General features: G+C 32.0%; 1 protein-coding gene across 2 annotated transcripts; it reads left to right on the top strand.

Annotated features, from left to right (window-relative positions):
• Positions 1–32,053: 32,053 nt before the first annotated feature.
• On the top strand, positions 32,054–56,089 carry LOC113849506 (vacuolar sorting protein 3). Of its 2 annotated transcripts, XM_027479457.1 has the most exons (14): positions 32,054–33,350; positions 34,875–35,150; positions 36,188–36,384; positions 36,677–36,818; positions 37,962–38,234; positions 38,317–38,389; positions 38,653–38,701; positions 44,355–44,640; positions 44,839–44,894; positions 50,557–50,625; positions 50,727–50,838; positions 52,618–52,707; positions 53,668–53,838; positions 54,350–56,089. In XM_027479457.1, the coding sequence occupies exons 1-14, from the start codon at positions 32,235–32,237 to the stop codon at positions 54,440–54,442; spliced, it is 3,003 nt and encodes a 1,000-aa protein (XP_027335258.1). In that variant the 5' UTR covers positions 32,054–32,234; the 3' UTR covers positions 54,443–56,089. The 2 variants fall into 2 exon arrangements, 1 of the variants encoding a protein (XP_027335258.1); XR_003502099.1 differs by lacking the exons at positions 53,668–53,838; positions 54,350–56,089 and having other exon boundaries at positions 32,091–33,350; positions 50,557–50,629; positions 52,618–52,639.
• Positions 56,090–56,729: the final 640 nt, after the last annotated feature.

Raw genomic sequence — 56,729 nt, forward strand, 5'->3', positions numbered from 1 at the left:
TAACTTTATTCGCTTAACATCTCTTAAAATTATATAATCCATTTCATTGATATGATTCTTATTTTTTATACCAAGTTGATCTTTATTTTTATTCTTCTTTCAAATTTTCTTATAAAATTTTATCTTTATTGCTATTAAATTTTCTATTCTGTTCTAAAATGTCAATGAAAGAGGACGTGAGCAGATAATATACTTACTCGTATTCATATTAATTAATTAATTAATTAATTAAAATTAGCAGATATTGTTGAATATTCATACATATTTAAGAATTAAAAAACCTATCATACGGTATCATATTATATTAATGTTATGTTATATAAATTATTAAATATTTTATCTCAAGTTAATATATTAAATATCATTATAGAATAATATAAAATAAAATTTATCTCACTATAAAAAGAAAAAGTTATAAAATTTATCTCATTTTTAGATTAAGGATGATAATTTCTCTAATATTTTAGAAGATATGTGTTTATTGACATGACGATTGGTTTACTTACAAAAAAAATATTAAACTCTCTATTGTATTTTACCGTTATATATTATACACGTGATTGATTTCTAGTACATTAATTTTTATACATTTGAAGTAGCATACATGATATCTAATATCAAGACGACAAAGTCAGAAGAAAATCTAAAATAAATGCGACATAAAATATAAGAAATTACGATCCTTGAATGAAGCAAGTAAGATTAACGATATAGACAAGGCACCTTTCTCACTAGCCAAGACCAAATACCTTTGTCTTTAACGAGGGCAAGAAACAATATCAACAAAAATAAAGGATTTTGCATAATCAATTTATGCTTACATAGAATTTTAATGGACCAGATTAACATTAGAGACTATGTGAAAATACTAATATAACTTGAATTATTTTATTAAAATTTATAAAACGATAAACTTATATCCTATATTATTTACTTATATGAGATTAGAGATAAAACAAATGATGTTTATCATATAAATTGGTAAAATATAATTATTTTACACTTAAATTAAATTAAACAAGAAATATGACCTGAAATTGGAGTTGTTTAAAAAAAAATTAATTTTTTATCTGGTTTAATTTGGATTTGACCCACGTCGCGCACCTGGATACAGTGAGTGAGTTTGCTGCTGAAAAATTGTTAAAATTTTAATATGTAAAAACTAAAATTAAAATTAGGAAAAGATCATGACTAATCTAAATTAGTAATAAAAGATTGTGTTTCATTTTAAATATTTGTTATAAAATTTATTAAAAATTGTAAAAATATGTGTGCCACAATTAATTTATTAAAATATATTGATATATTTAATTAAAATTCAAAAAAATAATAAACTTATATCCTATGTTATTTGCTTATATGAGATAAGAGATAAAACAAATAACGTTTATCAAATTAATTGGTACAAAATTATTATTTTATTCTTAAATTAAATTTAAAAAGCAACATGACCTGCAATCGGAGTTGTTAAAATTTTAATATAAAAAATTAAAATTAGTAATAAAAGATTGTGTCTCATTTTAATTATTAGTTATAAAATTTATTAAAAATTATAAAAATATGTGTCACACTCTTAATTAATATTTTTATTTTTATATTTTTAAAAAAATTAATTCATAATTAATCATGTATGAAAATTATATTAAATAATGTGTTATTAACTCACCTTTTATTTTAAAATGATTTTAAAAACTACACATGTACGACAAATGATAAGTGACACGAAATCAACAAAAACATGTAATGCGTTATATAATTTACATAGTAATATATATATAGGAGTATATGATTCTGTCAAAAATAAATAAATAAACCAACAAATCCTACCAACTTCGATTATCTTGGTTTCCTTATTTTTATTGGACAAGTGGAATATCAGTTGAATTATTTATTTAATTATAATATCCAAAGAAAATAGTTGAAGTCAAATCGATTAACAAAAGTAAGAAAAATATTAAGAAAATAAAAGTTTATATATTTTTAAATTAATTTTTAGTAAAATTAGTATTTTTTTTCTTTAATTTTATTTTGATCTTCTAATTTTTCAAAATATTTTAAATAAGTCTTTTTTTATTAATGACATTAACTCTATTAATATTTTTTTTGTCTTATTTTGTTATATATATTGTTTTATATTGTACTTCATCTTCTTTAGTTTCATGCACTGTTTGTCATTTTTCTTTCTTTTTACTTTAATCCTTTGCTTAGTACAACAAGCTAATGATTCTTGCTTGATATTGCATTTTATAATTAAAAAAAAATTAAACAATATTTTCGGTGAAATGCATGCAAAATTTCTCACGTCTACCTCTCGTTTAACAATTACCAAAATCTAAACTTTGAACAACAAAATCTTATCTGCTTTTCACATAAAACAAAATCTAAAACATCTCTTTCCCCCTCACAAGTAAATAACTCTAAAAGTACAAATTTTCTTTAATTTTAGTTCTCACATTTTTAATTTCAATGACAATCAGTTAGAAGGATATTTTGTCTTAATCTTTCCTCATTTTATACAAACTTAAGGAAGAAAGCAAAATTAAATATTTAAAGAAAACAAAATAGATGAACAGTGTAAAAAAGACAAAAATTATATCAAAATTAATGTTGTTAATAGAAAATAATTTATTTTAAATATTTTTAAAAATTAAAGAATCAAAATAAAGTTAGATGAAGAAATTAAAATTGACCTTTAAGTTAAAGGATAAAAACACTAATTTTGGCTAGTTTAATAAGAAATTAATTAAACTATGATAGTTTAATTGATAAATATATTATTTAAGTATTTATTTTTGCACTATTACATATTAAATATTTCCAAATATAATGTTTAAATCTGTTATAACAAAAAATAATATTTTTTAATGATATAACAATTCTTAATTATGCAATAGTTATATTGTTAATGTATTTTAAATACATTTATGATAATATTTTATAAATTATATATAAAATAATTTTAAATTAATTGATGATATATTTTTATGTTGACATTATATTTAAACTAAATTTATTATTTTTATAATTATTAGACGGATTTAGATTTATTATTCTAAATTGGCCATATGAGGTGATTATTATTTTTTGGCGACGTAGCATCATATATTCCCAAATTTGTTTAGGCATCTCGTAGAGGGTAAGACATTGTGAAATGAATAGTGCAGTACGAAAAATCATAAAGGATTATAATATTCTTACAATATTTTCTTATCTTTTTTCATCACATTGTTCATTTTGCTTTTTTTTTAATTAATTTTTTATATTATAAAAACATTGTATAAATAGCATTTCTCAATCACAAATTTGGGAGTGGTTACCACGACAAAATCATAGTAAGCTCAAATTATTAAGATGTTGACTTGCTGAAAATGTGATGAAAAAAAAAAATACTTATGTCTAGATAAGATTTATGGACTTCAAAATATTTTTACAAGCTTCTAGATCTCCAAATTGTTAAGGGTATGGTAGGCTTGTTTGTTTTATAGTTGAAGAATTGTTTTTTACACTTTTTTTTGCTATTATTTTTTACACTTTTTAAATTAAAATACTTATTTCAATAAAATTATGGGGTAATTTATGCACATATTTTAAAATTAATTTTACTAAACTTTAGATCAAATAAATATAATGTCTTGGATGGTCCTTTTCATCTTAGGTATTTCGCTTACATTAGTTTGTTGTCAATTTGCATGAATCAAGTGGTGGCGAGACTTAGTGATTAAGATTTGAATAGCTGATATATAATCCAAATCGATGCTATTTTTGTTTTTTTTTATATTTGCTATCATGGAATTTATGCAATTCACGTTACTTAATGGGATCATATTTAAATATTGTTAATGGGGTGACAGTGAGTAAGAAAAAATTTAAAATTTAATAATCTCTTATTGGACTTTATTTTTAAAAAAAAATTAAATGGACACTAATCTTAAAAAATTCATATACTTAAACATTTTATTAAAATAATATTCACCAATAAGTAATTAATAAATAATAAATTTTATTAAAAATAAATATTTATTATATATTTTTATAAATTTAATTTAATAAGTATATATATTTTATAAAGATTTTGTTTTAAAAGTTGAAGTTAACAAAATACTGGTAAAAGCATAACCGTTTTGCGAATAGCCCAATATTAGAATTGGACCAATACTTGCTTTGAGGCCATTAAAATTAGTGTTTGCTACGTTAATACTCCATACATGCTTTTCACATGAGACCTTAACTTAGGTCATACATACACTCTACATAGCTACTTTTTACTGAACAAATAATGGCAATAAAAACAACACTTAATGTGTTTACTGAACATTTGACAGCATCATTGGATAAATTAGGATAAAAAAAATGTGACTTTTTTAATTAAGTACCAAGCTTAGCAAATGTAAGCCATGTTTCTTTTCTTTAAAATACAATACTATCTCCTTTTTCTAAAATTTGTAACCGAAGAAAATAAAATAAAATACCAAGCTTAATGACCTGCATGTTTTACAGTCAGAACTGGGTCAGCTCATGACAAGCAAGTGTCACCATGAATGGCTGATTCAAGTTTTGAAAGTTTGTTTCTTGCATAATTCAACATCTAAAATCATGAAATGATTTCATTTAAACAAGATCCATTTATTTTCATTTGATTATATGTGATTTTAACAGAGAATAGAGGTACCCACAAAATTTATGCACATAATTTTAAAATATTTAATAATGTAAATATAATGTCTTGGATTTGGATCGGAAGCATTGACATCCCTCATCTCTCCAGGTGGCTAGTCCTTTTCATCTTAGGTATTTCATTTACATTAGATTGTTGCCAATTTGCATGAATCAAGTGGTGGCAAGACCTAGTGATTAAGATTTGAATAGCTGATGCATAATCCAAATCATTTGTGTTTTTTTTTCTATTGTGAGATTCATGTAATCAAACTCACCTGGTGAATAAAATCATGTTAATGTTGGTGGTAATGGTTATGACCAATTGCACAATTTAATAATCTTTTATTGGAGTTTGAATTTTATTTTATTTTAAATGAACAGAGCAGTAATCTTGGAAAACTCATTAAGATCTAAAATAATATTAGAATTGGACCAAATAGTTGTTAAGACTTGTGTATGCAGACTCAACACTCCTCCATGCATGCTCTCCACATGAAATCATAACTTAGGTCATACATATTATCAAAAGGACCTAAAACCTTCAACATTTATATCTTGCTAAGTACTAGTAAAACATTACTATGTGAAGCTTGCATTTATTTTCTAATACTGTGCTGTTGATACAAACATTAGCTTAATTGTTGTCGTAGTAGGTACACAATCGCCACCACTTCAATCACTTGCTTACTAGTGTAATAAGAGCTTCCCTTCTAACTTTATTGGACCCATCTTTAATATGCTCACCAAAAAGATACCAAATAATATTCATTTTTAAAAGATTTTAATATTATGCCATAATTTTGATATAATTCTCCAAGCTTGTGAACTTCAGGCCAAAATAGAAGAACAAATAGAAAAATTGTGCACAGTTTATTAAATGAAATTGCTAGAAAACTTATTTTATTTTATCTGCGAAATCGATTGCAAGCAATGAGAGAATAAAAGCATATCAATGACGATAAAAATAACACTTAGTGTGTGTTTTTTGAAAAGTAAACATTTATTTTAGTTCTAGAAATATGTAATGTCATTTAGATCAATTATTTAAATTTAAAATTTAAAATTTAAAATGCTAGTCTTTACAATTAATTGTCAGGGTGCGCTTGATTTAAGCCTCAAATTTATTTATTTCAAAAATAAAATATTACATAATTTATAATTATTCATTTGAATTTTCTGTTTTAAATAATTTTTTTATTTATTTTATCATAAAATTGAAAAATAACTCTTATGTATTTAACTTTTTAACATGTGATGATAAAATAATCTATATATTACTATTATTAATTATTTTATAAAAAAGAAAAAAATAATTTTTGAAATAAAAAATGTAATTTCTTAAAAATAAAATATAAGATAATTTATATGCACAAATTACTAAATAATGTAACTAAACTGATACTTTAATAATTTTATAACATGTGAATAATAAAATAATTCATTCATCGCTATTACAAATTTTATTGTAAAAATATAAGAAAATTTTATGTGTTTAAATTTATGACATGTGAATAATAAAGTAATTTATACATTGTTATTATAAATAAAAATTTAAAAAAATAAAAAATATCTAATTTTTCAAATATAAAAATATACATTCGATAAATTTGAAAAAAAAATGTTTAGGAAAGTATTTAAAAAAAAAACAAGAAAACACACTTAATGTGTACAAATAAATTCTAAATTTATGAGGTAATATTAGAAGATCATTTTCATTTACATGACATACATGAGTCGTATTTTTAAAAGAATTAACTAGTTTCTAACGAATTAAAATCCGTAAATGTGAAAGCTTAAAATAAAAGTTATTAGTGAAATATAAAAATGTCACAATCTTCTTAATACCATTTTAGTCTAATATCTATTTTATTATTGAACTTAATTACGTAGTTCATGTTATTTAGAACTTACGTTCTAAACACATTTGATTTCTACACTTATTAATCATGTTACTAAGGAAAAAGAAAAAAAGAAAAACAGAAAAAAGAAAAAAAAGTAAAATTTTTTTTTTCTCAAAATTAAATTCTAATAGTTATTCTATTTATATATTTTATTCAAATAAAGGGAATGAAGAAGAAAAAAACACAAGAAACAACAATATCGCCTAATTCAAATACAACATAAAATATTGCGTTGATCAGAGTGGTTGATCATTTGTTGAAATTAACAAGAAAATGACAGAAACAAAATGCAGAACACGTCTAATAGACATAAGAGAATAAGATTATCACTTGAGTGCAATAAGATTCACAAAATGCATTCAAAGAAAATTGAGAAACCAATAAAAAAAATTCAAAACAAAGGAATGAAGACTATTAGAAAATAAACTCAACCAAAAAAGTTCAAAACTTTTACTTGGCATTTGCTAAGTTTCAAAATTATTTTTCGTGGCCTGTTTTGTTTCCTGACAACAGAAGAATCGAGAAAATAGCCTCCACTTCTCCCAAAGCTAAAAAATGCTTGAGATTATTTTAAAAGATTCTTCCAAAATTGTCCCCAAGGTGCAGAGCAAATCTGATTTTAAGTGTACCCTAAGATTGTTGTATACACTTTGGGTTCATTGTGTGTGTACTCAGTGATATCGACAAGAGAAAAATGGTGTGTGTGAATTTTGTAACAAAGGTGAGGTGAGTGTTGGTGAGAGAGAGAAGAGAAAGAAAATATGCAGTTAGTTAGTTTCTTTAAAAAAAGTGGTTGCAGAGAAAATAAAATTTTGTTATTATTTATTTAAATAACTAACTTTTATATAATTGTTTGTTTTTAAATTTTTTATTTAGAAGAGAATTTTATTTCTATTTTAAAAAAATTTATTTCTATTATTTTTTAAATGTATTTATTTAGCTTAAAATATTTTTTGAATTTACATTATAATTTTTTACTTTTAAGTTATTTTAAAATATTTGGTATAATTTTGTAGATCTTATTTAAAAAATATTATGTCCCATCTTAGTTTAATTCTTAATATCAATTTTATTGAGGTGATTGAAATGCATTACTATATTTATATTCAATGTTTGCTTGTATTTAAATTGACTAAATTATTTATTTTAAAAAATAATTAATTAGACAAAATTGAGTATTCACAGTTTGTTTCTTTACTTATTTCCTTATAAGATGATATAAGAGATTTCATACTTTATATTATAGAAATAAGAATAAGTACAGAAACAAATTAATTTTGTTGAAGTTGAGAAGAATGTTATGTCATGCTTTTCATAGGTATCATTTCTACAAAGGAAAAATAATAATCTAATTTTTAATATGGCAAATGATAAACAAACGTTATAATAAAATTAGGTATTAGAATTACTTGAAATAGTTGAGATTGATGAATCCATAACTGAATACTTCCTTCATTGATTTGAGAAAACAATACATAGAGAAAATTCCTCCTATCACCCTTTCAGATGTCTTACGTACACTATCTTAATAGGGCAAAAGTTAGTCTGAAGTAGTTAAGAGGAGAACCTTTCTAGTTAATAACAAGATGGGTCAAGCATACTCATTATGACTCAGTCCAATAACAATAACCATAAAACCATATCTAATAGTAACTATAAAGTTATTACAAATAAATTCAATAGAAATAATTATTTATAATATGGGCTAAACAACATGGTTCAATATTTTGGCATCTAATTAATCTAAAGTTAAATTAGAATTATAACAAAATTTAATTTATGTTAGTCCATACATAAAAAAATCCAACAGTCTCTCACTTGGACAACATAAATCAAAACATCATATTATTCCACATTAATCAACAATATGTGGCCACAACAAGATGCCAAAATAAGCTAACACAAACTATAAACATCTTAACAATGTGAAAAATCATACTCGAAGGAGTAGTGATATTGTACATTATAAGATCGATGACTCAACAACAAAGTGGAATAAGGATAAATGAGAAAGCACAACAAAACATCATGTCAAGTTGTAAACAAAGAGCAATTTTCCCAACAAAATAGTCCAAGCATCTGCCCAAGATGCTTTATAAGATTCAATAAATCTTATTACAACAATAAGATTGAGACGGGGTCCAAAATGCCTCAATAATTATATATAATAATAATAATAATTGAACGGGACAAAACAAATATATATGGCAAAACAACAACAATAATTATTGTTCGAATAATGTCTCAAATATTATAAATATGAGGTCATGATAAAATATAAGAATAAACTCCCACTAATATAAAATAACAAAGGGACTTTACTACACCCAAACGAGTTACATGATCAACAAAAACTTTAACAGCTATCTCTTTTGTTAAAGTATCAGCAGCCATAAGCTCAATAAGGATATGCTTGACACGAGTTTTAAACTCTTGTTTTTTCTCTCTCACAAACATAGACTTTGTCTCAAAGTGTTTTGTTCACTTTGAGCTTTTATTGTTGAGAGAGAAACTAACTACTACAAAGTTATCACAATGTATAATTAGAGGTCTAGAGATACACTCTACAAAATCAAATTTAGTAGCAAAGTTTTTCAGCCATATTGTCTAACGTGTAGCCTCATAACAAGCTATATACTATGCTTCCATAATTGATGTAGTTGAAAGAGTTTGTATGACACTCTTTCAAGAGATAGCTCTTCTAGCTAACACAAATACATAATCTGATGTGGACTTATAAACATTTAGACAATCACCATAATCAAAATCACAATAATATGTCACCTTAAGATGACTTGAGGTCCTATATGTAATCATATAATCTCTGGTACCTTTCAGATAACTCAAAACATGTTTTGCAGCCTACCAATGTGCCACACCAAGTTTACTTAAGTATCTTCCAAATACGCTGACAAAAAAAAATATATCAAGATGTGTACAGACTTGAGCATACATAAGGCTGCCAACAACAAAAGAATAAGAAATTTTCTTCATGTCTACTATTTCACTTTTAGTCTTAGGACACTAGGCATAGGAAAATTCTTCACCTTTTTGAATGAGTGCAACAAAGGACATACAAAATTGCACATCGAACCAATTTAGGGCTCTGCAATATATCCTTGTTGAGACAACTCAAAGATATCGTGAGATTTATCACAATGAGTCTCAATATCTAAAACAACATATGCATCGTCAGAAGGATATCATCAGCATAAAGAACACTGACAAATTTCTCTCACTATTCTTCGAATAAATGCATTGATCAATTACATTTTCCTTAGAGACAAGAGAGCTTACAATATGTTCTGAATTATTTAAAAATAGAATTAGACTCAATAACTTTGATGGTACGAGTAAGACAATAAAATCTAGAATCCCTGACGCCTACACAATATCTTATAAAAAAATTGTTAATCGTCTTTGTCAACAATAAAATATAGTAACTTTATTCAGTCTTATCAAATTTCTTAAGTTTCTTACATAGAGGCACTATTAAAATTTTACAATTATGCGAATGGATTTTTGATGTAACATATTTTATGTTTACATTTAATGTTTTATTTTGATTAATAAACATTTTTCATATGTTATATTTTTATAGTTTTTACCATTTTCTACTTATTTGAATAAATTGGGCCTATTACAAATAAATGCTTTTATTTCAAATTTTCAATTATTTTGACCTCTGACTACTCTTTTGACCATAACTTTTTTTACAGATATCATTTTTGGCTGATTTCAGTTGCATTGGATTTTACACATCCAGGAATTCAAAATGCATATATGGATCGTTGGATTTGGATTTTTTTTTCTATTTTTTATGATTTTTTGAAGTTGAGACAGATTTGCTAAATATTGTTGCTGGATTGCATTTGGACCCTTGTTATTTAATAATTGTATTTGGGCTTTTAGATATTATTGAGGCCTGCATTTTGGCCACTTAATTTACCCTAATTAGAACCTATAAATAGACTAATAAGGTTCTGAATTAGAGGGTGATTAGACACTTTGAGCTTTTGAGACTTGACTGAAATAAGAATACTTGTTTTTACTTTTTTTCAAACTCTCTCGTTCTATTCTCATTCTTGCGTGGGTTAAACGTTTCGATGGAAGGCTAAACCTCTTGTTCAATCCGCGGAATCCAAATGCTATAATTCTAACTTGAGTTCTGCGCTAATTGCTCCAAGTTTGTTCTCTTTTTCTCTAATCTCTGAATTGTTTATTGTGATTGTGATTGACTTTTCTGTTGCTAGATTTCAAATTAGGACTTGATTGATGCTCTAATTTGATAATTAATGTGAATTAGGTTAAATGATTATTTGATTTAATTCATAATTTTATTCAATTATGTTATTCGATTGAATTAATAATTGAATTAGGTGATCGTTCAAACGTGGATTTAAATCTTTAAATATTGTGATAGTCGAAGTTACACGCAATTGGTATTCTGTGGATTGATATTTCTTAATTCATTTTTTAATCACTTTAATTGTGTTCGTAATTTAATTTGAATAATTGTAATTTTCAAAATCTCAAAAACCTTATTCGCATTTTTTTCAAAGAAAACCTAAAATTAAATTTGATTGAGAATGTGTCTTCGTGAATCGACTTAGGTTTGACTCTATACTACAAAAATCTTTAAAAAACTTAGTTGTTTTGATAATGACTCAACAATCGTCTATCAAATTGGCGTCGTTGCTAGGGACGCGTTGTTAATTTTGATTCATTTTAGGGTTTAGTATTGCGTTTTCACTTTCTAATTCATAATTTTGTTTTCATCTTTGTTTCGTTTCTCTCTGTTGTCGCGATTCGATATTCTTATTTGTTCGTTTTATAGGGTGTGTTTAATTTCAATTTTCTTCAATTTATTTTTGTTTCGTTAAATTTTGCTGTTTTAGTGCATTTTGAATTTTAAATTATTATTATTATTATTATTATTATTATTATTATTATTATTTTTGAATTTTAATTTTTGAATTTTAGATTCAGATTTTATATTTTTTTTAAATATTGGATTAATAGCATATTGTTGCAGAATTGTGTGATTTGCAGAGATTTTGCATAGATCTTGCAGAGATAAGGAGCAGCGAATAAGGATTCCTCAGATTTAGTTTAGATTCGATTTTTTAAAAAAATTAAATTTAAATTTTAAATTATAGTTAAGATTTGATTAGATTTGATTTAGTTTGTTTTGAGTTTAAAGATAGGATTAGTTTTTTTTTAGATAGATTAGTTTTAAATTTAAATTTTGAAAAAAAAAACTTTATCTAACCAATTTTTAAATTTAAATTTTGAATTTTTTATTTATTTAAAAAATTATTTTGAAAATAAAATTTAATTAATAATTTTCTTAAAGAAATAAAAAAAAAACTAAAATAATTTTAATTTCTATTTTTTATCGCATTTTCTATTGTAATTTATTTGGTTGATTTTTATTTTTATTTTTTTTGCTTGCACATTTTTATTATTATTTGATTTGTATAAGATTTGTTTGTTCCCTCACACACCACTAATGATGCATAAAATGAGCGAGACCCTATACCCAGGTCTGAGTAAACTTTAAGTTTCAAGGAGTTGTGTATTGATAGCAGTTTGGATGAACGTTCTGTTTGTCTATCACGAGAACTTCAGTTAGAGCTTATCTTATCTATATAAGTCCCTTCATCTAGTAGATTACTTACTGATTGATGATGACTTTATAGAATGAATTTTAGCTCTAGTGACCATTTATCTTTAGGCTTACAAACTACCCAAGGTAAGAATGCATGTCGTAAATCATTATGTTAGAATTCTAGAAACCGTGATAGAACACTGTAGGATCATATTTTTTTATTATCTCGCTATATTTTTTATTATTATTTTGTGAGTTGCGAAATTTATTGATATTATATTATTCATTTTACACATAGTTCAAAATCACAAATTCCATTGTTTAGATCACTTTTCTAAATTTATTTTTATTTTTATTTTATTTTTGATATTTTTTTATTTAAATTTTTATTTTATTTTTTGATTTAGGACAAAAAAACCGCAATATTTTATATATATAAATATATATAATTTTAAAAAAAATCTTAAAAATAGAAAATAGCGCAATTAGGTTAACTTTTACTTTTACTTTGTTGATCCTATTGACTTCGACCTATTTGCTTCTTGGTGCATGACAAGAACCAATTTTGGTCAATTACTCGCAGTTGATCCTGATCATTCTGATAGTATATATGTGCATTCTGATATTATGGCTAATAATCAACATGAAAGAACTCTTAAAAAATTGGTTGCACCAGATGTCACATACCAACCATTAGGTATCTAATACCCTGATGTAGATGCTCCATTTGAGTTAAAATCTGGTCTAATTCATTTGTTGCCTAACTTTAATGGTAGTGTAGGTGAGCTTCCTCATAAGCATCTAAAGGAGTTTCACATAGTCTGTGTAACATTCTACTTTATAAACTCTCAATTAGAGAATTAGTGATTTTTTTTATATATATATACTACTAATAATCTTCCCCTCATACGTAATAACAATGTATTAAACCATTAATTGTAAAAATAAACTTTAACAAGCAAATTTAAATAACACATTTCAGAATTTCGTCACTACATATAAAGTACTTAAGGTAAACTTTCATAAATATTTAGATATCCTTTTACAGTAATACAAAGGGAAAAATGGTTAGTAAGTTCCCCGCATTACACAACACTGTTTATTGGAAAACTCAATTACCATTTCACCTATCAACATAATTACATTCATATAAAACATTAGTTACAATTCTTCAAAATAATAAAAGTAACACTGGAGATGACATTCTACAGAGCAGCATAACTAATCAAAAAGAGTGGCTTCTACTCGGTACCATAAAGATGTATGTATAACAAAATAATACCTACGACTAACCTTTGCCACTATACAAAAAAACAAAGTAGTATCAGTCCTACTCTGAATCCATATCTTCAGACTTATCGGTGTTTAAAGGATCATAATCCTCTGCAATATCAATAACCATTTCCTCCTCCTCAGCTAGAGGGGGAATTGGTGGTGGTTTGGGTTGAAAAGAATTATTATTATCTAAGTCAAGGGTTAGTCTATTCCTTATGGTAATAGGGACACCACCTCCGGGTCCTGCCGCTCTCCTAAAAAATATAGTAAGTATACCCGCAAAAGTATGGGTGTGTCCATCCCAATCGTGCTGACATCGATGTGGCTTTAGGCTAATGAGCCTGATCGTCATATTCATTTGGTGTGGAATCCGGGCCATCTCTCTCTGCTACAGGTGGTAACTGATCAAGTCCAATGAATACCGCAAGTATAGAGAAAATAAAGAAAATAGAAACAACGATAGGGTGAGCCATAGTTCATACATTACGTTAAAATCAAACATCATAAAAATTCATAAATCAATCGCATTCCAAATGAATGATGATGATGGTGCATGATCCTAGTTTGTTTTTATAAAATGTCCATGCATGTGGGCCTGAATCGTTTCTTAAATCAGTGCTGCGGTAGCCAGGAGTTGACACTACTAGGTATGGAAATCCACCCACGGAATTGTTGAGATCCATGCTCAAATATGAACCTAGTAGCTCACTGACCATGATATACGTCAAGAGCACAGTCAGGTACAGGAGAGTTTGTACAATGGGATGCTCGACAACAGGTAGCGAGCCTGAGCCTTTTAGGGCTTCCAACCACTACCCTTCCTATCCCCAAGTCCTCCCTCAGGGCCTCCCCATCGTATTCGCAGAGTTCATAGTCTCTGATTCCCCATTTTGCACAAAATACCATTTTTGAATGAGTAATGTATGAGTTCCTAAGTGGTTTTTTCTTAGAAAAGTCCTATATTTCTAAATTCTTAAATTTGTTTGAGAATGATTAAAAACATTTTCTAAGTCTGAATATTTTTCAAAATTCTGACAGAGTTTCCCCTGTGATACGGATTTTCCAAAATTTTCCAAATATCTGTTGTAATCAGAAAACTTCCCAATACAGTTTATAAGAGTCCTCAATCCATCATTCAATCATCTCAATTTGTTTTTATTAAACTTTCCCATGAAAAACCACCATGCATATAAATGCTCACTCAAAGACGACTCATATCATATAACACATTTTATGTCTTAATGAAGTATCAAACATATATTTCCATCACTAAACACATAAGCAAACCATTATCAAAATTAAGCATATAAGGAAATCACAATCATTAATCATAACAAAATTTAGACAATTTCAACAAATAAGGTTAAATAAGTTTATGATGTAATCCTTACTACATAGCCAACCCCTTACCTGTTACGTCCACGTTTGTTCCTCTAACGCTTGAAGTTGATTTTCGACGAAATCTATACACGTAATGAAACGCTAGTTAGAACCTTATAGTTCTCTGATTTTATCTCGTAGGAATTTTGAACTCACTTTGTTTGTTAATCCATTTTTTTGTAATATATTAAGCTCACATTTATCCCACACTTAAAAAAAATCATTGTAGTTGGTACACACTTAGAGTAGGAAGAATCCTAATGGCGAGCATGAACAAGGTTCAGTACTTTGGAATTTTCTAGAGTTATATAGACTTTTTTGGCATGAGGTCAAAGCCCAAATATTTATAACGTAATTATCTACAATATTGATGTAGAGGTCAAAGTACAATTCAAAATAGATTGTGCAATAAAGTTGATCAAAGTCATGATAGGGAAATTTTCGAGCAGATTGCACAAGGTTCAGTGTTTTTGCCATAACTCAAGATATACTTAATATTTTAACATGAGACCAGTTTCTAAATTTCAAGGGTTTATTTATCTACACATTTTATGAAGGAATTAAGTTCAAATACCTTATAGAATAGTGCTAGTTTTCAGGTTACAGTGGCTATTTCTGACAGGGATCAACTACATTAACACTCTGAACATACCTTAGTAATCTGGCCATATCTCACACTACACATAAGATATTGACATGAAAACAATTTATAAATTTCAAACATACAATTTCATACAACTTTTATAAAGGAGTTGAGTCCTAATTTTACACTCATAAGTCTCAGTAAATCAAAATTCGTGGCTGTTAGAATAGGGCAACCTCCTAAGGTGATAGCTAGAACACCTGTTAGTAAAAGGGACATAACTTGAGTTAAAAATATCCGTTTGAGGTGAAACGAGTGGATAAATTTCAAGTATTAAAAGAGTTACAACTTTCATGAAGAAAAAAACTCCTAATTCAGTCCATACAAATCCCAGAATTTAGTGAACAGTGACCTACAAATTTGGGTTCTTAGGTTTTTAGCTCAACCACTTCTAATCCTCCATTTTAAGCATGATTCTAGTATCCTAGATGTAAAACCCCAACAATAAAAGCAAGATAACACCCTTCCCATTCCTATTCAAGCTCATCCAAGTAAGAAGAAAAAATTAAATAACACCATTTTAAAAAAAATAAAACCATACAAGTGTAGAGGAGGATATAGGTAACAAGTTTACCTCTTGAAGCTTCTCAAGAAAATCAAATTTTGGCCCTCAAAATCAAGCTTGAAGGTGAGTGTATTTGAGAGAGAAATGTAGAAAAATCTTACGGAAGCTTGTAGAAGAAGATGCATTCTCTCTCTCAATCACTTTTTAAAAGTAAAAATTTAATTACTTTATCTTCTTTTTTTTTTACTTAAAAAATTTCACTTTTGCAAATGTATATTTCTTTTTCAGTTTAACAGGTAGAGAAAATTTTAAAAAATAGTAGAATATTTAGAATAATACTGGGATAGTCACTAAAATTTTAATTCACTCAAATTGCTCTCGGATCAGTTCGTTTCTTGTCTGCTTATTAGACACTAAAAAATAAAATTTTGAAATTTATCAAATTTCATTGTAAAAATTTACTTTCCAAAATCTTTCTAATATTATTAGGCTCTCGTAAAATTTTCAAAATTTTACGGCTTTGTTTGCTATAGAATTATATTCAGTTTGAAAATTTATTTATTTTTGTTAAGATTCCCGCAAAATAGGCCAATTTTAAGTATTTCCTAAAAATTCCAGAAAAATTCTAGAAAATCACAAATTATCTAATGAATATAAAACTCTAAAGTCACATTAAATAATTCCTAATAATTTAATTTTTTTTAAATTTTGACAAAGGTTCTGTCAAAATTCAGCAGACCATGGGTACTGAGAATTAGGATGTTATAGTCTGCTCAACAATGAAGTCTCAAGGAGTTTCAGAAGACCACATCAAGCTGAAGGCTTTTCCATTCTCCTTAGATGGTGGAGCAAAAGATTGGCTATATTATATGCAGCCAGGGTTTGTCACTTGCTGGATAGACATGAAAAGGATGTTCTTAGAGAAGTTTTTTCCTACTTCCATAACAGCCACAATCAGAAAAGAGATCAGTGGCATTAGATAGTTTTGCCAAGAAAGCCTCTATGAGTACTGGGAGAGATTTAAGAAGCTATACGCAACCTGTCCACATCATCAGATCAGTGACTAGCTGCTTATTCAGTACTTCTATGAAGGCCTTGCTCCAATGGAGAGGAGTATGCTTGATGCAGCAAGCGGTGGAGCTCTCATGGACAAGACACTATCTGCAGCGAGAGCACTAATTGACAACATGGCAGAGAACTCTCAGCAATTTAATACAAGAGCCATGGCACTAATGAGAGAGGTGCATAATGTGCAGCAACCAAATTATATGGTAGCAAATTCTAGCAGACTTGAGAGCAGAATCGAGGAGCTCACTACTTTCGTGAGACAGCTAGCTGTTGCGCAACAAACTGTTCCACAAGGAGGGGTGACCAGAGACTGTCATATTTGTTCCTCCATAAAGCACACCTCAGATTGTTGTCCTTTGCTGCATGAGGGTAGCCAACAAGCCTCTGTCCACAGAGTTTTTAATGAAAGACAAGACCAATACAAAGCTTCAAATTTCCAACAGCCTCAGAGACAACAACATCTGTATAGGTTCCAGTACCAATCTCATAATCCTGCCTTCAATGATTATCCAAATGTGAGATATGGTACCTTTGAGCAGTAGCAGTAACAGACTAGCCAACCAAGTAATGTCTATAGCCCACCCCCTATGAGGCAGCAACAAACACAACAAAGTTCTGAACCTTCTTTAGAGGATTTGGTCAAACAAATGGCCAAGATCAATTTACAATTCCAACAGAATGTCAATGCCTCCATTCAAGACCTGTAGACATAGATTGGCCAATTTGCTACTACTGTAAACCAATTCAAGTCTCAAGGTTCTGAACAACTCCCTTCTCAAATAGAGGTTAAACCCAGAAACATGAGTGCCATAATATTGAGGAGTGGGAAGGAGCTGTCAGGCAACCAGAAAGATGAAGAGGTACAAGATGATGTGGACGCAGAGAAGCAGCAAAACATAGAGCAACAAATTGCCCCTAGCAGTTCAAAAATTGTGCAGAAACCACCCCTTCCCTTTCTAAACAGAGTGGCCAAGCCAAGGCCACCAACAGACTCTGATAAGGCGCTTTTTGAGACATTTAGAAGAGTAGAATGAACATTCCACTGCTGGAACTGATAAAACAAATTCTAAAATATGCAAAGTTCCTTAAAGAGTTGTGCACTAACAAGAGGAGACTGAAAGGGGATGAAAGAGTCAGCATGGGGAGGAATGTGTCAGCCCTCATACAACCCAATATGCCATAGAAGTGCAAGAATCCTGGCATTTTTACTGTCTCTTGTACTATTGAAAATTTCACCTTCAGCAATGCATTACTTGATCTTGGTGCTTTCATAAATGTGATGCCTACATCAATCTACAGGTCTTTGAGCCTCGGCCCTCTAAAGCAAATTGATGTAGTCATTCAATTGGCAAATAGGAGCATTACATTCCCTGCTAGAGTTGTAGAAGACGTACTAGTGAGAGTGGATAAGCTGATATTCCCTGCAGATTTCTATATTCTGGACATGACAGAAGAGTTTAACATGCCTACATTGATCCTTGGTACACCTTTCCTAAAAATAGCAAGGACAAAGATTGATGTGCACTTAGGAATTCTATCCATGGAGTTTGAAGATGATATTGTGCAGTTCAACATCTTTGAGGCTATAAAGCATCCATCAGAGTTGCATAGTGCATTTCATATAGATATTATTGATGTTTTAACTGAGGAGTTTTTTACTAATTTTTCTGATATTTCTAGTTGTACATGCATTGTAGGAGATTTGTGTAAATTTTATGCTGAAATAAATGCATATTTAACAACTGATGATGTTTCATGTGAGGCAACAACAAGTTTGGAAAGCTCTAGCTTGATGCATGCTACAGAATTAGACTTCTCCACCAGGATACTTCTCTCTATTATGCAATCACCTGCACTTGAACTGAAGCCTCTGCCCAAGCACTTGAAGTATGCATTTTTAGAGGGTGATAATAAGTTGCCAGTAATCATTTCAGCAGATTTGGATGCTGCTCAAAAGGAGAAGTTGTTGCAAACGTTAGCAACCCACAAGCAAGCAATTGGGTGGACTGTGAGACAGCCCCAAAGAAGGCTGAATCCCACTTGGAGGTAGTGAAGAAAGAAGTTGGTAAACTGTTAGCTGTTGGAATGATATACCTGATCTCTGATAGTGAGTGGATGAGTCTGATCCATGTTGTACCTAAGAAGACCGGCATAACAGTTACAAAGAACTAATTTGATGAGTTGATTTTGACTAGAATTCAGAATGGGTGGCGAGTCTGTATTGATTATAGGAAGCTGAATCACGCCACTCGCAAGGACCATTTTTCCCTTCCTTTTATTGATCAGGTCTTAGAGCGGAAAGCAAGGAAATCCCATTACTGCTTTCTAGATGGATTTTCTGATTACTTTCAAATACACATAGCCCTAGAGGATCAACATAAGACTACCTTCACTTGTCCTTTTGGTACCTTTGCTTACAAACAGATGTCATTCGAACTGTGTAATGCACCTGACATTTTTCAGAAGTGTATGATAAGCATATTTGCAAACTTCCTAGAGACCTCACTTGAGGTATTCATGGACAACTTTACTATTTATAAGTCTTCGTTTGATGCATGTTTAGATAACTTGTCTAGAGTATTAGATAAGTGCATACAGTTCAATTTGGTTTTAAATTATGAGAAATGTCATTTTATGGTGACCAAAGGGACTGTACTAGGGCATGTAGTGTCAAGTAGAGGTATTAAGACTGATAGAGCTAAAATTGATGTAATTGTTTATTTACCTTACCCTACTTCTATGAAAGAAGTGTGCTCTTTTCTTGGCCATGTAGGTTTTATAGGCCCTTCATCAAGGGTTTCAGTAGAATCGCATCCCCATTATCTACCATTTTGCAGAAAGATGCTGATTTCATCTTTGATCAGACCTGCAAGGACGCTTTTGATGAGCTGAAGAGGCGCCTCACTTTTACTCTAATCATTCAACCTCCGAGTTGGGAGATTCTGTTCGAGCATATGTGTGATGCTTCAAACTTTGTAGTTGGTGCTGTCCTTGGTCAAAAAGTGGAGAAACAACCCCATGTCGTAGCTTATGCTTCTCAGACATTGGATAAACTCTGAGGTACTTGCTTAAAAAGTCATATTCTAAATCAAGACTAATTCGTTGGATGCTTCTTCTGTAAGAGTTTGACATTGAGATCAAAGATAGATATGGTGCAGAAAACCTAGTGGCAAACCATTTGAGCAAAATTCAACAGCCACTAGAGAATCTCCCCATTAGAGACACCTTTCTAGATGAGTAGCATTACCACATTGGAGGGCATGATCCTTGGTATGCAGGCTTGGTGAATTATTTGACTGCCAAGGAGATTCCTACATACTTTTTCAAAGTTCAAACTGCCAAGCTGAAGAGTGATTCCAAATACTACATTTGGAATGATCCATACTCATGGAAGATGTGCAGTGACAAGATTATTAGACGATGTGTGCCTGAACCTGAGTTCCAGTTTGTGCTTAGATTTTGTCATTCCTTGGCTTGTGGTGGACACTTTGGACCTCAACGTACAACTCAGAAGATTTTAGATTCTGGACTATATTGTGATCTTAGCTCATTTCAAGCCAAAGGTATAAAACAATAAAATAATCCAACCTTAGGGGATACAAGAACTTTGGAATTGTTTTGGAAATGGTCATAGAAATAAGTGTGGGGGAGATTACTTTAGAAAATGCAAGAGAAAAGAAAACTCAGCTACTTAAAAAAAAAAAAAGAGAAGAAGAAGAAGAAGAAGATGAAGAGAAAAAAGAAAAGGAAAAGAAACATTGGATGGCTAGCAAAAGTAAAAGAGGATTATTTTTGGATTATATTACATTATATCTTTGTTTAGGGGATTTACTTTCATGCTTACTTTCTTCGGATTCATTTCCCATTGTTCTTATATCCTCTTTGATTTTAGCTTGATTGCCATTGTAATTTTTCCACCTTCACTATGCCCCTTTATAACCTAGAAAAGTCCTCTCGATTTTTGTGTGTATGTGTGAATTCTAGTGGAGAAGTAGGCAATGGGCAAGCTTATGGATGATCATGCTTCATGTTGTGCATTTTGAGTGACACACTTTACCTTATACACTTAAGTGATTAAGAGTATATTGTGTGAGGATTCTATCTCTTATGGTTTATTCACTTGATTTGATAAGTTCATTTGTCAATTTGAAGTATAAGGATTGATTTCCATTCTAGCCATGATATTTGAACTTGATGGCCTTTGTACATAGCCTAATTTGTTTTAGGTCCCCTATGGTTTGATTTTGTGATTTGCCCTGGAGGGCAAAATCTTAAGTGCGGGGCAAATTGATGTAATATATTTTATGTTTACATTTAATGTTTTATTTTGATTAATAAACACTTTTCATATGCTTTATTTTTATAATTTTTACCATTTTCTACTTATTTGAATAAATGCTTTTATTTTAAATTTTTTGTTATTCTGACCTCTGACTACTCTTTTGGCCGTAATTTTTCTATAGATATCATTTTTGGCTTATTCTAGTTGCATTGGGTTCTACACATTCAGGGCTTTAAAATGCATATATAGATTGCTGAATTTGGAGTTATTTTCTATTCTTTATGAATTTTTGCCAAAGAATCTGTCACTAACCTATTTGTGACGAATTTTGTGACTTAACTTACTCCTTAGCACTATTCATCTTAAGAACAAGCTTCCTTATCAGCTATAATAACAGTAAAAGGTTTAGGTGTGGGAGCATCTGACTGCTTCTCAGTAAGAACAACATTAATACTAGAAAAGGTAAGGAATAATTTATTAGAGATAGCCTAGTACTTATAATTGCTTCCATTCAGCTTTGGTAAATAGTTTATTTGGCAAAGCCAAAATTTATACATTAACGGGAGATTTTTGTTGAGCCAACCCAATAGAGAAGATAGAGTTTATAACAACAACAAGGTTACCTCGTGCAATTACAATCCCGCCGAAGGGTCCCAAATTATAATACAAGAGTTAACTCCCACATTACCAAAAATAATTATATTCTTAAATCTAATATCGAAAGGTGTAACACCCTTATTTTTGTTATTTATTAATCTTGTATTTTGTGATGATTGTTAATGCATGTTGTTTGAAATTAGGAGGGTTTTAGGTATATGAGTTACAGGATCTTTCGTTGATGAGATGTGTCTTGCTGTAGCAAGAAAAGTTGTCCAGGCTCTCTGAAGCCCTTTTGCTATAGCTAAAATGACGAATAGCAAAGGAAAAAATATGTTTGATTTTTTCGCTGCAGCGAGAGAAGAACTCGTTATAGCAAGAATGTCGCAAGTTGAAGAGTATTTAAAGGTTTTTAAGTTGAGAAACTTGTATTATAATCCAAGTCACGACCCCTCTTCATTTCCTCTAACCCCTTTCCTCCTTTTACTCAGAAAATCCTTGAAAAACCCTAATCTTTCTCGAACCCAAGCTTAGGAGTTCACTCTTCTTGCTTTTTGGTAAATTCTTGAAGCTTAGTTCACCATTTCTTTAGTTATTTTCTTGTTTTTCACCTCTAAATAGGATGTTTTGTGATATTTAGGAAGTTCCCAACCTTTTGAGCAAGATTTCTCATAAACCATTTACTAAACTTCCTTTTCAAGTTAAGGAGAGCTCTAACTTGTTATTAAAAACGTGTTATATTTGTACTCATGAAAGGGTTTGTAGTGTGATGCATGATTGTGAATATATGTTGGATTGAAACATGTTTTCATGTGTTTGATAATGTGAATGATGTCTATTTTGGGCATATCTATATGTATGTATGTTGTGGATTGAGTACAGAGGTGACCAACCTCCGGCAATGTTTGATTGGCATGTGATATAGATAATGAACTTGAATAAAAGAGAGAGAGAGGAAATGATGAACAAAATATTAAGGTAGAAATGCGAAGTTGGGTTTTGATGAGAAATATAAAAAGAGAAATGAAATTAGAAGGGAAAAATGGAACGAGAAGGGAAATAATAAGGATAAGTGTAGATAATTCAGAGATACACTAGAGTATGGAAGATGAAGGCAATTTGAGAAATCTGAGGAAAATGAGGGTGGTGGTTGCCCTTCTTGATTTGCGCATAACAACTGAGAGTAAGAGTACCACATGCCTCACACTTATTTTTTGACCTAAACTCCTGACCATGCGTTTACTAAAAAAGGCCGAGTCAGCACATGTTGTATCCGTGTAACTGAGGCTATCCAGCAACTATCTATACTAAGGAAGACCTCAAGGGATCCCAAGAGCAGTGAAAGTGTGAAATGAGAACTCCGAGTATTAATAGAGAGGAAATGTAATAAGATGAATAATTAATGATTACTACATGCATATGAATATGAATTGTGTGGCATAATTGATTCTTGTATTTCCTTTTTTTGTATTGTGTGACTTAATTATGAATGTATGCTTGATAATGAGATTAGAAACTCATCCTTACAAAACCTTTCAGGAAACCATGATGACAATGCCCAGAGAGAGAATTAGACTTATAGATAGTTCTGTACAATGTATGTTAAATTATGTATTTAATGAAAATCAGCAGACTTGTCATTTTAAGTTTGTTGTACACGTGGATGATATACCTAGGAATATTATTATGATAGAAATAGAATTATACTATAGTATGCCTTTAGATTTTTTTGGTAAACAATAGGATCTATCACACCCTATGTATATACCTTTATCAAGGCACGATTAGAACTTCGTCAGTTGTGACCTACTTGTTCACTTATCACGATCATGACCTTCTTGAGAGGCCAACTTGGGTCACCTTTGAGCGAATTTTAGGTGTAGAAGCCGTTGCAAAGATGATGATCTCGATTCTGAAGACCTTACTAAAGTAGAGGGATGACATAGAGACGACTAGTATCGTCTTCAGTCTCATGGTTGATAGACTGCTCATTAGGACTTGTTATATTTTGTATATTATAAATGTTGTACATGGGTCCTAAAGTATTTTTATGTTATATTTTGCAAATGTCAACCCTTTATAAATTTATGAAAATAATGTATATTAATGTTATTTCATGTTTCCTCTTAATTTGTTTAATTCCCGTTGCCTGGTTATCTAAATTTTATAAGTATGAGTAAATTAAATAAAGGTTTTGTATTTCCACACTTTGTATTTTATAAGTAAACAAACTTAATTTAAATTTTTCCTTCTTAACTCTGAAATTATTTTTTATTACTGTGAGATAAAATGAGGATGCTACAATTTGGTATCAGAGTAGTTCTTCAAAATCGAACTGGGGTATAGGACTAGTTTGTCTATGCTATATGTTCTCATATTCTTGTTTAATAAGAATATGAGTTGATTGATTGTTAGAATAACTTGTTTGGTTCTCCAAATAGGAATGTATATGACTTGTTTATCCTAGTTATTTATGCACACTAGCATGAATATTGGCTGTTGATGAGTTTGACTAACTTCTTGCAATATAGAATCATGGTCGACAAAGATAGATCTGTAGAAGTCATGAATAAAATCCTAAATCGCATGACTCAAGTACTAGAAGCTCTACTACAGAATCAGGACGCTCAACCAGCAGAGTACCGTGGACTATCGTCCTTCACAAAATATAACCCTCCAAGGTTTGAGGGAAAGTTTGATCCTGCATGAGCTCAAAGGTGGATCCCTGATATAGAGAAGATTTTCAATGCAATGGGCTACCATGAGGAACACAAGGTGGATTATGTCACTTACATGCTGAATGGAGAAGCGAAAGACTGGTGGAGATTTGCCAGTCAATTCCTGCCTCAAGAAGAGGGGTATATCTCCTAGGAAACATTCAGGACTTGCTTTCTGCGAAACTACTTCCTAAGAGACCTACAAAAGCAAAAAACAAGAGAGTTCCTTGAGTTGAAGCAAGGAGATATGTCAGTAGAAGAGTATGCAATCAAGTTTCATGAGTTAATGAAATATTGGCCCCACTTTTAGCATGAAGGCAGTGAGGAGGATCTATGTGTCCAATTTAAAAATGGGTTGAAAGTTGACATCTGTACCACGGTGAGTGTATTCTAAGTGACGGACCTCCGTACCTTGGTAAGCAAGTGTTAAGTATATGAAGCTAACTCCAAAGAAAAGTCTGTGGCTAGTCAAGTTGGAGGACCAATGAGGTAGGATAGAAGGCCTCCAAGATTCTAGAGGAAACCTTACTCGAGTCCAGCTTAATCTCAGGCGAGCGGGATTGCACCTCACATAGGTGGTAGCTACAACTCCAACATTCCTCGAGAACCATTAAAATGTTTCCGATGTGAGGGACCTCACATGATTCAAAATTACTCACAGCTAACTACCGCATGTAGTCATTTTGGAAAAACGGGGTATCCAACTAATGCTTGTTGGTTCGCATCCCAAAGGAGTGAAAGTGTTAGTGGGAGCAACAAGTCAACGCCTAAGAGCAGTGGTGGATTAAAGTCCAATGTCTCGGGTAAGGTGTTTGCAATAATTGGCTCTAAAGTGACAAAGTCTGATGATCTCATCCGAAGTAAATGAATCCTGAAGGACAGACTCATTGATGTTCTTTTTGATTCTGGTGCTACGTATTCTTTCATTTCCTTAGACTATGTGCATTGCCTTGAATTGCCTGTCTTTGCCCTACCCTATGATGTTGTAGTGTCCACTCCTACAGATAAGTCTATGATAACCTCGCATGTATGTTTAGATTGTTCTGTCCATAGTAGGAGTTTGCAAGGATTGCAAGGGACTAAGTTGAAACTTAATTCAGCATATCATTCTTAGACCAATGGACAAACAGAGCGAACCATCCAAACCCTTAAAGACTTGTTATGAGCCTGCGTGATGGAGTAACAAGGAACTTGGGAGGAGTGTCTACTCGTGGTAGAATTTATATAATAATAGCTATCACCCTAGTCTCCAGATGACATCACCTGAGGCATTGTATGGAAGGAAATACAGAACGCCCTTATGTTGGTACGAGTCTGGAGAAACGATTCTGTATACGCTCGACTTAGTTCAAAGGTAGAATGATCAAATCTAGATGATCAGGGAGAAGATCAAGGTTTCTCAAGATAGACAGAAGAGTTACTATGATGGCTAGAGGAAACTTTTAGTGTTCCAAGTGGGAGATCATGTGTTTTTGAAAGCTTCATAACATATTCTTTTACCAACATCCTTCCTTGCTTTAATATAAGAAATTCCCTTTCCTCTTGTTTCTTCAGATATCCTGGAAAATGATTTCCCAAGAAACTTGCTTTGAATGTTTCCCAAGTGATAAATCCACCTTCTTGTGGCAAAGTACGATTTGTGATCTTCCACCAATCTTCTGCCTTTCCAATTAGCATAAATGTGGCACAATCAACTTTATGTTCTTCTCGACAGTCCATTGTATCGAAGACTCATTCTATGTCTATAATACATTTCGAAGCTCCTTCCAGGTCAAACTCTTCTTTAAATTTTGGGGAATGATGTTCTATGAATGTCGACAATCCATGACCTTTAGCTACTTCTGCATCCTAATCATACACTAAGGGTTCTGAAAGTCGATCCATACTTGTTGGAATCTTAGCAGTTGCTTCAACTGATTTATCTTTACTGGTCATTCTTAATCTAGATAAGCACATCATACGTATGTTAGCAAGCTTATTGTTCACATACGTATACACATACATATTAAATCACACAAATCTCTATTTAGGGTACCAAATAGGTCACACTAATAAACAATCATTTCATGTTCTTATCTTACAAAAATACTAATATACACAACACTTGGTACAACGAACTAGTCCCATACCCCAGACTTGTTAGAATGAACTGCTCTGATACCAAATTGTAATATCCTCAATTTCGTATAGAAGTAAATAAATAAATTTTTATAATAAAGGGGAAAATAAGATAATTTTGTTTTATTTCATGGATTTAAGAATTGAATAAAAACAAAACTTACATTCTTTCTATGAAAATTTTATAAAATTCCACAATATTTAAAACTTTCAAAAGAATAATTTCCAGACTTTAAAGTAATAAATAAAACTTAAATTTACATCCAACAAATTATTTAGTTCACATAGGATACATATAAGTTTAGAATACTACTAAGAACATTTCCAAATTATTCATTACAACAAAATTTATCCAAGTATTATAAATTCTAAAATCTGTCAATTAAAAATATTTACAAAACTTGATCAACATAAAATATACTATAAGTAAAAATACTACAATTTCTCAAGATATTCTAGTTCCTAGATAGCAATCTTTCTTCCAATCTCACTAGACTATGATCCTAAAACAGATCAATCATCTTTATTTCTTCACTTTCATTACTTGAAAATATTAGTAAAGGTAAGTATCTCTCGCCCCACTAAATCTCTTATTGGATAGAAGATAAGTGTATATACATACAAATATAATATTGAAAATATTATCTCATATATATATTGGATTAATAATAAATCATTATCACAGTGGAACACATATATAACAACTACTCAATCATCTTTGTAAATACGTATGACATGTAGTTTCACACTAATATGAATATCATGATACATGTATTATATCACATCAATTAATATGTCACAATATATGTGTCCTAATCACACCTGTTGATGTATTACCCTACATATATCATAATAACATTAACTGATATATTACAATGCATATATTATAATCATACACTTTCTATACTACTTCATATTCATCACACTTTCATATCTAGTGCCCGTGGGATCCCTTGAGGACTTTATAGCTTAGATACTTATTCCATTTCCCCCCAGTGTATCTCTGTGGCTATTTATACTTATTCTATTTCTTTTTCTCTTTCTCTTTCTCAACATTTTTTATTACATTCTCATTCTTCTCTATGTCCTTCTCATAAATCAACATGTCATAATATGTGAGTCTTGATCATATAACTTAATGTATTACAATACATGTATTATGAGTATACCTTTCGATGTACCACAACACCTGTATCCTAATAACATCCATCAATTTATCTGAATCATATATTACGATCACATTTCTCATAATTCCTTCATCATGTCATATCATTTACTTTTATACATAAAAACTCTTTCTTCATTTGAGAATAGTATAACATTTTTCATTAACAATATAATTTCACCTATTCCAACATGCATCAGTCTTCAACAAGCATTCATATTTATAGTATCATATCCATCTAACACAGAAGGTCCTCAAACAATTTCACACCATACAGATCAATACAATGTGCCAAAGATCGGACACCTCTAGACTCAGCTCAATTGTACAATCCAACATACACACTTTCTCAGCATTAATAAGTTCGCCTATCCTAAAGTTCAATATTACTTGTTCATACATAAATAATAGTAAAATCTTAAAAATTTCTCAGAAGCTTAGTTGCTTATCTTTTCACTATAAAATTTTATCTAAATGATCTTTGGATTAAATTACTGGTTCTTCATCCCAAAATTTAATTTTTAGTAATACAATTTAGAGAATCATTGGGGTTCTATTATCCAAAACGAAATACCAAAGTTAGGGTTCAAAAGGGAATTTTCACATAGGAATTTTGTTTTCTACACCATGATTTTATGAAAAAAAAAAACCTTACAGTTTTGCTACTTAGAATCAAGTAGTTGAGTTTTCTATGTTAAACTACATAAATAAGACTTAGGGTTTGGAATTAACTTCCTTTACTTGAAAATGGGTCTCTCAGATCGAGTTTTCCTAGAGATCTAAGGAAGAGGTACGACATTCCGAGAGAGGATATCGCCTTGAAGGTTAAGGTTCCCTTGAGTATTGTAAACATACAACTTTAGATCGAATAAAACTGAGAAATAAGAATGGAGTTGGAGAATCAAGCTCTAAGAAACTTATTTGGATCTGAATGATTGAGCTCCCAAGCCCAGATTTGAAGGAAGATTGAAATTTAGAGGAGGATTTCTAAGAAGAAAGGGTGAGAGATTAGAGAAAACAGAGGGGAAGTTGAGATTTTGGATTGTAATACAAGTTTTCTAGGTTGAAGGCCCTTAAATACCTTTTAATTCACTATATTCTTGCTATAGCGAACTAAATCTCGCTACAACAAGCCTTACTCTCGTTGCGGCAAAAAACCAATCAGAATTTTTCTTTGTTGTCTGTCATTCTAATTACAGCGAAAGCTCTTCGCTGTAGCGAGAGAATCCTCACTACAACAAGAGAGTATCAGAATGTCTGATTTTAGATGCTTTTTCTCGCTCTAGCGAGATACCTTGCACCAAAACTCCTATTTTTTTCATACAAGGGCCACAAATAATTGAAGGTGTTACAATCCTTACTTGATGTTTCCCATAATGTTGCCAAAGGTGATCATGTTAGGGATGTTGGATGTTTGCTTAGAAGTGTATAAATTGTGTTCGTATGTGATGTTTGATGTATCTTCATCTATGTTCTCTTCCTTAATGTATATATTTAATATTTCCTTCAATTTCTCTCTTTTCTCTTTTTGATCTTTCTAAATTATTTTTTTTTCCTCTCTGTTTTGCCTAGTAACTTTCCCTTACTAAAGTAGCATCCCTCAAACAAGAATCTAAAGTTATATTTATAAATTATAAGAATGAAAAAATAACTACAAAATAACTATTGCAATATGTAAAAACATGCTCCTAATGTAGGCTACTCCTATAATCTAGTCCTTACGTTGGGTAACCACAAAAACCTATTAAACCAATATTATGGGTTGTTCACATGGTGATAATTGCTGCCAACTACTTCTTGAAGGGTAGGTTCATTCGACCAATTAGATGTACCTTAGAGTACATGAGTTTACTTGAAGTCATCATCTTCGCATGCTTGTGCTTAATTTTCTTCAGTAGACTAGTCAACGCCCTTAGTTCAAGCTTAGCTAACTTTAACAATGATCATAATTTATGTGTTATGACTATTTCAACTAGTTTTTTTATGTCGTTTTGAGACATTAGTTTGACTATTTGTTGATATTTGTTTTTAAATAAAAGTCCTTAACTATCGTTTATCTTTAGATAAGATGCTAAGTGGTTAACACTTAATAACTTTTATAGTCAAACCATTATTTTAACTAATATTTGATTGAGACACGTATCCTTAAATAAGTTGTCAAATGAACAACATTGAGCTATTTCGATGGTCAAACCACTCCTTTTATTAATATTTTGGTCAAATTTTAATGTGGGTGAACATTTAGTTAATGTTCAATGTTTTAAAATTTGTGACTTAAAGTAAATTAAAAATAACTTAAATTTGCTAAACTATATTTTTTAATGAATAATACTTAAAAAAATATTTTAATAAGTTAATAGGTATTGAGGGATATATTTAAAGTTTAATTAAACATATGTGGGAAATGCATCATTATTTTTATTTGAGTACACAAAATATGGGAATTTCATGTCTGATTCAACACCACGGGAGGCTGAGGAGTGTGGTTATGCTATTGGAAGACACACTATTGCAAGTTTTGAATCATTTGTGTGTTGATTAAAAAAAAAAAGAAGAGTGAGTTTTGACTTCATGAAGATGAGACTTTGGTCAAACATTAGGTTCATGAATGGTGGGTGGGACTTGGGAGAAGCTTAGGTTTGTGAATAGTAGTTGGGAATTGGAATAATATGTACGTTTTCAACCATCCAATAATTATCAAATATCCGGCTAAATGGTTTTGATACAATGTTACGACCATAATCCCAATAACTCAGCAATTAAAAATAATTTTTTTTAATGAAATTGCTATCAGAATTATTTAATAAAAAAAAATTAAAAAATTGACCTAGCAAATTATATTTGGAGGTCTAATTTGCCTTAAAAAATATATTTAATCTGATTTTTTTTTTTAAAACCAATGAATTGAAAGAGTGTTCTTCGGTTTGAAGTTCCATGATATATAATAGGTATTTTTGTCAATATTTTAAGTTATCTTTTCATTTTTTCCATTATATAAGATTACTTTGAATGTTTTTAATAATTTGCAGTGTAAAGGCCATTAGACTTTATTTGAACACTTTCATTTTTATAAGTTGCGGTGGTGTTGTCAGTTATTAGGTTTTTCTTGTCATGACTTTATATATATATATATAAAAGGTAAGATTTTATTAAATTTAAGTCTTTTATTTAACTTAAATCTAATAACTAGTGATTAGATTTAAGTTAAATGAAACGTTAAAATTGAGTGAAAGAGTTTTTAGACTTGCACCGGTGTAAAAAGATTCTTTCTCTTTATATATATATATATTGTTTATATTTTATTTTTTATTATTTTATTAATGATATTATTTCTTATATTTATCATAATTTGTTTATTATTATTTTGTTTCTTTAAAACTTATTAATGATACGGTTAATATCAAGGATGTAATATCAAGTGTATTTATTATAATTATTTTGGTAACATAGATTATTAGGTTTTTTGAACTTTTTTTTAATTGATTAAAATATTATTATGTTTACTAAATTTTTAAAACGTATTCACTCAATTTTATATAATTGTTAATTGTGTTTTAAGATTTATATGTATTTCATTTTTAAATTATAATTTTTTTAATTAGTATTTATATTATAAATGAGAATATACTATTTAAAAATTGACATTATTTTTTTATAATTTTCTATGTGTATATTTTTAAATTAAAATTGACTAAAAATAAGGTGTGAATTGTATTTTTTATTATAATAACTTTTTATCAATATTTTTATTAATTTTATTCTAAATTTTAAAAATTAAAAATATTACTTAATTTTTTTATTACGTTATATAAATTTTTATTTTTTCAAATAACTATTTTATGTTTATAAAAATTATCTTTTTTTTAATTCATAATTTATTTTTAAAAAGCCTCATCTTTGTGTATTGTACCTTCTATGGCTACCAAGAGTTTTAAATACAAATTCAATAGTTACTAATGCTTTGAATTATTTTTTATTATAATTTTATTACATATAAATTTATCCTAATAAAAAATATTATTAAAATTTTCCGTGAATGGTATAAGAAAAATGATTTGTGAATATAAAAATAAGATAATAAAAACTTACTATTACATTTGAGGATTATATTCTGAGATACAGAAAATAAAAATGTGAGAATAAAACAGAAAAAGCATCTTTCTCCATTTAGGTGGTTGCACTCTGTTCTCCTTCTCCCAAAGTCACAGTGGAGCAGAGTGCTAGTGCAGAGAGGCAACAAAGCCTGAATCTAATGGCTTCGTCGTTTTGATCTATAAACTCACACGCTTTTTCAAATTTTAAGTTATCGTCGTACAATGGCCAAAGTTGAAAACGGCATGAACCGGATCGTGCTAGAGCCGCATTCACAATTTGACCTCACCACACACTCACGCGCCAGTTCCATTCGATCCCTTGCAATAGCCACGCTCTCCAATCCAAAACGACACCAACCCGTTATCTACGTCGGCACCCACTCCGGAACCCTCTTTTCCCTCTCCGCCGACGGAAACGACACCACAGTCCAAAACGACGTCGTTTTACGGAAGCTCTCATTCCTGCGCAGCGTTTTGGTGAGCGACACCGGCGTAGAGTCCATTTCGGTTCTCGAAGAGTTCGGGAAAGTGCTTTTGCTCTCCGATGGTGCTTTGTTCTTAGTGGATTCCGAGCTCTCAAATCATGCCACGAAATTGAGTTTCTTGAAGGGCGTTTCATTGGTAACGAGGAGGAGGTTGAGGAACAGCGAGTCTGAGAGTTCAGGTTCGGGTTTAAGTCCGGGTTCGGGACATCGGTTTTTGCAGAAATTGGGTGGGGTTAGGGCGAACGGTTTGAGAATTAAGGAGGGTGAAGCGCAAAGTGAGGGTGGTAGTTGTTTTTTCGCTGTTGTTGTTGGAAAAAGGTTGATTCTTGCAGAGCTTGTTTTGGGGAATAGAAATGGAAAAAGTGAGAAAGATGTTAGTGGCAGTTTGGTGGTTTTGAAAGAGATTCAGTGTGTTGATGGAGTTATTAGTACCATGGTGTGGCTTAATGATTCTATTATTGTTGGCACTGTGAATGGTTATAGCTTGATTTCATGTGTTACTGGACAGAGTAGTGTTATCTTCTCGTTGCCGGATGTGTCGCGGCCGCCGCGGTTGAAGTTGTTGCACAAGGAGTGGAAGGTGTTGTTGTTGGTGGACAATGTGGGAGTTATTGTTGATGCACACGGGCAGCCGGTGGGGGGGAGTCTGGTGTTTCGGCACGGTTTGGATTCTGTTGGAGAAATTGATTCCTATGTGGTTGTTGTGAGTGATGGGAGGATTGAGTTGTATCATAAGAAGTGTGGGAGCTGTGTTCAGGTGTTGCCGTTTGGCGGGGAAGGGGTTGGGCGTTGTGTTGTTGCCAGCGAGGAAGATAGGGGTGGGAAGCTTGTTGCTGTTGCAACTGCTACCAAGGTATGTTTTTGCTTGTATCTGATGACACTGATAATCATTCGAGATGTAGCCTTTGATGAAGCTTGAATGTTTGGCTTAGCCAGTTGTTTGATTTCATGGTAAATGTTTTATTAGGCCCATGGATTAATGTATTGTTGAGGTAAACTGAGTAGGTGCCAGTTCATGATAACAATGGATTTGTATTTTACATATGCTGTCACACCCAAAGAAAAAATGATAACTAAAAGTTCCATCATTACCCATAGAGAATTGTATAGTTTGTAGATAGGTCAGTGAAGGCTTGACTATTGAGTTTTTGCGGTGATCTTCTAATGGCATCAGTTATTGGAAAAGTAACAAAATAACATTTCTTATATTGGGAAATTTAAAATGAAACCTAGCATGCTTAAAATGGTAATAATGAGGGGAACTTACTTTAAATCTAACACTTTAATAATAAAGACAGATGATACCTCTCATTACTTCAATAATAAATCTAACACTATAATGCACCAGTGCACCACCTTAAAGTGGTGCACAGTGGAAAATATATATATTATTAGAACATATAAAATGAAATTGTCACCCAGCAAAATTCATATTATGCATATAAAGTAGCATAAATTAGGAAGAAAACCTTTATATAAGTAAAAGCACTTAAAGTAGCACTCATAAATCATAATCCATATTCCATGAGAATGTCGTGCATCAGCAAAGTAAAAAATAGAGCGGAAAAGAAACGATGCAAGAACAGCAGCACTAGACTTAAACTCTGAGCAGTAGCACACTGCTGGGTTTAGTTGCAGACCAAGTCGCACACATTGGGAGAACTGTTGAAAGTTGACAACAGTGTTAGGTTTCAAAGCTGCTAGAGCAAAATGGGTTCAATCAAAAAGAGATATGAAAGAGGCATTAACTACATTAGGTTCAACAAAAGAGGCTTTTTGAGGAATTTTCAGAATCAAAGTGAAATTGTGAAATCTCACAATTTGAGGGATTTTATGATTGAAATCGGGATTTTACAGTGATTTTGCTCGGCCATGACTTTACCCATGATTTAAATCGGTAAGGCTTCTAAAATCGTAAAATCCATTTTTTACGATTCAAATCGGTGTTTTTACTGCCATGATTATCTTAGTAAAAAAGGAAGACCTACAATATGTGTTTTTTCTTCTAGGTTCCACGAGTTCACAGATTTCAAAACTCAAAAAATTTTGCTGATCCTGCAAGTATATGAGTAATCCTTGAAATCTTGCTCTGAACTTACCACCTTGTGATCTTAGGTGTGGACAGGATAAATAGTGGCTAGAAATGATCCAAGAAGTATAGTTACATGATTTTGACAACCTTGCTCTTATACTTGATATTTCTGCAGTCTGACTTCAGTCCTAGCTTGTTACTTGATTTATGCCAATTATTCCAATTTTTAATTGTTTAGTAAACTGCAAGCAAATGGTTCATTTTGATAGTGACCTATATGTTCTCATAGTACTAGGCTAGCTCATTGAAGAATTTCAAAAGTCTTTTTTTTTGTACATATACTAGGTTGTGTGCTATCAGAAATTACCTTCTGTAGAACAAATTAAAGACCTTCTGAGGAAGAAGAAATATAGGGGAGCCATATCCTTGGTGGAGGAGCTTGAGTCTGAAGGTGAAATGTCGAAAGAGTTGCTCTCGTTTGTTCATGCTCAGGTGGGATTCCTCCTGCTTTTTGACTTGCATTTTGAAGAAGCAGTGGACCACTTCTTGCTCTCTGAGACGATGCAACCTTCTGAAGTATTCCCTTTTATAATGCAAGATCCGAATCGCTGGTCCTTACTGGTACTTTTATTCTTGTCTTCAATTTTATATTACTGCCATAATTTTTATTTCAAAATTGTATGCTGGTTTGTTCTGAGTTTCTTGTTTTTGATGATGAGATTGTTTTTTAAACAATGGGAAACAAAATGCAATAACGAGGGTGAGATTTCCAAAAGAATAAAAAAAAAGTTTGTCACTGTCGTTCAGTTTTGAACTTATGAAGCCTTTTTTTCTATTCATTTATTGTAGGATTAGGTTTGATTGATTTTCTGATGAAAACTTTCATGACTCAAATCTAAGAGGCACATGTTGTGAAGGAAGTAACTTTATGATTAAAGTTAACTTTTAATTTTGGATTTCTTCATTTTTATCTTATAAATACTGTATCTCTACTATCTAGATAATATTATATCCTATAGAAATAAATCTTCTTTGTGATTCTTACTTCTCATAATTTAGTGTTCATATCTAGATCAAATTTTCAAATAAGCTTAATGATATGTCTGACTAGACATATAATACCTAAATGCTTAGTTTTCTATTTTTACTGATTTTAGGCTAGAATACAAGCTTTGGATGCAGTCTTGTGCAACAACCTGTTTGAAAATTTCAGTGTCATGAGCGACTATTAATGAATAAATTTGTGTTTCTCATTCATAGTATTTGAATAATCTATTCAGTTTGTGTGACGCTGATATATATTATTTTTATGCTTTCTTCACTGATAAACATATTATGCATAATTATATGTAGTTGTTTTGGCAAAATATCCACATGCAAGTTGGTATATGGTGATCTGGCTTGATGCATGATGGAGTGTTTTTAGTTTAGCCTACTAGGACATAATAGTTGAAGTTCATTCACTTTTTAATACCGTGGGCTCTTTAATGTGTATGATAAATTTCAACTATGAATGTTGAATTAACTGGTAATTTTTCACTTAGGTCTTGTGCTATATTGTGAAATGTTGTACTTGTCCTTAATCTGTATTAATTATTCAAATGTTTAAAGTTTGTGCTGTATGAATGTGGTACAGAGGTTCAAACTGGCTTTTGTAGGTTCCTAGGAATCGGTATTGGGGTTTGCATCCTCCACCAGCCCCTCTTGAAGATGTAGTAGATGATGGTTTGATGACAATCCAAAGAGCTTCTTTCTTGAGGAAGGCAGGGGTAGAAACAGTAGTAGATAATGATCTTTTTCTCAATCCACCAAAACGAGCTGATTTGTTGGCGTCAGCAATCAAGAACATTAGTAGGTCTGAATGCATTTTTGTTATTTATTTCAATTTTTGGGCGATTGTATTCCTGTTGGCTTTGACAATGTCATACAGATACCAATAAAAACTCCTAATCATCTGTACTTGGGACTTTCAGGCAGATCATGAGGAATGGGTAGAGGAAGACAGGAATATAGTTGAAATATTTTGGGTTTCAATCCCATGTCATAGTTGCTTTAAAAATTGATTTTTGTGGAAGCACTCTTATATTTGTAGCTATGGTCTTCAACTTGTTTTCAAGACTACCTTTTTTGATGAATATTTTATACAGGTATTTGGAGGCCTGTCGAGAAAAAGACTTAATGGAATCAGTCAGGGAGGGAGTTGACACACTATTAATGTATCTCTATAGAGCTCTAAATTGTGTTGTGGACATGGAAAGGCTAGCATCTTCTACAAACTGGTGTGTAGTGGTATGTGCAGATTATTGTTGTGGTTTTCACAAGTGTAAATCATTATGTTTTTGTGTTTATATAAGTCTCTGGATGTTATTGTTGAATTTAGTGGGATGGAATTGCTTAATGCTGTTTTGTTTGCATAGAAAATGCAAGGAAAGAAAACCTAAGCAGCGATTTTGAGAGTGAATTAAACTTTTTCATTAGTTTGTTACACTTGTCTTTTACAGGAAGGAAAGAAACTGTATATTAATGGGACCCATAATAAAACTTCCCTGCATCTTTGCCACAATTTTGACAAAATTGGGGAGGGGCAGAGGGGAATTTGTAGGGGCGGTAGGTGGTTTTTTATTTAATATTTAATAATATTTTGTATAATATAAAAATATTAAAAATAAAATTTTATGATTATTATATACAATTTTTTAATATAATTTATTTATTTCTTTATACTTCCATTTTTACTCATCCAACAAGTAAAGAGAATTTTTTTCACTTCTTTCTTTTATATTTATACTCATCCAAACAACATATCATTTTCACTGTATTTCTACTCTATTTATCACCTTATTTCTTTCCTCTCTATTTCATCTCATCATTCAAACAAAGCATAAGTAAATTCTTTGATTGTTCATCACTTAGGTTTTGCATAAATCTATACATATAGACTCTTAATAGACTAAGTGGGGACTATCATCTATGCAAAGAGTAAATCGGTGTGGTAATTCTTAACTTAAATACTAATTCCTATGAAAGCTAAATGCATTGAACATGGTATACATGATCTACACATTATTCTAATTGTTAGGTATTTTTAATCATTTGATCTAAGTGATTTGAATACATTTCACAATTAGCACTGCAAAAAGTATGTAGCGAATGGAGTTATATGTATTATTTCTAAGCAGATTTGAGAAATTTTTTTTTCTTCTTCCTGGTATGGCCATCTTAAAGGTCTCCAAATAAAGAATAGTATCAAAGGCAAAATAAACATTAGAAACCCAAATTACTTATCAACCAGGTGTTGAGCGGGAAAAGAAAAGAGGATTCCCTTTTCTACATCCATGCTGCCCTTTAAAGGGAAACATAGATTGCATGACATAGTGGTAATTGCCTTGGGTTGCCTGAAATATGACCTTGTGAAATACATCTCTTTTTCAGGAGGAATTGGAACAGATGTTAGAAGAATCAGGGCACCTACGGACCCTTGCCTTCCTATGTGCCAGTAAAGGAATGAGCTCAAAAGCTGTACATATTTGGCGCATCCTGGCAAGAAATTATTCATCTGGCCTCTGGAAAGACCCTGCTTTGGATAATAGCACTCAGGATAATGGGGAAAACCTTATTTCTGGCAGGGCAATTGCTGCAGCTGAAGCTTCAAAGATTCTTGAGGAATCATCTGACCAAGATTTGATTCTACAACATCTAGGATGGGTATGAATGATATTGAGGTTTTTTGTTAATGCAAGTATAATGTTTTTAACTTCATAATTAGGTTTGAACCTTTTCATTTCAGATTGCAGATATCAGCCAGGTTCTTGCAGTTGAAGTTTTAACTTCAGACAAACGAGAGATCCAGCTTTCTCCTGGTTCGACTTGATTCTTTAAGCATCATATACTCATAATTTGGATAATTATTATGCTTTGGATCCTTGATATTAAGAAATGTAAATTTTGAATTTGGTATTAAATTTTGACTAGTTTGGGTATGGTTTGGTGAATATTATCATAGATTGCCAAATGTACTCTCTAAGGGTTCTCAAATATGTAGTTATTCACTCGTGTTTTTGTTTCTGTTAAGGTTTTTATTTCTGAAATAACTAGTGATTGTTGTTTTTCTTTCTTACTGCAGATGAAGTTGTTGCTGCTATTGATCCCCAGAAGGTAGACATTTTACAGAGGTAAGCCATTGTGTTACTGTTGGCAGTATACTCTCAAATTGATGATGCTATGTGTGGGAATTTTGGTGAGGATGTTTAGGGTCATTGATCTGAAGGATTTAATTACACTGTTAATTCTTTTTTTTGTCTCTTTTTCATTCCTTTTATGTTTTTGCTGGGCATCTATTGAATGTAGCAGTTGTTGATTAGTGTTAGAAAGTGTTACATGGTACTTCTATTCTATAGATAGTTGTTCTGATAGGTAACCCCCACAGCAGTTAGTACTTAGTAGGATATTTAGGAGTGGCAGAGATTAGTCAGTTTCTAGAAGAATAAATAGAGGATGATAGGGGCTGAAGGGGGGTAACCAACATTTTAATTGAGAAACTTGGGAGTGAGCTGGGTCACTCGAATTACTCAGCAAACTATTGCAATAATTCTCCAATTTTCCTGCAAATAAGGACTTTTCCTGCACTTGTCTGCCATTTTTTAGACCTCACAATCTTGTTAAACAACTTTGTGAGCCAATTATTGCCTTTCTGTTGTAGACTCTTCCAACCACAATGAGTTTTTAATGCAGCACAATTGCATTGCCATCATCAGGCTCCTGAATAATACAATAAAAGATCTTATTTGGTCCTTCTCTCCAGTGTTAAGCCCATTGGACAGAATGAATTTGTTAGGGGTTATGGTTATTTATAAAACATACTTTGGACACATAATTTTTTCAGGTAGTGTTCAGTTAGTGTTGAAACACATTTGTGTTTTTCTGCATACCCTCAAGGTTGTCCTTCATTTTTAATAAATCCCAAAATTTTCTCTAATGTCCAGTCTTTTAGTTTGTAGAAAATTAGAAGTACTGGATCTACCTTTGAAACCTGGTATTTTCATCTGTATAGGCCACTCTAAATTAATTCATGTCCTTTTTTATATTTTCTAGTAGCTTATTGGCTGCAATCTTAGATGCTGTGCACTGCGCTGACATTTGAAGATTTGGAACTTATTTGAATAATTGTTAGATCTAATTCTGGAATATTCTGATTCTATAATGCACAGTTCTTGTGTGGAGTAAATTGTGAAGTATACCTTGCGAAATTGTGCTGGTGATTTGATTTGATTTGATGAGCTATGCATATGGATATTCTTTAATGGAGGGATTGGTGTTTATTATTTAATTCATTCCAGTAATTTCAGGGAACTTAAGTGCCCTAATATTTTCTTGACTATTTTCCACTTCATACAATTTTTTCTTTGGGCATACGAGAAACCATAGTAGTCAAAATCGCGTGTTGGCTCGTAAAATGACACGATTTTACGATTCCCAACTCTCTCTTCGTGCTAGTTTGCCCTCTGTTATGAATAGCGATAATACACGTACTAGGATTAGGGTTTATGTTAGTATTATAATAACGGACTTGGCCCTATAGGGTTATATATGTATCCTTATAAATATAAGGGTCTCTACACATTGTAGAGCATCCAATTTCAGCACACTAATCTGTCTCTCTCTTAATTCTACATGGTATCAAGAGCCTTCTAGGGTTCCTCCTTCGTTGCCACCGCCGCTGCTGACACCAATGTCGCCACCGCTGAAAAAAAAAAAAAGAAAAAACAGCTTCAGAAAAGGCCAACTATGGCTGCTGTGGGGCTGAAAATTTTTTCCGGTGACCAGAATGTGTAGTAATTCGACGTTTACAGTTTGAGTGCGGCATTTCTTTCTAGCCATTGAGACGAAACTCAGGCAATTCTATCACTGTTTGTGGATATACAATGTCTAAACGTGACAGCCAGGATGTGCAGGATGCGTAGCACAAGGGGGCTGTTACGGAGATTGTATCTCTATCCAAACTTATCATGTTAAGCTAGATGGAGATGGTGCAAACTATATGGAGTGGAAGTATTTGGTTGAGATTAGCCTGGATGGAGTGGGAACGGATAATCATTTGACTGAAACAGCACCTATCAATCCTAAGGATGTTGTCACATGGACGATATGTGACACAAAGATCCTTTGCTAGTAAACTCTGTTGGTAGGCGAATACAAGTGATTATTACCCATTACAAAACCGTGAAGGAGTTGTGGGACTTCTTGCAAGGAAATGCCGCACTTGGTTGTATGTTCTCGTAGGAAATTTATCAACCCAAACAAAATAAGTGAAAGCTAATGGACTATTTTTTGGAGTTTAAGAAGCATATTGAGGAGATACAATCTCTTTTAGCCTGCAAAACCATTGACGAGATGATAGCGCAACAAAAAAAACTCATGGCTTTGAGTTGGCTCTCTAGACTTGATTCAGAATATAAGGTAGTTCGGTCTCAGATTCTGTCAAGTAAGCAGGTTGATAATCTTACTGATGTCTTCTCCAAAGTTGTGCAGTCTTTCTTTGAGGAACTTAAGAGCACTACAGAAAATGAGTCTCCTGATCACTCTGCCTTGGTAGTCCAATACGGTCACCGTGGTGGTTGCAGTGGTGGTCGTGGGCGTAGTGGAGGTTGTGGTATTGTACAGTGCTACAACTGTGGCAAATTTAACCATTATCAGAATAAGTGCACTCATTCTCCACAGAATCAATTGTTTTTTTCACTCACAAGGTAATTCTTGCTTTGATAACTTAGTGTATCAGCTTGATATAGCTACTCAGGAGAAAGAAGGATGTACTATGCGTATGAGTGATGAGGAATTTATTCAATATACTCAGTTTTAGATTTCTCAACAGCCGTCTACAACCACTTTTGTCTAAAAAAGTAATCCTATTGCATGTCTTTCCTCTTCTTCTAGGCGTTGGGTCATTGATTTTGGTCTACTGATCATATGACTGGGGATTCAAATATCCTTTCCTTTTTTTGTCTACCTAGTTCTCATTCTTCTGTAACACTCGTTGATGGTTTTAGTGTCCGTATTAAGAGAAGCCGGTGTACCACCCTAGTTTCAACTTTATCTTTATCTTTTGTTTCATATTTGCCTCAGTTCCCCTTAAATTTGTTGTCCATTAGCCAAATCACTTCATCATTAAATTGCTCAGTAACATTTTTTTCTAATTCTTGTGTTTTTCAGGATTTGGTGACATAGAGGATTATTTGTAGAGGTAGGGTATCTAATGGGCTGTATCTATTGGAAGAAGAAGGACTTTCGCAAGCTTTTATTGCTTCTAGGAATGAAAAAGTGTCTCCTGTCCAACTTCATTGCTGTCTAGGTCATCCATCTTTAGGAGTTCTTAGGAAATTGTCCTTGTGTACGCATTCTTAGAAGTGATAATGCTAAAGAATATTTTTCTGCATCCTTCACTAATTTTATGTATAGACATGGCATATTTCATCAGTCCTCTTGTATTGTTACCTCACAACAAAATGGAGTAGCTGAACATAAAAATCATCATCTTATGGAGGTAGCCTGTGCTTTATTGTTTGAAATGAAAGTTCCTAAACTTTTTTGGGTTGATGCTGTTCTTACTGCTGCATATGTAATTAATCTCATGCCATCATGTGTGTTACATGGTGAGATTCCCTACTCTATACTTTTCCTATTACAATCTCTTTTTTATTTTCTTACCTCTTAAAGTTTTTACTGCACTTGTTTTGTGTTTGATGTTCGTCTGCAGGTAACTAAACTTGATCCAAAGTCCCTAAAATGTGTGCTTTTGAGCTATTTTCGGTCCCAAAAAGGTTACTGTTGTTTTTCTCCTGATCTTGGTCGTTATCTTATTTCCTTTAATGTTTGAAAGTCTTCCATTCTTTAAGTCCTCATCTTTTGAGTCCATGAATGAGGTAGATGAACCTTTCTTGACTTATACTCTTATCCAATCTACCCATCCTGTTGCACCTCTAGCTCCTATTGATACAGGTTTCAAGTTCTTTGAGCGGATATACTCTTATCAATCGAAACAGCCTTCAGATGATGTGCCTCCCGTGACTAATGATATTCAAGATGATACTCAACCTTTACCATTGTCTCCTCAAGTGTCAACAGATCTTATGTCTGATCTTGACCTTCCTATTGCTATCCTTAAAAGTAAGAGATCTTGCACCTATACTATTTCATCTTATATGACGTCTGCTCATTTGTCCTCTACATCTAAATCATTTATGGCTGGTGTAAACTCTCTTTCTATTCCTAAGACCCTTGCAGATGGCTTCAGTCATGATGGTTGGAGACATGCTATGGAGGAAGAAATGTTGGCTCTTGAGACGAATGACATGCCTATGCAACTTTGGTGTGATAACCAGGCAGCGATATACATTGCCTCAAATTCAGTTTTTCATGAACGGACGAAACATATTAAAATAGACTGTCATTTTATTCGAAAAAAAGTTTAGCAAAAACTTATATCCATCTCTCATGTTAAGACAAGCAACCAACTAGCAAATGTGTTTACAAAGGCTTTAAATGGAACATGTAGCAATTATATTTGTAACAAGTTGGGCATGATTAATATCTATGCTCCAGTTTGAGAGGGAGTGTTATGAATATCTATAATAGACGTATTAGGATTAGGATTTATTTAATATTATAATAACGGACTTGGCCCAGTAGGGTTACATATGTATTCTTATTAATATAAGGGTCTCTACACATTGCAGAACATTCAATTCTAGCACTAATCTGTCTCTCTATGCTCTCTCTCTCTTTCTTAATTCTACACTCTCAAAATCACAAATCACTAGGATCGGGTAGGATTGCTGTGCTGGACCATAAAATCGGTAAGCACAAATGACCCCAGCGTGCTGAGAAAACCCAATTTTTAACCCCAATGACCTGCGATCCACGTTTTTTGACCCAATTTGCTTAAAATCTATTGAAACGCTAAAATCCCCACAATTTATTCAGAACTTCCTTCTTTCCTCTTCTCTGCGATTCTGTTTCACTTTACACTGTCCCCGTTATGCTTTGCTGCAGTGATTGTGGTTTGTTCCGGCGACTGTGATCTGCAACCTGCGAAGCTTCATTTTGTAACTTGCGAAGCTTTGTTCTGCAACCTACAGCTTGTTCCATCCTGCTGTTGTGTGATGCTACGCTGCTGCTGCTCTCTCTCTAGATTCTTTTGGTGTTTGTATGGTTGGGGCTGTTTTTGCTTGTCAATTTAAGTTGCTAAACTTACGGGTTTATCTTTTAGGGTTTTTTAAGGGTAGAAAAAACTTTTTATCTTTTAAAATAAACTGACTTTTCTTTTTTACCTTTAAAATGACACTGTTTTAAGTTTTTTAAAGGGGTAAAATAGTCTTCTCATCAGAATACATTACCTAAATTATCTTTTTCCTTCTTCCTGTCTCTCATCTCCATCTTTGCTCTATTTTAATGGGCATCTGCCTTTATTTAGCTTCTCTCATCTTCATATTTATATTGTTTTATAGTATATATACAATTTTGTAGGGTCTTACAATCTGTGTTATGATCCTACGAGTTACAATTTTTCATTCCCTTTCCGATTCTATGTACAATCTCGATTTTGACTACCATGCGAGAAACATAAAAAAAAAAATGATGTTGCTATGGTTTTAGTGAGAGTTTGGGTTTTGGTTTAGGGTTTAGAATTTTTGTTGAGCCCAGTGGTGTTGATTGATCCACATAGCTGATTCCACTTAAGAGGATAAGACTTGGGTTGTTGTTGTTTTAATATAAATTTATATTTTATTCTGGAATTCTGATTCCTTAGTTTACCTTGGTTCCTTTGTTTAGGTATCTCCAGTGGTTGATTGAAGACCAGGACTGTAATGATACACAGTTGCATACATTGTATGCCCTCTCACTTGCCAAATCAGCAATTGAAGCTTTTGAATCTGAAAGTATCTCTGAAAATGTTGATAGTGGAAATATAGAGACAAAAAGTTTGGCAACCTTGAAGAACTCAATCTTTAAGACTCCTGTCAAAGAAAGATTGCAGATATTTTTGCAATCTTCAGACTTGTATGATCCAGAAGAAGTTCTTGACTTGATTGAAGGATCAGAGTTGTGGCTAGAAAAGGTAATTTTAAGTCTTTTTACTGTGTTACCTTAACCTCTGTTTATTCAACTTCGGCAAATGTGCTATTTATGGTTCTTTGTGACATAGACTACTTTTGGGAGGGGTGGCAAAATGGTGATGAACTCTCTTATGCTGAAATGGAATTTTAGTATTCCTGAACTTTTTCTTTTATTAATTTGGATTTCCTTGACATTACAGGCTATTCTGTATAGAAGACTGGGGCAGGAGACTCTGGTCCTCCAAATTTTGGCTTTGTAAGTGTCCAGTTAGCTTCAAAATTGCACTATCTTACAAATAAATCCACTTAAATTATATTCTAGTCGTATGCTGCTGTGTAATTCTGATATACAGTGTTTATGGTTATATATTATGTTTCTATGTTTGATGATATAAACTGGTCATAACCATTCTCTATTAAAAGCTTATTTTCCAAAAGTCAATAATGTTTGTGAATCTGTGTGTATTTTAATACATTCATGCTTATATTCACTTGTTATATAATTGTGCACTTGTTATAGAACTGAGATGTGGGAGGTTTGACTGAAAAATTTATGTACCGTCAAATATGAAGTTGATGTAATGAGAATTGTTTGCCTCCATTTAACATGATTTCTTTATTATTTACTGTTTTTGTACTCTTGTCTAATAATCAAAGTTGTTGAATTAGTGAGTCTATAAACTTGTGGAGCCTTTATTTAAAAAATAATATTAAAATATATGATTATCCAAGTGTAATATGAAATGCATCCATAATCAACATTCTAACTCCATAATAAAGCAAACAAAAGTGATTGTCTGGTAGTATGATAATACAAATTAAAACTGTTAAAATGTTTCACATTGGTTAGGAATAGAGACAGAATACTCCTTATAAGGACTAAGATAATCTTTCTCCTATTAGCTAGCTTTTGGAAGTGAGTTAGGATCAAGTTTCTTAACATTGTATTAGAGCTTATTCCAGTTTGAATGTTAGGGCTGCTCATAAATTCCAGTCCTATTGGACCACTTGTGACACCCTTACCACTTATTATGCCATCAATATAAATATAATATTAAAATAATTCAAGCAGTAAGAAAGCCACATGTATGAGTTTACATCTGTTCACATTAATAGAAACTAAATACACCATCTACATCAGTTATCCAAATACATATATACATATGATCTGTCAAAATATATAGTCATCCAGTCATATAAACATATACACATAGCTGATTTATATACAAAATAAAGTGGGGTCACGATATCAAAGACAACAACAACAAAAATGACCTCACAAGCTTTCTCCCTAGACCCATGATTATCAAAAATACCATTTCCTCCAAAAGTTAACAACGGTTAAGGATTTCTATTTATACATTCTCTCAGCCACTAGTAATTATATCTACATATATGTACAAGTTATACTTTACTCGGCCCTAGCCTACTCTCCTTTCCCACTAGGTTCCTGCTCAGAGGAGTCAAAACCAGGAGGAAGTCCGGCCTGAGAAGAAGTCCTCTTCTTTCCAGTAGCAGTAGGGGTGTTTGAACAGTGAGAGGAATCCAGAGAGTCAGAAGAACTAGATGAAGTCGAATTTGAAGTAGATGAGATAGAGATGTGTCTGGGTAGAAGTATGTTTGCTATATTGGGTAGTACAACAGGTGCTACATAAGGCCCTAAAGATCTAAGGAAATTCAGGGGTAATATTGGGGGCGATAATACAGGGACAGGAGGTGGGACATAGAGTCTCCTAAACTGTACTCCAGGAGAAAATAGAAAAGTGAGTCTCATGGGTACCCTAATGGGGATGGGGTATGCCCGTGGGCCTGGCCCATTTCTATCTAACAAAAAGGTAATAGTGTCAGTATAGGTGAACTGTTGTCGCTCTCAATCGTGCGCCAATCTTCCTTCAGGATCATATCTGACCGTGACGTTGAACTGGTATGGTGGTCGGGCCATTTGTGTCCTCACTTACTAAACATATTCACATACAACACACATAGCAACTAAAAGGGTGAGACAAACCCATTTCAACCAAAGTACAGTAGAAAACACGTCAAGATATTTACAATCATTATAGCAAATAGCAACAACTCAACACACAATGTACATGCCATGTATGATTCTGTGCATCACCTAATTAATTGCTATACTGACACATGCATGTGGGGCCAAACCATTTTCTTTTTCTTTTTCTCTTTCTTTCTGGGAAGGATCAGGAGTTCACTGTCATCAACCATTCTTGGTCATAACCATCTCATTAGATAGTTTCAAATGTATAGCTCAACTGATTCTGAAAATCTATCGGGTTCTGTCAGGATAGTCCAGTTTTGCAGTGAGAACCGACAGCACAGGGTTGCGAGCCCTGGCCTTTGTCCAGCTCAATCACACCCGACTATCCCCAAGACTAACCTGGAGTCTCCCCTAGATTTCGTATACTTTCCATCCAAAGCCATCATCATTACATGCTTATGATGCATGAACCTAATTTCAGTCTTTTAATTAGGTATTAAACATTTTTTTTCAATAAATAACAACATATGTTTCAAAATTTCACCGACAATCCGGTAGAATTTTCTCTATAATTTAGATAATTCTAAATTGTCTTCTCTCTGCAAAACAGCCAGAAAATTTCAATATACTTCTAATTTTAAACAAAGTCTCACCACCACCACATTTCACAACTTTCCTTTCATTTCAATGGCTCTCAAATACCTTTTTTCCAATTATCACCACATTTCAAAATATCCATTTAAAATAATACTTTAAAATGAATTAAAATCCTTTAAATTCTTTAAATATGTATATAGGTATATTTTAAATATATAAAAACTATTAAATTAATTTTGATCAAACCACTTGAAATTAAAGAAGAGTTTTTTTTTTTTAAATATTTTTATTTTGCAATTCTTCAATTCTTTTCAACTTTCAACAGACCTTCTATATGCTCACTCCACATGAATGATAGTTCATTCCTCAAGTATTTTAGGTAATTAATTATTTATACTGAATTCAACAAACAATTATCATAGAAACATCATCATACATAAAATCAATTTCAAAAAGGAATATCAAACAATTGTACACTAAGTATAGAAATAATTATAAGTTCCTTCAAATAATTCATATATACATAGCAAAGAATAAAACACCCATCTCCCAACGTTTTTCTATTATACTCGTGAAAATAGATGTCCCCCCTTACTTTGAAGTGTATACCGATTTTTCTCACCAACGTCCTCTTTTCACCACTTCTCAAATCACGATCCTAACCAAATAATCACATATAATCATGATCAATGTTAAGAGGCATTAATCACCCAACCCTCTACTAGTGAGTTGAAACAATCATTTTCTAATCTTCGCAAAAATGGCTTACGGGTCTTACAATTGTTTTCTATGATGTAAATGGAATACTATAAGCCTAAAGGTGATTAAAAACAATTATTTATCCTCATAACACTCTTGGGACAGCATCTCTAGACCAAGGATTTTGAACCATCAAATGCATTTTTAACAAAACAAAAAGTACCAAAATTATTTATTATAAAACATTAGAAGGATTAAGCAAATAAAACATAATTTAGAAACAAAATTTTTGGACAAAATCTCACCCTTATGCCACTATTCCAGCACTCGAAAAGAGGGAGAAAATAATAAAATTAATCGGTTCATAGTGTTCAAAATGATGAAAATAGGTGGAATATTAAAAAAATTTAATGAACTTACTTAGAAATTTAAGAGATTAAGACCAAAGAGGATCAAAGCTTCTTGGAAGAAAGAAAATGGGGCTTACGGAAGTGAAAGGAAGAAGTGGGAAGAGACTAATCCTTATCTTAAATAGTGAAAATAATAATATAATATTAGAATTTTCACTAATTTTTTTTAATTAATTGAAATAATTAGATAAAAATCTCAAAATTTAAAAATAATCATGAAATATATTAAACATAGCTATAAAATAATTTTTGACACTATTGATCCTTTAGTTGGTGTCCAAAATTTTTACACGCATTTTCTGCTTGAGCATATAACTAATTTACTTAAAATTAACCAGAAAATCCAAAAATGCTCATTGATTACAAAAAAAAAATATTTTTATATTCCAAATAATATTTATAAATAAAATATAAATTTTTTAATAATTTTTACTATTATTATTATTATTTTTAAAATAAAATATTTTTTTTAACTTTATACAACAATTTTAACCAACACAAATTGACACTTTTTGAAACTTAAAAATTTTAAAATTAAAAATTACTAAAAATTTCTTAAAAATTTACCTAACAATTTTGTCTAAAGCATCTCATGCTAATTCTATTCCAATTTTTCCCAAAAAATCAAGTACTATACATTAACTTAGAACTATATTAATAAATTAATCGTTTAGCAAAAACGAGGATGTTACATCACCCATGCAGATGTCCAGTCCTGCAAATTTCATGCACCAGATATCTAGTCCTGGGAGTAAAAAGAGTGTGTTAAGATGTGCCACATTGGTTAGGAATAGAGATAGAATACTATGGCAGTCCTCCTCCCATGAGCTAACTTTTGGGAGTGAGTTAGGCCCAAGTTTCTTAAGAAAAATCATACAGAAATGAGCAAATATTTAGTTCTAAATGCTAAAACTTTAAACAAGCCAAGAGCTTCAAAATTAAAGCTTGCATCTTTCCAACATAAATTAGCTTAAATATACATACCTCAAATAACTAATCAGCTAAGGTATATCACCATGGACTTTGCTTAAATATGATATTATAGTGTCTGAGTTAATAAAGAACTATTGAACTGGCATCTTACTTATCCATTAACAGCAAATATAGAAACAACCAACACTGAACAGAATAAGCAAGAAAACTATAGTTATGAATGCTACTTCTGCGTACTGTTTTTGGGATAGATAATGGAAACAAGGAGAATAGATGATGAACTGACCAAACAAAGAAACAGGATAACTTTTTGAGAGAGGAGTGCATACTGAGAAGACCAAGGAAGGCAAGAACAAACCTAGGTTTTGCACGGGAGGAAGAGCAGGGTTGTGATGTTTTTGAACTATGATTCCATTCTAGGACTGCACTATTTTTTGGAGCAGGGGAGTTTTGAGCCCTAAGTCTGTGGGTGTGAATTTTGTTTCAAGCCTTGAAGTGGTGTGTTTTGGGTACTTGGAGTATAATTTTATTACTTCCCTGTCTAGTGTGAACTCATTTTTGCAGTCTGAGTTTTTTAGAGTGTTGGCTTGATTGAGGACCTAGGATCACAAACTCCAAATTTACAACTAAGGACATTTTTTGGAAAGATTAATTTCCTGGAAATGATAGCGTACTTTTCAAAAGTTTTCTTAGAAACTTGGAGAAAGTTTCTAAAATAAGTTAAACTGAAAATGAACTTATAGTAAAAGTACTAATCCTGATTTTCATGTATAGACTAAAATCATTTTTCATTAAAATGACCTTGCTATAATTTGATTTCTTGAAAAGGTTGTTTTCGATAGAGGCCAAAGATGTCATTTGATCCCTATATTTGGCTGTTCTCTTCTAGTAGGATAAGGATTGGTTGTTGTAGACAAAAGTGAGAAGATAAATATATTTTAACTTTTTAGTACATATTTATCCTTCGAGTGTGTATTAAAATGCAATTTACAATAACTTGGTAAGATATATAGCTTACAATACTTTGTGCAGACTAGTGATTATCTGAAGATAAGAGTTTTGCAATTACCATGGTTCTGTTGCATATGTATTTTGGCAGACAACTTGATTTACACAGTTTTATGATAATTTGGGTTTAATGTGAAATTGTTAATAACACAAAAACATGCATAAGAACCAATTGACCTTTAATTTGTATAATTGCTAACAAGTATTATTTTAAATAATGTTATTAATATATGTGGGATAAGGCTTGGTGGTTGTTAATATATGTTGGCTCCCAGGAAACTGGAAGACAGTGAAGCTGCTGAGCAGTATTGTGCTGAGATTGGAAGACCTGATGCCTACATGCAGTTTGTCCCTTGTTCGCCCTTTTAACATTTATTTATGAATGCCGCAGTCATTTAGCAACATTTGTTCTAAACATCTTTTATTTTTGGTTTAATGTCCTCAGATTGCTTGAAATGTATTTGGATCCAGAAGATGGTAAGGAGCCCATGTTTACTGCTGCTGTTCGGCTTCTCCACAATCATGGAGAATCATTAGACCCATTGCAAGTTTTAGAGGTATTAAACTCTATATTACCATAAGTTCTGAAGCAAATTGTTCACAACATCATTTTTTTATATTATACTGCAAAAGGTAAAATTTTTGCAGCCTTCATTGCAGTGAAATAAGGGATTCTGTTGGCTTCAAAATAGATGTACATATATGCACTCCAGGCTAATAAGAGTATTAATGTACATGAATGATTACCTCTTATAAGACTATCAGTTTTTAAACTTGTTTGACCCTTTGGTAAGGATTTAAGGGTTGTATTACTAACCCACCCCGTACCCCATCTCCCCAAAAGTTATTGTCAAGGACCAAATCCTAGGTCGAGTTACATTAATGGGTTACATAAATACTGTATTAAACATGCCCCGCAACTTACATTGTGTTGAAATTCAATATTTATTTAGAATTGGGGCAGCAAGTAGCAACAATTGAACTCCTGAATATTTGGCTCATCTCTAATACTAATGTCAATGTCCTACTATCACAAAACCTCAAGTTGTTAGGTGAAGGTTCATGTATAACTTTATGTCTAACATTGATATTTTTATTATAATTAGTTGAATGAGCTGCATAAGAAAGCTATTCAGTAGGCTTGTTGAAAATACAAAATTTATTAAATGGACAAAACTTGAAGGACTATGCAATTGAATTCTTGAAGCTAATAGGTAGTAAAAAAACTTTTGAAATACTATTTTCCTGTTTGCTTTTGGTTACTCTTCTAAGACTGTTTCTGTCATACTACAGTGTACAAGCAGCATTGGTACCTGATGCGGATATAGGTACAGAATATGACAATTTTTATATGTCTAAGTTGTGGATAATTCTCTTAGTGTCTGGGATTGGAGACAGGTAATGTAAGTTTCAAATAATAAGTCGCCATTACAATGATCATCAATTTGAGATGGAGATGAGGGTAGTAGTGTTAGTTGCAGCTAATGCAAATCACCCACCAAAATGATCATTGATGAGGAGAAAAATCACCACTGGTATGATTGTCAATGGACTATTGAACCGATCATTACTGGATGTAGCATAATCATTCTTGGTCTCCCTCTCCCTCAATGGACTACTGGACTGATCATTAGCTGGAGTGTGTTAAATAGGTCAGGAGACATTGAACTTTGGAGGGTGCGAGCTAAGATGGCAAAGGCTGGCTGTCATCTGATTAGCTGGTCAAGGTGGGTGGAGATGATCCTTAAAAAGAGGATTTGTGTGTGGAAGAGTTTATCTAGCCAAATTCCAGTAAATGTTGCATGGAAGCAAGTTGAAGCTTCAGTTATGGCATGGGCCCATTGCTTGGTGGTGCAATTTTTTTCCCCTGAAAACTGTGCTCCACATTGAGTTTTCAGATTCCCCCTCATTTGGACACTTAACTGCCACTTGCTACTGTTTTGGTGATTTTTCTGGTGCATTTTCCAGTGAACACTGAGTTTGCCCTGCTCAGTTCAGCCTTCCCCGTAATTTCATGCCATATAGAGGCTCCACACGCCGTCATGTGCGTCTTCTCGTTATCAAAAGATTAACACAAGTTAGCCATAAGATAAGAAAATTTAAAATACTTGAGAGCACATTAATTCAGCAATATTAGATACACCATAAACCCTGATGACTGATCATGAGTATAATTATCAGTATTACATGTATCTTTTTTGGAATTTAAGGACACACTATTTAATCACTTGCTGATTATCACTTTCTTTTCTTTAACTATAGTGAATACTTTTGACTGAATTGCAGTTCTTAATTTTGACATCTTACTTGCTAAAATTTTTGACTTTATAATGCAGAAACTATCTCCAGATATGCCACTTCAACTTGCTTCTGAGACTTTACTAAGAATGTTCAGGGCCAGAGTTCATCATCATCGTCAAGGACAGGTAGTACGTCCATGTTTTTCCCTTCAATCCCTTGATGAAGTCCTTACATGACAATAAATAAATAAATAATGAAATAAAAAACTCAAATCAGAGTGCAGTGGTTGCTATCAGGAATAGTGGATTATCCTTTTTGAATTGGGTTTAGGCCTAACTCAATCCTAACAGCTAGTTTATGAGGCGAAGATTGCTCAAACCTTAATAAGCTCTACTTTCATCTTATGTATAATTGACGTGCAGAATTTTAGGAATGGTTTCTTTCATTTAAATTGCATTGAGATAGTCGCAGGGCTACGTAGATTTCACTAGGAATGTTATAGGCTCTATTTGTGGCCAGTCCTGTCTCTGGAATAAAGCTGCTGGTTGTTGAGCAAATATTTCCCCTTTTCTTTCTTTTTTCTTCACTACCTCTTTTTTTTTTTTCCCCTTTTTACTGCAAAGTTCTGTGCAGTGGAGAAGGCCATAAAAAACTCAAGGGGCAGTTTTAGTCATAGCATATGACGGTCGGCCAGCAGGGCTTGAGGAAGGTGTATGGAAAAAAAAGCTGACAAATAACAGTGTGGATGAAGAATGGGATGATGGCTGTAGAAAGGAAGAGAGGGAGATGGAATAGGAGATGGAGGAAGGAGTGAAGGAAAAGAAAAAACTCTCACTAAGGAGAGGAGAGAACCCATCTATAATGGGTAGAAAACCCACCTTTTTGGATACTCCCCCTTGGTGGGAAGGTAGAAGACGGTTGAGAGGATTGCTAGAGTTTCTTAACTGGAGGAAAGAAAACAGGAGAGCGAAAGTAGTTTATGTGGATTTTTAACTGCCAAGGTTGTAGTTATTCCTGAACATGAACTAATTTTACCAATAATTCCTATATGCAATCTTCCCAATATTATTTTTCCTTTGTGCTCTGTAGCTGACATTTCTATGTTGATTGTGGGCTGGTATTGTTAATAACATAAGTTTGTTCAGATTGTGCATAGTTTATCTCGTGCCGTAGACATTGATGCAAGATTGTCAAGATTGGAGGAAAGGTCAAGGAATGTGCAAATTAATGATGAGAGTCTCTGTGATTCCTGCAATGCACGCCTTGGTACAAAGCTCTTTGCTATGTATCCTGATGACACTGTTGTATGCTACAAGGTTAGTGCTTGAGCTCTCCTCTCAGTTGATGCATAGTTTTGCTGTTAGGCTGTTGCCAAATAATACTTCTTGATCTGCATTTCTATAATCGTATGCAACAGAAAATAATATAGTTGCAAAACTTATTTCTTATTTTTGAATTTATCAATTTAATGCTTGAAGTAATTTTTATAATCTCAATCTTTTCTATTAATCGTATTAGGATTACAATCTGGCATGAAAATTGTTATAAATTCATTGTTTTATTAATGGCTGCTCTTCAAGTGTCGTTACTACGTAGTAACTCTTCTTTGTACGTGCTTAAGCACACGGGTGCATGGATACTAGGTTTTCATAAAATGAAATTTATTATTCTGTCCAATTATGATGGTCTTGGGATAATTTGTCTTCCCTTCTAGATAGACTATATTGATTAATATTTTTCATTGACTAAAATTATTTTATCTACGGTTCATGGTTTAGATCATTGTAAGAATTGAATTTTCTTACATGCTCTCCTAATCCCTTGCAGTGTTATCGCCGTCAAGGTGAGTCAGTGTCTGTCTCAGGCCGCAATTTTAAGGAAGATATCCTAATTAAACCGGGTTGGCTTGTGAGTCGTTGATCTTGAAACTATGATGCTGCAATTAGATGCCATCATTTTTGGCTGAATCTGATCAGTTGCCATTCCATATACCGAATCCAAATTCATTAAAGATTGGAAACAGGAAATGTGTTGATGATCACTCGGGTTATACAAATAACTTGAGAACATTTGGAGTGTCCACCTTCTAACCATCTACACTAAAAGTGTGAAGTTCATATAGTTAACTCCCACATGATGGTACTGTAAATAAATTTCTGTTGAGTTCTCCATTGTACTGCCAAATTCCCATACCCCGTCCCCCCTTTCGGCAAATTGCATTGTAAATTCGATATTGTAAAATGTAAATTTTTGCACAGAAGAATAATGAGCTCATTCTGCCTTTTTAGTTCATACGGAATGTACTGGAGTATGGCCCTTGAAATATTGGAACTTTGCTAGGATTAGACAGCTGAGACCACATAGGTAGGTAAGCCTTTTCAAAGTAACGACTGCAGTTACAATCAACTTTGCTTATTTTCAACTGCTGTTACGTAGATAGGGTTACACAAACTGAAAATGAATCAAGAGGTCCTTAAAAATATTCTTTAAGTAAATATATGCTTTTATACACTTTTAAAGCCCTTTATGATTAGGGAATATTGGTAACGTTGCTTTTCATTGCATCTCTGATAGATAATGACTTATCAGCCGGTAACTTGTTCACTCCTTAAAAATATGGTTATTGTCAGATTTCGAAAGAAATAAATGTTGTATTATAATTTAACATAAACGCAAAATAAATAATATCAGATATGGTAGCACTAATAGAAGGATATTATGGTATCAAATGCTTTAGGCTTTGCTAGAGATAGAGTAAGCTTTTAAAAGATTTTTCTTATTTTTTAAAAGTAAGAGAAAGGAGTTGGGAGGGAGGATTTCGATTCTTTTCAAAACTTTATGTTCTTGCAATTTTTTTGTTTCTTCAATTTTAAGGGTTTTTTTTTTCCTCCTTTTTTAATCTTCAAATAACTTTCCTTTCTCTTCTCCCATGTCTCAAATTTAAATTTTTTCCCGAAATAGCCCACTGCTAAGCTTGAAACTCTTGAGTTTGGTGCTAAAAAGATAATTAAAGGACTGTTATGGGTATTGCATGATGAATAAAACAGTTCTATTGCAGAATTTGAATTTGCTTTGATTCAGATTGGTTTATCAGTTTCATTGCTACGAAAATTGAACTATTTGAATATATTTTTACTATTTTTGTGGGGCTCAGCTCGTGTTGCACCATTGCGCCTCAAGCAGCTTTTCTGTTTCTCCTAGTGGGTTTCAATCTTTGAAACGTGGGAGTTCTTGACTGTAGTTGAGGAAAATGGGCCAAAGCGAAGAGGAGAAGACATCGAGGATCTCAAGTCACGAAGTAAGAAGTTGAAGGTGGGTCTTGAACTGAGGATGGTTTGTCGTCAATCATGCAAGAAGACCCTCCTTGTGCACGTGCTACTAATCAAATGACTTCTAAGCTGTATAGATATAAATCTATCTTGTATAAAGATAAAGTTCTTGCTTCCCAAGACATAGATCTAGTCTTAGGACATAATGATATTACTCAATCTGTAATGGAAGAGTTAAATATCCCCTACGAGGCTAATGGATTTGAAGAAATTAATAATATAGGTCAATTGTTTATGGCTTGAGTTAAATATCTCTTTAGAGGATTATGAAAATTAACATTCTTCATGGAAATATACCCTGATGGTTAAATTGTTAGATAAATCAGTGAGTTTTAATTATTAATATCTAAAACTAAATAAGATTTAGAGAAGAAATTGAAATCTTAAAATTTTGAATTTGAATAATAATTTTTTTCTAGTCAAATTTAATATCATGAAGGATTATAAATTTGTTCTATTTGAGGGTCCTTGGTTGATTATTAACTATTTCCTATTAGTTTAAAGATAGAGATCATTGTTTAAAACTAATGATCGGAGTCTTAGAAAAATAGTTGTCTTAAGTTTGTATTCCAAACTTCCCATTAGAGATGTATAATGAAAAATTTTCTTTTAGGTTGAGGTTTGCTTAGGTTCAATGTTAAAAATAAATCTCCATATTCTCTTTCCTTAAGAGGAAAGTTGGCTAGGATTTATGTTGAACTTGATTTGAGAAAAAAAGTTAATCTTTTGTTTAAAGCAATGGTCATGAGTTTAAAGTTAAATATGAAGGACTATATATTTGTTTTATGTAACATCCTTATTTTATTCAAAACAATAAGAAAATAAGTTCAGAATTAAAAAAAAATTTAGTTAAATCTATTTTCCAGCTGAATATAACA

This window comes from Abrus precatorius, unplaced genomic scaffold, assembly GCF_003935025.1.
Source record: "Abrus precatorius isolate BTA unplaced genomic scaffold, Abrus_2018 Scaffold9, whole genome shotgun sequence".
NCBI classification, from domain to species: Eukaryota; Viridiplantae; Streptophyta; class Magnoliopsida; order Fabales; family Fabaceae; genus Abrus; species Abrus precatorius.

Bases quoted from the DNA above. Each gene is read 5' to 3' on its own strand.
- LOC113849506 (XM_027479457.1), top strand. From the start codon at position 32,235: ATGGCCAAAGTTGAAAACGGCATGAACCGGATCGTGCTAGAGCCGCAT. The intron at 36,819-37,961 runs GTATGTGCAGAT...TCTCTTTTTCAG, and splicing joins CTACAAACTGGTGTGTAGTG to GAGGAATTGGAACAGATGTT. The intron at 53,839-54,349 runs GTTAGTGCTTGA...AATCCCTTGCAG, and splicing joins ACACTGTTGTATGCTACAAG to TGTTATCGCCGTCAAGGTGA.